At 33.5% G+C, this 72,089-nt stretch overlaps 1 protein-coding gene and 1 long non-coding RNA gene across 14 annotated transcripts; both read left to right on the top strand.

Moving 5' to 3' along the window:
* The first annotated feature begins 37,097 nt into the window (after positions 1-37,097).
* On the top strand, positions 37,098-42,276 carry LOC120086295 (inositol-pentakisphosphate 2-kinase-like). 13 transcript variants are annotated; one of them, XR_016532119.1, is made up of 10 exons: positions 37,098-37,483; positions 37,566-37,687; positions 38,048-38,257; positions 38,501-38,648; positions 39,439-39,476; positions 39,590-39,700; positions 39,913-40,512; positions 40,705-41,084; positions 41,320-41,482; positions 41,790-42,276. XR_016532119.1 is itself a non-coding variant. In XM_039042859.2 (9 exons), exons 2-8 carry the CDS (start codon positions 37,586-37,588, stop codon positions 41,461-41,463), a joined length of 1,353 nt encoding a protein of 450 aa, XP_038898787.1. In that variant the 5' UTR covers positions 37,098-37,483; positions 37,566-37,585; the 3' UTR covers positions 41,464-41,482; positions 41,790-42,276. The 13 variants fall into 13 exon arrangements, 6 of the variants coding, with proteins under 6 accessions (XP_038898787.1, XP_038898785.1, XP_038898788.1 ...); XR_016532116.1 differs by having other exon boundaries at positions 41,768-42,276; XR_016532118.1 differs by having other exon boundaries at positions 41,320-41,518; positions 41,768-42,276.
* A 7,296-nt stretch (positions 42,277-49,572) lies between these two features.
* Positions 49,573-52,008, top strand: LOC150034010 (uncharacterized). Its single transcript, XR_016532409.1, has 5 exons — positions 49,573-49,927; positions 50,032-50,139; positions 50,229-50,387; positions 50,472-50,544; positions 51,839-52,008. It is a non-coding gene; the product is annotated as an uncharacterized LOC150034010 (long non-coding RNA).
* Positions 52,009-72,089: the final 20,081 nt, after the last annotated feature.

The raw sequence follows: 72,089 nt of genomic DNA, 5'->3' as shown, positions 1-72,089 counted from the left end.
GATGTATTGACACACGTCCTTCTCCCACTTACAATAAACACTTTCTCCATTCACCTTGATATTGATCTATGCAAATACCTTCCTAAGGGAAGATGCACCCACCGCATCACAAGGTCGAGTATGGATCTCATGGTGTGAACTTTTAGAGAGAACGTGAGTGGAAAAATGACATATCATATACATTTTTTTCCTCCCACTAAGTATTTTAGAACCTAGAGTTTATTAACTTAGCTAAATTTTAATTTAACTAAGTTATTGTTAATTTTCTCAATATAACGTTTATATTGAATAGTTTAACAATATATTATTTCCATTTGTTAAACATTTTAACAAATGTATTCATGTATTGCATGCTTATAAAATACTTGTCTAATTCATTTTTCAGGTCGGTTCCAAGGTAGTGGTGTTCCATTTCCGTTAGCTTAAATACCCAATCCTAGATGGAATCTTTCTTAGACAAAGGTTCCTTATAAACAATTATTTTATAAATTTGATCTTTTATTATTTTCAATTTAATCCAGAAAAAATACAAGGTTAACCTATTTTTAATTATATTACAAATATTTCAACATAAGTCTAGGTGAATTAATTTTAAACCATTTAAAACTAATTAAGACCTTTTTTTTGCATGCAACTCTTGATTATAGATTTTAATCTAATTCATTAAACTTAGAACTTTTTTATAAATTAATGAAATTATTAAAACTTATAACATGCATCTAATGACATTAATCAAATATAGCAACTATATTTACTAATTAATGTCATGCTCAATTCAATTTCATTTTCATCATAAAATATAGCATTCATATTATTCATTAATGGAAATAAAACATATCAATCATACATATATAACAATTATATTAAAGTATGGTGCATAGATATGCTTAATAATGCATGTAATCATATAATATAACATTTATATTAATTGTGATGTATGAACATGTTTATAATATTATGCAACTATATAATATAACATTTGTATTAAATATGATGCATGATAAATATTTATTATAAGGTCGGATTTCAAAACTATATAGCATACATTATGCAACATATAAAATTAATCATACATCAAATGTAAATAAATAGCTAAAATAGACGAAATTTTAGCACCTTAAAAAATTAATTAAATCAATATAATTAATATTATATCAATTTGATTAATTAAAATAAATAAAATTACAAAATGCAAATTCAAAAACAGGTAACAATAACTACCAGGCTCGAACCCAAGATCTAAAATCATCTAGAATGCACTCAAGGCTTGGAGCGCTGCATCAATATTGGAGAGCATCCCGGCGCTTGTGTCATAGCATAACGCTACGCTACTCCTAGCGTCGCAATGCTGCACAGCAACGCCACGACATTGATCTTCTGTGTTGCAGCGTAAAGCTAAGCATTGCAATACTCCCGCTTTATGCTCCAATGCAAAGTGTAAAAATCTACTGCGTAAAGCTAAGCATTGCAATGCTCCCGTTTTCCACCGATCTTCACAGTAACTCTTACTCGTCGATTGACACGGACTTAAAGATTCGATTGCATAAAATAAAGGCCCAAAAACAATGGGCCCTTACAACTTTAATCGAATTAAAGTAGTAAAGCTAGTACCCAAATTTGAAACATCTATTCTGCAAACCAACATTCATAATGTAGTAAACCCACTTTTTCTCTGAATTTCTTTTCAAAATGAAAAATCAATCGTAGGATTGGGCTCTAATACCAATTGAAGGAATCAAATTCCTACAGAAGCGAATGATTGTCGTGCAATTGAAATTCAATTTGAAAAAACTCAAGACAGAGAAGAACATACAGAAATACATTCAACAGAATAAATATATTAAATAAAATTATAAGCATGCTTTCTGAGGGAAAAGAAAGAAGGAATACTAACCCTTGTAGAAACAGGAATACTAACCCTTGTAGAAACACTTCTTCACGAAATTTTCTCTCCAATCTGGATAGTAATGCTTATTCACTCGAACAATGGAATTCGTTCAAAAACACATACATAACAAGGATGAACACCATTACTTGACCACCTCGTTATTCTTAGGAAACCAAGGAATGATAGATATGTGGGATCCAAAATATTTTTGGTAGAGAGAATGAGCACAGAGAAAAATGAGAGAAAAAAAATTGAGAGAGATTTTTTCATGTTTTGTCCAATTCTTCATCACGTGTCTGTATTCTCAATACAAACTAATAGGAAAAGGGAGGGGATGGGACTTACTCTAACTCCCATCCATGTGAAGAATAACTCGTCTATAGTGGGAAGTTATTAATTATATATATAATATAATATAAAATTATATTATATTATAATACCAAATTTTATAATATAAATGATCAATTAACTAACTTAATTAATCAATCATATTATATGCTTTTTAATCACAATGCACATCTCTTATATAACCTATAGCTTTAAGACCAACCATAGTCACAATAAATTTTGAACTATAGAATTTATATAAATCTTACTTATATAAATAATATTTGAATCTTCAAATATTTATCTCTCACATATGGTTTCAATTATAAATCATATTTATAATTGACTATATATTATAATGTATCAATATATATCATACTTTATATCAATCATATTAATATAACTAATAGCTTAAACTCTCTTAAATAATTTGAACAATTCAAATTATTTCAAAAACAATTTTTCATTATTTTTATCCTTAGTGAGCTAATAAGTGGACCTTATAGACTTACAGATTAGAAGCTCCAATGATATGGGATTAATCAATTAAACTCTTTAATTAGATTAATCAACATTCATTAACTACCAGTCATTCCACTAAAGATCAATAGTTTCACTTTTCGCACTATAGATATATTTTTGTGTCTATGGATATTATAACCAATCAACAAGAAGTCGAACCTTCACGAATTGCTCATAACCAGGTCCAATTAGCATTTTACCCCTATAGTTACATCTAACTCCTTAAGTAACGTTGATTCCTTTAATGAACAAACAGTTTATAGTCCAATTATAAACTAACCCTCTCGAGCCAATGAGAAGGTGAGACATCATTGTTCAGGACCTAGAGTCAGCTATTAAGAGGGCAATTCATCTACGTTTCCTAAAGATGAGAAGGAATAAATTTCATCTTCTGTAGCTATGTTTCTAGCTCCTATTCGGACAAATCCCCAAAATGAAGGTTTATTGAGTTGACGAAACTAGTCACTCTCACTCATACAGATCAAAAGATTGCCCTCATGGACATGAGTTCACAACTCACTCAGGATTAAAGTCAAGTCACCTATGGTCATCCTAGTGAAATGTTAGTCTCTTGAAGGAACGGTGTTTATAAAGAGAAACTAATCATTTCGCAATCCAATCTTATATAAACTCCATATACAAGATACCACCACTCATATGTCTCCACATGAACGATATGAATCATAATAATTGTAACACTTACAACTCTTGTAACATTTACAAAGTGAGTTATATTCGCAATGTCACCAACATAAGGCACCAACCTTATCCATATACTAGAGACCTTTTAGGTTATTACTTGAATATGATTCACTTGTATGTCTACCACATACTGTTCAAGCTTCATTAAATAACCATGGATCTTAGTTTATTAGATCAAGTTAATGCAATATAAATGTCGAAGAAAATACTTCTTATTTTATTAAATATATAATTTGTATTTACAAATTACAAACTACGAGAATCACGAGATTTAGAACACTAAATACAACAAGGGTACCTTTGAATCCCTTAGTTAGACGGCTTGCAGGCCAAGGGTAACCAAAGGGGGATTTTAAATTTTTTTTAATGGAAAATTAAATTTAATTGCATAAAATAAAAGCAGAAAGTAAAAAAGTTGAGATTCTATATGCGAAAGTTCTAGCTTGGGTTATGACGGAATTGGGATTCAATATATTCAATCATCGAATTCTCATTACCAAAATTTATTAATTTCTTACATCTAACTAATTTAATTAGTAAAGTTAATTAAATCATTCTAATCAACTAACTAGTCCAAAGTGATTAGATGAAAAGCATGCAAATCAAGTTGTTCTAATTGCATTACGATCTAGATAATATTCGGTGGAATATTTAACTTTCAAGCGCCTAATTAAACATTCGTTTGGTTTAATTCTAAGTTGGTTGGATCAATACTAATCTTAATCGATTTGCAAGCCAACCTAACCTAATGCTTCCTACAGATCAACATACAATCAAGTGTCATACATTGTATATTAAATCAAAGCGATAACCATACATCCACAAGAGTATGATGGTATGATAATAATTCATTAAAAACATAATTGAATCCAACAGATACAATAATTCGGTTTGAAAACTCACAAATACATAAAAGTAGAAGAAAATCCTAAACCCAAGCTAGAAAACGATTACCTTAGCCCATAATTGACATCATGGACACCAAGGATTTGTTTACGTACATAGACAGACCAAAAAATGGAGAAAATAGAGAGAAATTGTCCTTGGTTCGGCTGGAATCGTAGAGATTTGACCTAGGCGACAGAAAGAACTGTTTATAGAAATTGTGATAGTGTCGCGGCACTAGGGTGCAACGCCACGATGCTGACAAAAACTTCACGCATATCATGTTCGGAGTGTCGCGACGCTCTAAAGCAGCATCACAGCACTATGTGCTTTGCACGAAAATGAAGCATTCTGCCTTTACGATGTCAAGCATGGCACCATAGAGCGTCATGGCACCATGCAGGCATGGGTAAAACCAATATTCTTCACTTTTTCTTTTCTGATTGATGCAATTTAACTCCATTTTGATCCGTTTTAGCTCTATTCATCACTAACATCCAATTCTACCCTTAATGTGCTCGAAACGTACAAAAAAAATCAAATAAACACATAAAGTCCATGGAAAATCCCAAGTTAAATGGAGCCAGATAGCTCATTTTTTGTGCTATCAATCAGCCACTTAGAAAAATTGTTAGCTTCACTGTAGAAGTTAGTCTTTCACTTCATCTAATGCACTGGTACGGTTCTTTTTTGTGTTTTTGGGATGTCACAATATAGTTGTAGAGTACCAATTTATAAATGAAATTATATATTTAGTACCTAAAGTTTAAAAAAACTTGCTTCTACGGCGGAGGAAATAACCAGGACTATGGCACAGTATGGCAAAAACTCCTCTATTTTCCAATGAATCTCTTTGTTGCACTGATTCATTTTTATCTTCTTCTTTTCCATTTTTATCCCTTTATCTAAAGCCCAACAATTCTAAACCTGATTCCATTTATTGCTTCTTTTTCTTCTACTGCTACCGTCCATCCTCTCTATGTCGCTTACTGTTTTTACTCTTTGGCAGTCTAACTGTGAACTGTAGTTTTCTTCAAGGTACTAATTTAATTTTATCCTAATTGTATTTTCCATACTCCCATCAAGCAATCTTCATGCCATTAAAAAAATTGGTTTCTAATTTTCTAGCTTGGGTAATTTTTTTTCTTTCCTTTCATGATTTGACTAATTTCTTTTTTGTAGGTGATAATGGTGGTGAAAAATGGTCTTAATTTTGAAAGAGGGAAGAAAGTCATTTCTTTTGATTTTATAGCTTATTTTAGTCTAAAATGTGTATGATTCTTGAGTTTCAAGACTTCGTGTGAAACTTTTTTTTACTTGTTACAGTCTATCTTCATTTCAATTACATTCTGCCTTTAACTTTCTCATATATGGCCCGGTTGTATGCAAATAGTTTTTCCAGGATGTTGATCGATGAAAGTTCGTAGTGAAATTTTTAGGTATACTTTTTTTTTTCCCCTCTAAGCTCATGTACTAAAAAGTAGTGCTTTTGCTCTTTCGTACATACGTAGTCAATGAAAGTAGAGGTAGATAAGGGCTTTAGAAGTAGTGCATTTGATCGATCTTTTTGAGAGGTGTATGTAGCATTAATAAATAATTTTCTTTAATTTTCTTCATTGTGTTTGGTTGATTCTCATAATGTTTTTTAGGTTTTGAAAACCTCCCATTTTTTGTTTGAATTTTGCATTGGGAAAACATGATCTTCGGGGTAGATGAATCAAATTCGATACGCTCCTACCTTTTATTCAATTGGGTTTTTTAAAAGGATTTTTTTTTTCCTTTGCTTTTGTTACATTTTTATCCAAAGAATTTCTATTGCATAAGAGTTTTTGAGCTTAATCTTTAAAAGAAGTAATTTATTTTAGCAAGTGTTTGATCTCTAAAGCTACTTTTTTCAGATGGACACAATGAAGCAAAATTTGGAATGTTATGGTGTGTTGATTCCTCTTTATTTTTCAACCAACCATAGGTATACAAGATCGTTTTGTAGGGTTAGTGATAACAATTCGTTGCATTGTACTCTTAGCAATGGTGATCTTATTGAAATTATTTGTAAAATATTTATTAACTTTGGTTATTAGTCTCTTTGTTTTTTGTTTCTTTGCACTCTTTGCACTATGTTATATACTCATTGTTTCGTTCCACTTTCTTTAAAGACTATTTTATTAAACTTAACATTCTATGTCCAAATTTCTCAACACAAGTGTTCTTTATTATATCTTTTTCAGGGTTAGTGGTCGTGAAAATTTCATTTATGCTACAAATATGATATGTTATTCAACTCTTACTCTCTCTTTGTAGTTCGAGATTGATTAAGAGTGTTTGAATTAAGGTTTTAAGATTCTTTTGTTAGTTTTTGGTGTTCAAGCTTCACTTACATCATCTTAAACTCTTTCTAAATGTTGAACCTAGTTTATAACTCTTGGAAACTCTATGTTGTAACCTAGACTATAGATTGTGTTAAATTAAGGTTTAATATTGTGTTTTTACTAGGTCTAGCATGAACCCAATAAAATGGTGAAGCTACCAAGCAAGTGATTGACGTTTGGTTAGTGAAAAAACTTGTTGTAATGTAGTTACTTGTAGTAATTTCTTGTTGTATTTAGTTTATTTGTAAAATTTTTTATCAAGTTTGATTATTAGTTTGCTTATATTTGTCCCTTTGGGGACATTCAATAATTTTCTTGTATGTAGTTTCTTTGTAAAATTGTTATCAACTTTATTCTTATATATGATAGCTTGTTTCCATCAATTTTGTGTTAAAATAGTATTAATTAATGATGAAAATCATGTTTGTAAAGACAAGTTCAAAGAAATAACAAATTGTCAAGATATGTATTTTGTTGACAAATGTCATAAATATGAAATTATGTGATAATAAAATATGTAGTGATAAAATATTTATTGACATTAAATAATTGGCATGGTTCAAATATTCATGACAATAAAGTGTCATAGTTCAAGTATTTTTATCAAGAAAAAAATGTCACTATATATTATTTTTTGACATTTTATAACTGTCGCTAATACCCAGAATACTACAATAATTAGTCTATTTTGAGTTAATTAATGACAATGATAATATGACATAGAAAACTTGTCAATGATAGTTTATCATTGTCAGTAACGGTTCATTGTTGACAATTATTTATTGTCATTAAAAGTTTAATTATGATATTTTTCAAAAATAGTCATTGATGCTCATATATTTAGATACAATGACATAAAATAAGTGTCACAAATTTTAATTTTGACAGTTTTCAAATGTCATGAAATTCCAATTTTGTTGTAGTGACAGATTTAGCAAAATTTAGATACAATTTTCGAAGTTTATCAATGATAAACTATATCGCGAGTTTATCACTAATAAGAGATAGAGTTTATCCTAGATAGATTTTGTTATATTTGTAATCTTTCAAACATATTGATAAATACTTAATTTTTAGGCCCTTTAGGGGCTGGATTGAGGTTTTCTCAATGCCCAGAAATTAAGAATGTCTGGGAATTATATGTCTGGAAATAAAATTAGGATGACTATATTTAGTTGTGAATGAGAAAATAATGCCTGGGAATAGTATGTGTGGGAATTAAAGATAACTATGTTTGGTTGTGTAAGAAATGTTATCAACTTTTCTAGGAATAAGTAATACTTGTGTTTTATGTTGCATGGGAATATTATTAGATTACCCTAGTAAATGTTATTTTTGTTTAAATTGTGCGATCACTTTAAAAATTTTGTGTAATTATAAAGCATATAACTAATAATAAAAAAACTTGCCTTAATTGATTTTAAATAATTAATTTGTGTAATTTTATTTTTATTATGCAATTATTAAAAACAACCTTAAGTATCTGCACTATATTTTATTCCAAAAATCAAATATAACCAATATCAAAGTATAAATACTAAATATAGACAAAATAAGCATTTATATTATGTCAATATTCGTAGTTACAAACAAGAGTATAGTGCAATTATCATTCAAAATTCAACAGAGATCAAGGAGATATATGGATGATCAAATCCTCAGTTGAAAAACATGTGCAATAAATCAAAGGGCATAGGGTAGGAAGGGAAGAATTGAAAACCTACACTTCTCAATGGGTAATGTAATTCTGTGGCTAAAAGGTGCTAGGAAATGTCTTTTTCAAGATAAATAAACAAAGTCCACAAATCAAACATGGACTTTGTAACCTCATTCTCATTCTCTCCCTCTTCTCCCTCCAACCAAACAGCCCATAAAAGTATTACCAATGGTAAATACACTAAAAGTATTTTATGGGCCCTGGGCCGTGTAGCTTGCACATATTTTATGGGCCAGACTCTAATTTGGGTTGTCAATATTCGGCCCTTTTATCGATTGATATTTTTTCTTTTCTTTTCTTTTCTCTTTTTTTTTTAAAGCATTGAGAGTAGTGAGAAATTTTAAAGATTCATTAGAAAATATAGCTTTTGAAATTGAAGAAATGGCAAAATAAATTAATAATTAATGCACGTTAAAAATACCCCAAATGCTGCAAATTACATATTCCTTAAAAAAAGTAGATAACATACTAGATTATGTTAGTTTTTAAAATAATCTTAATTAAATAAAAATCTAATTTTAAAAATAGTGTATTGAATTTTTTAAAACATGGTTTGAATTGGAAAATATAAAATAAAAAATATGGAATATGAATAAATACAATTTAGGGATTGTTTGGAGGTTGGAATGTAATTAAGATTACTAAGAATCGTGTTGAAATACGTGATATATGCAAAATGGAAATGAGATCGTAAAATGTGAAAACGGTGGAAAAGAGAATTAAAAAATATGGAACGAAATGAATTTGATATTACAAATCGTACTCAGAACGTTCAATCAAACATGGGTTTTTTATTAGATTTCATTCCAAACCCACCCATTCTAGCAAAACAAACAGGCCCTTAATTGCTTTGTGCAAGTCCTGGATTCTGGTTAATTTCCGTTTGAATAATGGTGGACGAAGAGTTAGTACCTCATATTTTTTAATTCACTTGATTTCAAATTGCTACAGATGCTAAATTATAGCCTTCAGACTTTTTTTATTTAACAAAAACATATATAAAAAAGCATTAAAAATTTAGAATGCCACAAAATTAAATGTGAAATTGCAGTAGGTAGTAAATTAAAGATAGGATTTAACGACCATATATTTAACTCAAGAAATTTGCAGATATGACAAAGATCTGCACGTTACAGATTTTATAATAGGTTTCTGATTTTAAATTATTTCTTATTCCACCAACCAAATTTTGGGTCTCTAATTTAATGCGTGTTTTTCTACTGCAGTTTCAATTTTTGAGGAAAATAGAAGGAGAAATATTTGAAGAATCAAAATCGATTTGAGTGTTGGGTTTCGATTTTTGAAGCATTCGACGGTGTTTCTTGGAGATCGATTCTTTATGGGGCAACACCTATTTCCCTCTCTTGACTCTTAATCTATAGCACGATTGGAGTTGGAGCCCTAAAAATTAAGAAGATCAACTTATTTGCAAAACTTAATTTACTTAAATACTCTTGATGTTTACAAACCGTCTTTTTATTTTCAAGAATTCTTTAGATATTTTTTATAGATAATATTGGATTTAGATGGATTGCATTTTGGCGGAATTGTTGATGAACTTATTTGTTAGATTATATGGAAGATATATATTGTATGAGATTTGGAATTCTTCAATACCTTAATTTTCTCTTTATAATCTAAACTTAATAATGAAACCATAGTTTTCCCATCAATTGTGTGCTAATGAAAATTGTAATTGACTTAGTATTTTGTGATTTCTATCTAATTAAAATAGAAGGTAATTGACAATATTAGAAACTATAAACTAATTAACAAAAAATAGAAAGTAATCAGAAGACAATCAGATGACAATATCATAAACGACTAACTATGCCACAAATTATAGAAGATATTCAGATAGCAATTAGAAGATGGTCATATGGCAATCCAAAACTAATAACTGATTGACAAAAGATAGATGGCATCCTGAACGTTGTGATCCAAGAAGAATTTCGTGCCTACACTTGTAAACCCTCGAACTTGGTTTCCTAAATAGCACGAGAAGTTCTAGAAAGGAGGGAGGTTGGGCGTGGAAACTTAGTGTTGGCAAACTCTAGGCTATGACTTTGGTAGGCAAGCTATGGGGAGCTTGCCAAGATAGAAGAAAGGTCACAAGAAAGGCCTAAGAGAGGAAGAGTTAGGTGGTGGCAAGAGGTAGAAGGTTGGGAGTTATAGGCAATGGCCAAAGTGGTAGCTTGGGCGGTGAAAAGAGATAAGGGCTAAGAGGAAGTAAAATGTGAAGACTGAACCACTCTAAGCATTGATATGCTAAGTGAACCAATTTATCAGCAAAATTAGTGGGTTATGTGGTATAATTAGAGGCTTAAGATAAGAGTTAATGGCATGAGGTGTCACTTAATTAGGCAAATTAGTCATGCAAGAACAAATAAGAGCTTAAAAGAGGAGATCAGTTTTTCCATTTCACTCCTGCCAAAGGGGATATTCTGCAACCAAAGTGAAGTTTGATCAGTGAGGAAGATGACCTAAGGTTGCTGAGAAGAAATTCCCAGATTGATGGTGAAATCTTGAAGAATTTAAAGGGTGTTTTAATTTCTTGATCACCCCGAGCAAGCTGTGAAGATCAGTGATTGTTAAGCTCTTTAAAATGAATTAGAAGCCTAAATTTTAAGGTAAGGTAGTGTAAAGAATGTGTGAGAAGTTCATAGAAGGAAATTTTTAGTTCTGGTAGATAGATTTTAAGTTATGAGTTATGGAAGTTGAAATTGGGTTTTGGTTGAATAAGCAGGCAACTGCATAAGTTGAAGAAGCAGACAATTGGCCAAGGACTAAGGGAGCAGGCGAGCGACTAAGGTTGTTGGTAGGTTACCTCTCGCGCGTGCCTATTACATGTCCCATGCCACTAGACGAGCAACCATGCTCATCATCCAGCCAGATAGCTATCTATCACCCAGCTTAAGTGTCCCTGACGCTCAGCCTGCATTGCTACTGATCATGCTGCTCACTTATGCACCTGTGTGTGTGTCCGCCACTCACAAGGAGCCACCCAATTGCTTGTGCGCGTGACTGCAGGACCATGTACATGTCCCAGCGCCCACACCCAATGACAGTGTATGTGCGCCTGTGCCAGCCAGCACATTGGTGTGCATAAGGTGTTTTAAGCTTGGCATTGACCTACTTTTTGGAATTATGATGTTGGTAAGCCATTATTAAGTTCCTTAAGCAATATGATGAACGTTAATCTATTAAGATACATAAATAAGGTCTATTTAAGTTAAAGGGAAATATGACCTAAAAGGCTAAGTTAGTTAAAGTCATTTAAGCTCAAAGGTGAGCAAGTATCATTAATTAAGAGTTATTCATTTATGTGAAAGGCCAAACGCAAGTTGGAAGGGCCTATAACCCTTTAGGGAGCTAGCCTAGTGACAAGTTTTATAATTATTGTTCTCGAAATGCTTTCTATGCCTATGTTTTATAAATATTTTACTTAAAGTGCCTTCAAAGCCTGATTTAGCCAAAGCATGAGCTATGTTAAATAAATTATTTATCAAGCATGAGTTCCTCTTGAAAAGATATAAGTTTCAATGTTTTTAGAACATTAATTTCTTATAAGGGAAAGCTGTCTACTATGTTTTATATGATATTCAAGTATATTTCAATAAGACAACATTCCTAATGTGTTTATGAAAGCCTTACACAATGTTATCTATCTTTTATGCCAAGTTTTTTAGGGAATGCTATACAATGTATGCTTTATAATATATGTTTTATTTAAAGCATGATTTTAGTACCTTAGTTATGAATACCCGATACTGAAGGAGATGAAGGTATTCGTGAAGGAACTGTGGAGTTCTGTAGCGAAAACGGGGATCGACCCAATTTTTATTTTCACAGAACAATGAAATTACAGAACAAACAATTATGCATTAAGCCAAAAAAAAAAAAAATTACAACATGCATTAAATAAGAGGAAAAAGAATGCTTATCCTTGAAGCCAAAGATCTTCTTCACGAATCCTCTTCTTTAGTCACGATCCAACGAACAGTAAATCTAAGGAGTACCATTACAAGTGAGACCTCCGTATTCTCTTGGGATGAGAATTTCTCAAGAGTGTGTGGGTAGGTTTTGGAAGAGTGAAGAAAAGAATTTGAGATAGATAGGGAAATTTTTCTAGGAAAAAGCACAGAACTCTGCACTTCCTCCTTCTCTATGAAGAAGAAGATGAAAAAAAAATCTACATGAAAAAACTACCCACCAACACGTCTGATTGAGAGAATTAAGGGGAGGGAGTTAACTCCCGCCCTTTACTTTTAAAATTTAAATTAAAAAATAAAATAAATTTAAATAATAATTATACTTATATATAATAACTAACTTATTATATACATATATAACTATATGTTATATCAAATATAACACATAACCTATAGTTGAGCTACAATTCAGGTTAATCCAAAATTATTTCTTAATAATCATTGTTGAGCTACTAAAGAAACCTTATGGATCTGTAGATTGAAGCTTCAATGGACTTGAATAATTAATTAAAATCCTTTAATTAAATTATTCATCATCAATTAATTGTTGATCACTCCACTAAAGACTGACAACTGCATTCTTCACACACACACACACACACACACACACACTATATATATATATATATATATATTTATGTGTCTATTGGATATAATCAGTCAATAGTGCGATGACCAATCACAAATTGCTTATAAGTACAGTTGGACCAAAATTATCGCTTTGCCCCTGTAGTTACATCTAACTCCTTAAGTATCATCGATCCCTCTAATGAATAATAATTCATAGTCCAACTATGACCAAACTTCTCTCAGACCAAGAGAGGGTGTGGCACCACATTGTTCAAGCCTCGGAATCTCCCTTTAAGGGAACAATTTATCTACTTACTCAGACGTTAGGAAAGAAGTGAATTTCGTTTTGTGTAGCTATGTTCCTAGCTCCTCACTAAATGAGTCCCCAAAATGGTAGGTTTATTGAGTCGGCGATTTGGCCACTCTCACCTATACAAATCAAAGGACCGTCTTCATAGGCAAGAGTTCACAACTCATTCAGGATTCAGGTCATATCATCTATGGTCATCCTGGTAAATGTAAGTCTCTATTATGAACGATGTTATATAATGAGACTAGTCATTTCATGGTCCGGTCTTATACAAACTCCTTTGTATAGAACACCCTCGCTCACATGTCTCTACATGAATGATCAGGATCAGATCATTTGCAGCACTTTACAACTATTGTAACATCTACAAAACGGGTCGTATTCATAGTTTCACCAAAATAAGGTACCCAACCTTATCCATCTTCTATAGACCATTTAGGTTATCACTTAAATATGATTCACTTTTATGTCTCTACATACATGTTTAAGCTACAAATGATAACTTTGGATGTTATTCTATTGGTTTGTGGGTTAATGTTACTAAATATCAAATAAAACCTCTCATATTTTATTAAATAAATAAAATGTTTGTACATTATAATTACAAACTACAGAACCTACGAGATTTATGGCATCAACCTCAACAATCCGAGACCTAAATATTGAAGAAGATGAATTAATACTGAAGGAGAAGAAGGCATATAGGGCTTACAATATATCTTGATGCTGAAGAAGACCAAGGTATCTAGGGAAGGTCTTTGGGACCTACTTTAGCATACCTAACGGCTTTAGGTTGTGTTTATGGTGTTATTAGTCTTTGAGGCATCTCTACATGCACATATGATTATTATCAACTCTGATGTTGATGTAATAATTCCACCTCAATTAAGGTTATCGATGTTAGGAGTGTGAGAAAAAAGGGCTCTACCCAACTAAGGTTTAAGGGTACAAAGGCGAGCATGAATGTTTTATATGATATGTGAATGATATGATTGATAGAGTAAACATAAATGTAGCAGAAGAAATCAAAATTAATAAGCACTTTAATTATACCTAATTTGAGTTTAAAAGCATGCAAGAAAACATTTTCATAGAAGAGGGTTTCAGAATGTTATACCTTTGATGAAACTCTTCAATACCAGCTCTTCTCTACGAATTGGATCTCCAGATCATCAGTAGACTATCATAATGATCATCTCTGTTATCCTCTAACTTGGATTGATGAGTGGAATCTCAAATTGAGGTCAATTAGGTGAAGGGAGAAGAGGGTTTGAAAGAGAATGGAGAATTTCAGAAAATTCAGTTGCATGAACCCTCTTCAACTCTGAAATTCGGAGTATTTATGAAGTATTATCATGCAAGCACTTCAACATTAACTCATTGACACATCAAAGAAAAATATGAAGTGGGATAAGTGTTGGTTAGTGGACTAATCCAACAAAACTTGGATTATTCCACTTACTTAATTTTCTTAATTTCTAATTTTGTTTTACTTAATTTCTATCGAAATTAAATTTAATAAAAAATTCAAATCTGAAATTTGAATTTACAAAATTGAAAATGTTTTATTTAAATAATTAATTAATAATTTAATATCAAATATTAAATTAATTAAATACTTATTATATACATGAATCCTATTCATGTTAATCAATAATTAAATATTTTAATCTCTCTAATTTACATTTAATTTCAATAAATTAAACATTTAATTATATCAAATATAATTAACCGAACCCTCAATTGAATTTGAACACTTCAAATTCAATATCCTAATTTCGATTTTGAATATTTCAAATTCACCCAATTCACTAATCCAAGGAGTAATTTTATGAGCAAGTAGAGGGACCTTATGAACCTACAGATCATGAACTCTAACGATTTGAGATTAATTGGCTAAACTCTTTAGACCGAATTAATCAATATTCGTTAACTATCGAGACATACCATTATAGCTTGATAGTTGCATTCTCCTCACTGTAGATATATTTATGTCCACTTTAACCATAATCAGTAAGTCGACCTTTCACAGGTTGTTTGTATTTATAGCTAGGTTATACCTCTGTAAATACATCTTGCTCCTTTAGCTCCCATTGATCCTCTATTGAACAATTGGTTTATAGTCCAATTAATAAACCATATCCCTTTCAGTCATGAGAGGGCGGGGCCTCTTTGTTCAAAACCAGGAGTCATACTTAAGGGAACAACTTAAATGTTAACCCTAAATTGGGTAGGAGTGAATTCCATCTTGTAGGACTATGTCTCCGATTATCTATCTAATCTTATACCCAAAATGGGAGGCTTATTGAACAGTGTTGTTGAACTACTCTCACTTATGCAAATCAAAAGATAATCCCGAATAACTAGGAGTTTATAGTTAGCTCAGGATTAAGATTGAGTTACCCTAGATCATCGAATTTGAAATAGCCAGATTTAACAGTAAACGGTCATTATAAAGAAAAGTGACTATTTCATGGTTTGATCTTATGCAAACATCCTTTGTATAGGATGCCTCCACTCGCATGTCTCCACATACATGATTTTGGGATCACATCATTTGTATCAGTATATAAAGTGGATCGCATCCAATACTGTCGCCAAGAGAAAGTTCCCAATCTCATCCATATACTTATGACCATTTTGGCTATATATTAAAACTTGATCCACTTTTATGTCTCCACATAAAGTTAAAGTATTCATATTATAACCATGGATTCGTTTATTGGATTTTTTTTATAATAGAATGCAATATCAATAACATTTTATTAAATGAACAATTCAATAATACTTTTATTGATAAATAGAATATGTTTCCAATATTTACGACCTGCGAGTTTTAGGACATTCTCAACAATCTCCCACTTGGACTAATACTATGTGAGTTACAAATATATACAAACATATAATATACACAATGTTGAGATTAAGAAAGAAGATACAATAAGCTAGGACCTATATACCCTTGACATTTTCCCAGTTGTCTTAGATTATGAAGCTCGTAGTCTTAGTTTGACTAAGTGGCCCTCGAACACTTTAGCCGAGAGGGCTTTCATAAATGGATCAGCAAGATTGTCCTCAGAGGTTATCTTTGTGACTATACGTCTTCTCGATGTACTATCTCCCTGATGAGATGGTACTTTCTCTCGATATGTTTTTCGCGTTTATGGCTTCTTAGTTCTTTTGAATTGACAACTGCTTCACTGTTATCATAATATAGAGTGATAGGTGGATGCATATTTCAGACTACTTCCAAATCTATCGGGAACTGGTGTAGCCATACAGCTTCTTTAGTTTCTTCACATGCAGCTACTTATTCAACTTTCATCGTAGAGTCAGTGATACAACTCTGCTTGATGTTTCTCCACACTATAGCTCCTCCATTAAGAGTGAAAACTGATCATGAAGTAGATTTCCTAGAATCTACACCAATCTGAAAATCAGAATCAGTGTATCCAGTAAGGATCAAATCCTTAGGTTTATACACGAGCATATAGTCCCTCGTTCTCCAGAGATACTTGAGGATGTTCTTAACAGCAGTCTAATGACTGTGTCCAGGGTTAGATTGGAACCTACTGACAATTCCAACTACAAAGCATATGTTAGGACGTGTAGACAACATAGCGTACATCAGACTCACAATCGTTGATGCATAAAATTCTTTTCATTTCCTCAACTTCTTGAGGTGTCTTAGGACACTATTCCATAGACAAATGAATTTCGTGTCTAAAAGGTAGCATACCCTTTTTTTTTTATTTTTGCATGTTATACCTTGACAACATCTTGTCAATATAAGATGCTTGAGATAGCGTTAGCATTCTATTCTTGTGATTCCGAACAATTTTGATTCCAAGAACTTATTGTGCATTTCCTAAATATTCCATTTGGAATTGTAATGCTAGCCATGCTTTTATGTCAGCAAGATAACTTGTCTCATTCCCAATGAGCAAGATATTATCAATATAAAGAACCAAAAAAGCTACAGTTTTGTTGACTATCTTCTTGTAAGCACAAGGTTCACCAACATTCTGTTCAAAGCCATAAGATTTGATCGCAGTATCAAATCTTATATTCCAGGATCTAGATGTTTGTTTTAACCCATAAATTGATTTTTTAAGCTTGCTAACCTTTTGCTCTTAACCCTGTTCAATGAACCCTTCTGGTTGAGACATGTAAATACTTTCATCAAGTTGGCCATTTAAAAAGGATGTCTTGATATCCATTTTCCATATTTCATAGTCATAAAATGCAGCAATGGATAAAAGTATTCTTATAGATTTAATCATGGCAACAGGAGAGAAAGTTTCTTCATAGTCTACACCCTCTCTTTGGGTAAAACCTTTTGCCACAAGTCTGGCTTTATAGGTCTGCACCTTACCAGTTTGGTTTCACTTTCTCTTGTAGATCCACTAGCAACCAATAGGTTTAACACTATCTGGTTGATCTACAAGTTCCCAGATAAAATTGAAGTACATCGATTCCATTTTTAGGTCCATGGCTTCAATCCATCGATCTCTATCTACATCTTCCATTGCCCGTTTAAAGGTTAATGGATCCTTTAAGCCATCATCAGGTATGATGACATGAGTTTCTGTTAAACCCATATAGTGATTAGGCTGTTGAGTAACCCTCCCACTACGTCGAGGTATTCTTATCTCATGAGAAGGATGTGATGGAGCAATTGTTGGATGGACACCATCACGTAACGAAAAGGAACAGGATCCATAAGTATTCTAATTCATTAATTTTGGTTTAAAAAAAAACATGCTAAAAATAGAGTATAATGGATTTCATGAATATACCTTGGCCGAACCAACGAAATCTCCATTTCCAACTGCAAAATCCTTCGAATCCTTGTGTAGACCACCACAAGATCTTCCCTACTATCCTCTTGGTGCTCTAGATTGATTGTGAGACTCAAAATAAGCTGGAATCGAAGGGAATATGGAGAAAGCTCACTGAACCAACCCATTGTAGAACACCTTCTTCAACCGAATTTTTTAGCAAAAATTCAGTCAGTTATCTTTCCTTTCTTCACTTCAATCTCTTCAATATATTGCAGACAATCATGCAAAGAGATGTGCTGCATGAGATGCAGCTTATGCTTGGAGTAAACCAAAGGAGAAGGTGATGGGTTTCTTGTAAGCTACTTTGAAGATGACTTGAAAAAACCCATTTTTTCAAGTTTTTGTGATTTTTCAATTTCCAAAAATCCATTTTGATTTTAAAATCAAATTTTATTTCAAAAATCAAATTTATTAATTTTAAAAATTAATTTCAAAAATTATTTTTCTAATAAAATTAATAAATAATTATTTAAACAATTTTAACAATTTTAATTAATTTAATATCCAATATTAAATTAATTTTTACACAAATTCATCTTCATATATTTAAATCATATTTAAATATATTTTCTCCAATTTCGTTTGATTCTAATTTGAACGTTTCAAATTAACTTATCACGCTACTCTAGAGCTAATCCATTTCCGAGCTAGTAGGGGGACCTCATGGACCTACAGATCATGGGCTCCAACGATCTGAGATTAATCGGCTAAACTCATTAGACCGATCTAATCCCCATTCGTTAACTAATAGGTCACTCCACTAAATCCTATAGTTGAACTCCCCTCACTGTAGATATATTATGTCCACTCAATATAACTATGATTAGTAAGTTAACCATTCACAGGTTGTTCGTAATAACGGCTGGGTCAAATCTCTGTTTTACCCCCGAATTACCTCTTGTTCCTCAAGTCTCCACTGATCCTCTAATGAAAAATTGTCTTGTGATCCACAAAATCGAGTCCCTCTCACTCCAAATGAGAGGGCGGGATCCCTTGTTCAAGCCCCAGAATCGGCACTTAAGGGAACAACTTCTCTACTATCCCTAAAGCGAGTAGGAGTGAATTCCTTCTTGCACCCTATGTCCCCAGCTATCTATCCAGTCTTACCCTTGAAATGACAATCATATTGAGCTGGTGCTGTTGAGCCAACCCTCACCTATGCAAATCTAAGGGCAATCTCAGATAAACAAGAGTTCATAATTAGCTCAGAATTAAGGTCAAGTTACCTAGGTCATCGCTTTGAAATAGTTAGTCTTAAACAGTAAACAACGTTATAAAGTAAGAGTGACTCATTTCGTGGTCCAATCTTATACAAACTCTTTTGCACAAGGACACTCCCACTCCTCATGTCCAACATGAACGAATTAGGATCACTTCGTTTGTAGCATTTTACAACTTCTTGTAACAACTACAGAGCAGACCGTATCCAATAGTGTTACCAGAATAAGGTACCCAACCTTATCCATGTACTATAGATCATTTCGACTATTTACTCGAATCTGATCCACCTTTATGTCTCCACATAAAGTTCAAGTATTCATCCAATAGTCAAGGAACTTTTAGGTTTATTGGATTTCTATTCAAGCAATAGATCTATTTAATAGCACCTTTATTGAATTTTCAGAATAAGCTCCATTGTTTACATACCACAAGTTTTAGGACATAAAATCCAACAACAATAACTCTTGTTGAAGGATTAGCTTGATCAACAACTCTTGTTGAATTTGTAGTTTCTCTTGACATTTCATTTAATATTAGTTTACTGCGAGGTTGATGATTCTTAATATGATCTTCTTCTACGAATGTAGCATTTGTTGATACTTATCTTCTTGAGCATCATAAGAAAAATCCACCTTTTGTTTCTTTAGGGTATCCTATAAATAGGCATAATTTGAACATCGTTCCAATTTATTAGAGTTTTGTACTAACACGTGTGTCGGGCATTTCCAAATTCTTAAGTGACATAAACTACCTTTACGTCCTCTCCATAATTCATATGGTGTTTCTGAAACATTTTTTAAGGGAACCATATACTGCAGTCTATACTGCATACCCCTAAAAGGATTGAGGTAACTGAGCGTAACTCATCATCGAACGAACCATGTCCAACAAGTTTGATTTCTCTTTTCTACAATACCATTTTATTGCAGTGTTCCAGGTGCTGTGAGTTGGGATTGAATTCCATGATCTACTAGATAGTTCTGGAATTTTAAATCCATATACTCACCACCTCGATCTGATCGAAGTGTTTTAATTATTTTACCTAATAAGTTTTTAACTTCTGTCTTAAATTCTTTGAACTTTTCAAGAGTTTTATACTTATGACTCATTAGGTAAACAAAGTCATACCTTGAATGATCATCAACAAAATTGACGAAATATTCATATCCTCCTCCGAGCTTTAACATTCATCAGACCACAAAGGTCTAAATGTATAAGTTCTAGGGGTTCTTTGGCTCTAAGATCTTTTCCTATAAAAGATATTTTGGTCATTTTACACTGAGGATATGATTCACATGGAGGCAATGAACTATCTTCTAACTAGTTTAAATGACCGTTTTTTACTAGTCTCTTAATCCTGTTGAGATTTATGTGACCAAGTCTGAGGTGCTAAAGATAGGCATTGGAAGAAATCTTTCATCTTTTATTTTGAGTTTTTGTCGTTTTAAATATCTCTATATTTAAAATGCTTTTGCTTCAGTTGGTTTTAATACATACAAGTTATTTTCAAGTCTAACAGAACAAATATGAACACCTCTTGAACTATGAACACTTCATTAATCTCAAAGATTACCTTGTACATATTTTCTAGCAGACAAGACACAGAGGTTAAGTTCCTTTTCATTTTAGGTACATAATATACATTTTCAAGTAAAATGTAAGCATCCCCAAAATATAACTTGATGTCTCTCATTGCTTCTGCTGAAATGACTTCATCCATTCCCACCTTGAAAGTCATTTCATTTTCTAATAGTTGTGTCCAGGAACTAGTTTCCTGAAGAAAAGTGCAAATGTGATTACCGACGTCTGAATCTAATATCCAGATTGAATGAGAACTTTCCACTAAACATGTTTCTATCACAAGTAAATCGGATTTACCTTGGTTTGCCTTTTCAGCTTTCTTTTCAGCAAGATATTGCAGGCAATTGCGTTTCCAATGCCCGTCTTCATTGCTATGGAAACATTTTCCTTCTGGTGCTTTATTCTTACTTTTCTTTGCAGAGGCTTTCTTCTTCCCTTTTTTTTTTCTTTTTCATCTGGATACTCTTATCCTTAGAAGAATCAGACTTCTTTTTCTCTAAGGGTTTCATTTCAGACAAAGATCCTTTCAGAAATTTCTTTTATGAAACAACATTTGCACTTTCCTTATTTGTCATTAAGTGATGAAAAGTAAAGAGAAGAGAAGAAAGGGCACAAACTTGTTACGTGGAAAACCCTAGTACAGGGAGAAAAAACCACGGTGCAGAGAACTTTTATTATAATAAAGTGATACAGAGAAATGCCCAGAGGCTCCAGTTTAAATAGAAAAAGATGAAACCCTAGGATACACATGAAAAGACAAAAATGTTCCTAGGGCAAATATTCTATTTTCAACACTCCCCCTCAAGTTGGAGCGTAAATATCAACGAGACCCAACTTGCTAACACATGAGTCAAAGAGTTGTCGTGATAGCCCTTTTATGAGTACATCTGCAATCTGCTGACTAGAAGGAACATAGCAGCCATTGTCAAGCCTTTCTTTGATAAAATACCTATCAATCTCTATATGCTTCGTTCTGTCATGTTGAACGGGGTTGTTTGCAATGCTTATGGTAGCCTTGTTATCACAATAGAGTTTCATTGGCCCATCATGACTTTGATTAATATCTATTAGGACTTTTCCAGCCATATTTCTTCGCATATCCCAAGGCTCATGGCCCTGTATTCAGCTTCAACATTACTTCTGGCAACCACCCCTTGTTTTTTACTTCTCGATGTAACAAGGTTACCCCAAACAAACGTACAGTAGCCTAATGTTGACTTTCTGTCGACCATTGAGCCTGCCCAATCAACATCTGTATAGGCCTCGATGTATCATCTATCTGACTTTCTGAACATTAATCCCCTGCCTGAAGAAGCCTTTAAATATCTCAAAATCCATTCCACTGCCTTCATATGTTTTTTTATAAGGAGACTACATAAATTGGCTAACCACACTTACTGCATGTGCAATATCTGCTTTCGTATGGGAGAGATAAATGAGCTTCCCGACCAAACATTGATATCTCTCCTTGTTAACTGGTGTACTACTGCTCAGATCACTCAGCTTAGTATTTGCTTCCATAGAAGTGTCAATTGGTTTACATCCTGTCATACCTGTCTCTTTAGGCAAATCTAGCGTATACTTTCGTTGAGAGATAAAGATACCTTCCTTCAACCGGGCCACCTCCATTCTGAGAAAATACCTTAACCTTCCAAGATCCTTGATCTCGAATTCTTCAACCATCTTTTTCTTTAATCTGTCTATTTCTGAAGCATCATCCCCCGAGATTACAATGTCATCAACATACACAATTAGAACGGCCATTTTCCCAAACACAGACTTCTTTGTGAACAAGGTGTGGTCTGAATATCCCTGACTGTACCTTTGCAATTTTACAAATGTAGTAAATCTGCAAAACCAGACCCTTGGAGACTGTTTCAACCCATATAATGACTTCTTCAGTTTTCAAACTTTGCGACTGAACTGTTTTTCAAACCCTGGAGGCAGACTCATGTAAACTTCTTCTTTTATTTCTCCATTAAGGAATGCATTCTTCACATCAAACTGGTGCAAAGGCCAATTCTTATTAACTGCAACCGAGAAGAGCACACAAACTGTATTTAACTTTTCTACTGGAGAGAAAGTCTCTGAGTAATCTATCCCAAAGGTCTAAGTGAAACCTCTGGTACAAGACCTCTCTCCTTTCCTTAAAGCAATAGGAATGTCAAGAGAGACATCATGATCTTCCTGTACTTCTGACTTTTCATCACACTTAGTATCTTACTTTGTCTCATCTAGGTCTTTCTGATCTTCTGACTTCTCATCATACTCAGTATCCTGCTTTGTCTCATTTGTACCTTCTTCAATATTTTCAGTCAAAACCTGGGGTTCATTACTGCTTTCACCTGTACTAGCCACATTCTCAGTACTGTCACTGTTACTGTCAATACTATCATGGTGATCAGTATCCACATTAGTCACATTCTACATACTATCTCTGCTTACACTACTTTCAACACAAGCATTATCACCACACATATTATCATTATTAAGAATAGAAGACTTCGTACCTGGAATTGTCACTCGTTTTGACTCATGTACTGGAGCCGGAGAAGTGATCGGCGGCACTAGTTCATTTCTAAGATTCCTCCTATAGTACATGATCCATGGGAATTGCTCGGTAGGAAGAATAGGAGCATTGACACTTGTGTCGGGAATGGACTCAGGAAGGTTTGGCAGGTAAGGACTTAGACCCCAGTTAGACTCTTCACTTATACTCTCCTCGGAAGAGGACTAAGAGGGAAAAAGGACGGTCTTCGAAGAAGGTGACATCCATGGAGACAAAGTACTTGCGTGAAGAAGATGGTAACATTTGTACCCGCGTTGACGAAGGGGGTATCCCACAAAAACACACTTCTGAGTCCGAGGGGTAAATTTGATTCGATTAGGGCCATGGGTATGGACAAACACAACACACCCGAACACGAAGTGGAACATCAGAGGTAAGGTGGTTATCAGGATAAAACTCTTTGAAATAGTCAAAAGGGGTTTGGAACTTTAAGACCCGAGAAGGCATTTGGTTTATTAAGTGAGCTGCTGTTAGAACAGCATCTTCCAAAGATATGATGGAAGAGATGTGGATAGCATGAGTGAACGAGCAACCTCAATTAGGTGACAGTTTTTTCGTTCAGCCACGCCATTCTGTTGCGGGGTATAAGCACATGAACTTTGATGGATTATTCCTTTAGAGGCAAGGAATTCCCGGAGGTTATTATTAAAGAATTCCCGACAATTATCGCTCCAAAGAATGGTGATTCTCGAGTTGAACTTTCTATAGAATTGTAGAACTGTTGGAAGACGAGGTGACTTCGGACTTGTCAGTAAGGAGAAAGACCCTGGTCAACCTAGTGTGGTCGTCTATAAAGGTTACAAACCACCGTTTGCCAGTAGTGATTGTAACTGGAGACGGACCCCACACATCACTATGAAAAAAGGTGAAGGGTTTCGAAGGTTTATAAAGTTGGGGTTTGAACGAGACGCGAGGTTGCTTAGCTTGGACACACATATCATATTTCAAGTTAGAAACATTAATATTATGAAATAGAAGGGGAAATAATTTTTTCATATAATGAAAACTCAGATCACTGAGACGAAAGTGCCATAACATATAATCCTAGTCCTATCACAAATCCTAGAGAAGGTACCTTCAGTAAGGAAATAGAGCCCCCTATCATGTCGGGCAGTGCCAGTCATCATCTACGAGTCCAGATCCTGAAAAATAGCAACATCGGGTGAGAAGATAACACGACATTTCAAATCTCTGGTAATCTTACTGACATATAGCAAATTGTAATAAATTTTAGGCACATGTAGAACATCTTGGAGAGCAAAGCCCTCAAAAGGTGATAAACGGCCTTTCCCGGCCACAGGGGCGAAGGATCCATTAGCGATCCTAATCCTTTCATTCCCAGCACTCGGGTAATAAGACAAGAATTGGTCGAACGTGCCAGTTAGATGGTTTGTAGCTCCTGAGTCTAGAATCCATAGTTTTCTACTGTTTATACTAACAAGGCCACAAGAGTGATGCATACCTGATTGTGCAATTGCACTGACACCAACTGTACTGAGCCGTTCTGATTTGTCTCTTGATTCTGTGGTTGAGAACTAGCTGTCAATTCACTTGTTAATGCATGCCCATGTCCCGATTGTCGTCTTTTACCATTTGAAGGACGACCATGTAGCTTCTAGCATTGCTCTTTAATATGCCATGGCTTCTTACAGTGTTCACAGACCGTAGGTACTTTTCCATTTTGTTTGTCAGTTCCTAATACTTTAAACGCAGCAAAACTAGTTGACTGAATTATTGGATTATTCATGGCATTAGACTGATCTTCTTCAATTCGGATTTCAGAACACACTTCCATCAAAGAGGGTACTGGAAGAGTTCCCAGAATTCGACTTCGCACAACATCAAATTTTGGATTAAGTCCTGCCAAAAATTCATAGACTCGATCTGTCTCTTCGGATTGATAGTGCAAAACTCCTCCACACGAACAGCTTCAAATTACCTCTCAACATAAATCCATTTCTTTCCAAATTACAGACAGCTTATTAAAGTAAGTTGTGACGTCCATGGTCCCCTGTTTACATTCATGGACTTGTTTATGAAGCGCATACAGTCGGGCTCCATTTTTTCGTGTGGAGTACAACTTCTTCACAACCTCCCAAATATCCCTTACAGTAGCAGCATACGGCAGGGGTGTGCCAATCTGGGGTTCCATACTCCCTACTAACATAGATTGGAGTAGAGAATCCTCTCCTTTACTCACGCGTTCCTGAGGGTCGCTTTGTCTAGGTTTCAGTATTTCTCTAGTCAAATACTCGAACTTATGTCAACCCTCGAGAGCCATTCTCACAAATTGGGACCACGAAAAATAATTATGGCCATTTAATTTCTCTCATACAATATAGCTAGTAGGATTTCCAGAAAATAATTGAGCTGTAAATAAATTAGGGAAAGAAGTTACCGGCTTTCTGAATAAAGTGGGCAATTTGAGATTTCTCCACGGCCATTTGACATAGTTCCGAGAGCCTCTCTAAGATTTTCCATCTGCTGCTGTATTGACTCATTCTACTGTTTAATTTGAAGCTGCAACTGGGCCAACTGTTCTTGAACGTAGTCAGATCCTCTTGGCTTAAAGGAATTAGAACCACTTGATTGGAAGGAATTGCGAGTGATTCCTGCATCCATATGTGACAACGGCTTGCGAACGTGGCTTGAGAGATTGATGCTCATGGCTCTAATCAGCGTTGACTCACGAACTTTTGAATCGAATCTGGGCATAGCGTGTAGCTGAAAACCCAGTGGGTTGGACTGGAATGCGTGTGGCTTGGCAGAAGGATCGAACGTCGGCGACTGAAAAGTGTGCGACTGGGTAGGAGAAGTGATCGACGGGCATCGCGATCGGAGAACTGATTGGGCAAGAGGATCGATCGCCTGCGACTGAGCATCGCGAGCGGTTGGAGTCTCACGTGCGTCTGAAGCAACGTACGGCTCGATGGCGGCTAGGATCAGTGCCAGAGCCTTACACGCGTCTGGAGAAGCTGCGGTTAGGATCGGCACTAAAGGAAACTCGTCGTCCGACGCGTGAGGCTTGAACGTGACTGACGACTACTGGGTACTCCGGTCGTCTCTATAAGCGGCTAAGATTGAAGATCCGTGCAGCTAACTTGGTTCGGAATCGCAGATCCATGCGGCTTATCAATGGATGATCCAATCATTTACTGAAATCGGGGTATCATCATCTGAAAATATTGTTCCATGGTTGTTTTAACGACAACTTCGATTTCTGTAGTCGTAGTGCCAGATGGCTCTTGCGATTCTTCTGTTGGGTTTTCCTCAATGGTGGCTAGGGTTTCATCTTGCTCTGATACCATGATGAAAAGTAAAGAGAAAAGAAGAAAGAGCACACACTTGTTACGTGGAAAACCCTAGTACAGAGAGAAAAAACCACGGTGCAGAGAACGTTTATTATAATAATGTGATACAGAGTAATGCCTAGAGGCTCCAATTTAAATAGAAAAAGATGAAACCCTAGGGTACACATGAAAAGACAAAAATGTCCCTAGGAAAAATATTCTATTTTCAACATTAAGGATTGGTAAGTATGTAATTCACTCAGGAGAGTGGTCAAATTGTATTCCATCTTATTCATTACAGCATTAGTACGAAATGTTAGAAAGCTCTTCGCAAGAGATTCCATTTTCATACTAACTTGAATCCTTTCATCTATGACAGCGCTATGAGCTTCTGCAATGTTGAAATGAACCATCATGTCCAGGACATGTTCTCTAACAAAGGTCCCCTCTTTCATGCGAGAGTTATAGACATGCTTAATAGCATCTTGTCGTACCGAAGAAGACAGTTGTCGAAACATCTTTTGCAACGACGCCACGATCTTACGTGCAGTGATCATGACTTCATGCTTTTTAGTAAGCACATCAGATATGCTTGCTAAGATATAGGCTCTGGCTTTATCGTTAACTAATAGTTGTATAATCGAGTTCGACATTGTTGAAAAATAAACAAAATTCTATTAGACTTATGCATCTAAATCCAATTTTAGCAAAAAGTAATAAAGTACCCATATCTCTTTATTTATTTGCAACGATACATTAATAAGTCAAAATAGATGCTACCGAGGGATAGTCAAATATTCTTTCACTTAGCAAGATAATCTTGATCAAATACTATCTCCAAAATAACTCTTATTCCTATAGTTTCTAAAGTTTAATATAAGAGTTATATTAAAGTTTGAATGCCTTTGATGATTGTTATGGATGCAAAGTATGTCTATTATTTTATAAGTTGTTGTAAAATTAGATTAGACATTAAAATCTATAACAAAGATAAGTTGCATGCTCATTTAGGTTAACAACTTGTTTTAATAGTTAAAATAGGTCGTTATTTTATAAAATACTTTTACAAACTCAACCGGTATATAATCATGTCTAAGGCTGGAGGTATTTAAGTTGACTGTCTATGGAACACCTCCTACCTGGGGATAATGGCCGAATAATTGAGCTTTGTTAACCGATTTTATGAGTTTGTGCAAACGGTGTGAGGTAATAAAATGATTTTATCACCTAGATATCGTAGGTTAAATCCAAATATAAGAGTTATGTTTGGAAAATCACGTAGAATTAGGATGTTTATTAGCTGAAATATACCTAAGTAAAAGTATACCCAGACGTTTAGAACACTTCATTGGGAGATTAACAATATATATGATATATCGTTTTTAACTCTCACGTCCCTAAGAGTTCACACCGTTAGATCCATGCTCGGCTTCGTGTCGATTTTACCTCGACTGCTCCATTGGGAAAGTGTTTTCATGAGTCAATAACAAGGTGAATATGAGAAGTAGTTCATAGTAAGTGAGTGAAGAAAACGTTTTAACATATCCTACGGTCTCTTCTATTAGTTTGAACTATGAGATTCATATGTTGCGCCTGCTGTCATTTTTAGGCGGCACTAGCTAGTCGTTAACCACGTCGATCCCCTCGGAGGGTTGTAACATAGGATTTGGAACAACCCAAGCTTAAAAAATGAATAGGGTTTCATAGTTTCGTCTTGAACATTGTCTTCCAATTCAGAGGCATATTCATATCGTTCTATGAAATCTGAAAATGGAAGGACATACTTACAAGAGTTACTAAGTGTTAGTAAGTTCTTAACCAAAAACGGCAACTAAATGAACCCTAAACATGCATACTATATATTATAACTCTTTATAATATATTTTCAATGCATGTAACATGCTCTCCTATGGTGAGATTTTAAATTTGCATGGCATACTATATGCACATACATGTTGAATTTAAATATAACATACATCACATGCATAAAATATTTAAACAACACCGATATAGTTCAACTTTGGCATCCTAAGCAAGCAAATTTAACTAAATATTACAAATAATAAATAAACACAACTCCAATTTGAATTTGGACCGTTTTATCCGACCCAAATCAGACCCGAACTGGCTTTCAAAGGCTCCAAATGAGGCTGAATCGGATCAATTTTGGGCTAAACCAGGCCACTAAACCAGTCAAACCAATTTCTACCCGCGAACTGACTCTGTCACGTGCGTTTCACTGGGTTAGGATGAACAGCGTCATGACGCTTCATCCCAGTGTTGCAACGCCTCGGCCGCCAAGATAAACAGCGTCATGACACTCTATGAACAACGTCGCGACGCTGCGAGAGCAGTAGCTCCAATCCAGTTTCTGCAACTAAAACCTTGCTTGCTTCAATCTTCAATTACAACCTAGATTCAACTCTATTGACTCTAATAAAATTACAGACACTAGAGCACATATATAAGCTCATCAACCAAGTGCCAATTACAAATTTAATAACATAATCAAAGAGAAATCTAATGCCAAAATTGAATTTCAACATTATCAGTCAGCGAAACATGCATCTATAGAAATTCATCCACCAAACTCAAATTAACGTTAATTGAATGCTTAAATCATGCTCTGATACCAATTGATAGAATAAACATACATGCAGCAGAAGAAATTGGAATCGATAAGCATTCTATTTACAATTAATTTGAGTTTAAAAGCATGCAGAAAAACATTTTCATAGAAGAGGGTTTTAGAATGTTATACCTTTGATGAAACTCTTCAATACTAACTTCTCTCCACGAATTAGATCTCCAAGTCACCAGTAGACCACCAAAATAATCTTCTCTACTATCCTTTAACTTAGATTGAGGGATGAAATCTCAAATTGAGGTCAATTAGGTGAAGAGAGAAGAGGGTTTGAGAGAGAGTGGAGAATTTCAAAAAATTCAGTTACATGAACCCTCTCCCACTCTGAAATTCAGAGTATTTATGAAGTATTATCATGCAAGCACTTCAACATTCAGCTCATTGACACATCAAAAAACAATATGAAGTGGGCTAGGTGTTGGTTAGTGGATTAATCCAACAAAACTTGGATTATTCCACTAACTCACTTAATTTTCTTAATTTTCAATTTTGTTTTATTTAATTTTCTATTAAAATTAAATTTAATAAAAAAATTCAAATCTGAAATTTGAATTTACAAAATTGAAAATATTTTATTTAAATAAATAATTAAATAAATTTAATTAATTAATTAAATAATTATTTAATATCAAATATTAAATTAATTAAACACCTAGTACATACATAAATCCTATTCATGTTAATCAATATTTAAATAGTTTAATCTCTCCAAGTTACATTTAATTTTGATAAATTAAACATTTAATTATATCAAATATAATTAACCAAACCCTAAATTTAATTCGAACACTTCAAATTCAAAACCCTAATTATTTTGATTTTGAACATTTCAAATACGCTCAATTCACTAATCCAAGGAGTAATTTTAAGAGCTAGTAGAGGGACCTTATGGACCTATAGATCATGAACTCCAACGATTTGAGATTAATTGGTTAAACTCTTTAGACCAAATTAATCAATATTCGTTAATTATCGAGACATACCATTATAGATTGATAGTTGCACTCTCCTCACTGTAGATATATTTCTGTCTACTTTAACCATAATCAGTAAGTCGACCCTTCACAGGTTGTTCATATTTACAGCTAGGTCAAAACTATCGTTTTACCCCTGCAAATACATCTTGCTCCTTAAGCTCCAATTGATCCTCTATTGAACACTTGGTTTATAGTCCAACTAATAAACCATATCCCTCTCGGTCATGAGAGGGTAAGACCCCTTTGTTCAAAACTAGGAGTCAGTACTTAAGGGAAAAACTTATCTGCTAACCCTAAATTGGATAGAAGTAAATTTCATCTTGTAGGACTATGTCCCCAGTTATTTATCTGGTCTTATTCCCAAATGGTCAGCTTATTGAGCAGTGCTGTTGAACTACTCTCACCTATGTAGATCAAAAGATAATCTCGAAAAACTAGGAGTTCATAGTTAGATCGAGTTACCCTAGGTCATCGAATTTGAAATAGCTAGTTTTAATAGTAAATGGTCGTTATAAAGAAAAGTGACTATTTCGAGTTCCAATCTTATGCAAACATCCTTTGCATAGGATGTCTCCACTCGCATGTATCCACATGAATGATTTTGGGATCACATTATTTGTATCAGTATACAAAGTGGGCCGCATCCAATAGTGTCGCCAGGATGAGGTACTTAATCTCATCCATATACTTATAAACTATTTTGGCTATATACTAAAACTTGATCCACTTTTATGTCTCCACATAAAATTAAAGTATTCATATTATAGCCATAGATTCGTTTATTGGATTTTTTTTTATAATAGAATACAATTTCAATAACATTTTATTGAATGAACAACTCAATAATACTTTTATTGATAAATATAATATGTTTCCAATATTTATGAATTGTGAGTTTTAGGACATTCCCAACAATGATATATTTTCAGAGGTTTCCAATGTACTTATGAAATGTTTTTATGTTTAAATATCTGAGAGTTCTAAGTTAAGTGTGTTTAAACCCTGAGCTATGAAAGCATTTCCAATTGTCAGTTATTTTATAAATTTTCCAATATGATTATGTTTATAAACATTTGGTTTAAAATAGTCACTCACTAGACATTCCAACTCACTTTTTCAAAATGTTTTACTCCTCGAGTAACGGTCGAAGTCCTAGAGCCTAGCTTACAACTGCCAATCTTCCACAAAATAGTAGATCCCTAATAGGCCCTAAAGTTACTTAGGTATTGGATATGTCTTGTTTTGAAACTAATGTACATGTAGTTAGGAGAGGGTAGAACTCTAAGCTTGTAATTATGCTCTGGACCCTATGTTGTAAACTTGTAAATATGTATATATAAGTTGGTGATGTTTTGGCCACTTGTATGTATGAACCACACATATATATGTGGTTGTGTGTGTACGTGTGCTTGTCTATCAGGTGATCCAAGAGCAAAGAAATAGGTTACAAGTCTTAGTTGAGTAGGTATCATAAGAGGGTTGTCATCCGCTATCTTCACATCTCTTTTTAGGTTAAAAAGGTAGCCTAGGAGGGAGTGTGACAACACTCATGTGTAGAACCACAACTAGATAGGAATCAGTAAGCAATCATGTAGAAATAAAATAACAATAAGTATCAAATAGCATTCAGTATCATTAACAATCATTACTAAATAGTAATCATATAACAATCAAATAGTAATCGATATCATTAGCAATCATATCATATAATAATTAGACAACAATCGCATAGCAATTAATATCATTAGCAATCAAGGACAAAGTGGTTTACATGCTAAGATAATGTAGTGTGGATTTTTCAAATTTCAATTGTGGGAAATGCTTGAAACGTATGATTGAAAAATTTCAATATTGTTGTAGTGTAGCAATTATGTGTCTACATCATCATTATATTCTATATTAACAAGAAAAGAAACATGCATAAGGGATTGCCGATAATATTCTCAATAAGTATAAAATAACAAACAGTATAATTAGCAATCAATATATTAAGAATCAATATCAAATAATAATCAGACAACAATTAGATAGCAATCGATATTATTAATAATCATCATCAAATGGTAATCAGAAAACAATCATATAACAATCAGTATTAGATAGTATTCAGTCAACAATCAAATAGTAATCGATATCATTGACAATTAGTATCAAATTATAATAAGACAACAATCAAATAACAATATCATTTGAAATCAGATAATAATCAATATTTCAAATATCGATTTAACAACCATTAGCAAATCAATATCATTAGCAATCAATATAATATTGCAATTAGATCACAATCAATATCAAATTATAATCAAATAGTAATCAGACAACAATTAGATAAAAATTGGTATCATTGGCAATCAGGTGACAATCCGACGACAATCAAATGCAATCACACATTTTTAACTATGAGGGTATTTTGGACATCCGACTATTTTCAATCTACCTGTGACTACCCCTATAAAAATTAGAAAAATTATATAGGATAATATAATAACATTTGAAATTGAAGATTAGATCCACTTTTTGATATTTGAAAAAAAAAAAATTACAGCCGGTTATTTAACTTCAAAATAGTGGGGAGATAATTTAGGAACAAATCATAATCTATGCTAAAAGATCCAAAATTAGTTAAATATACCTGAATATTTGGCTAAAGGCATTCTAGGTTATGAACGATTGATATGATGTGGTTTGCTATAATTTTGAGAGAAGTTGTATCTTGCTATAGATCAAATGAAATCTTAAATGTTGCTATATACCCAATTTTTTTAGGGGTCGATTGGTTGGAAGGTTTTCTATCTGAAAATTGGTATAGGTATCAAATTCCTATATTTCTTTCAAGGTTTTCAACTCTTTGCTTGGGAATAAGCTATTCCCAAGCATCATCATTTCCCACATATAAGAGTTTTTTATTCCTTCCAAAATGTGACTTTCTCTTTTCTCTCTATTTGTTTTTCATTTTACATATAATTTCACTTTGAATATAGTTAATAAATATTAATTTAACTGAAATAATATAAATATTTATTTTAATAAATCAATAATGATCTATTAAAATATTTACTTAACTTATTTTTATAATAAAAATTTATTAAATGGATGGAATTGTCTTTTACATAAATTATTAATTTATTAACCAACACTATCTTAAATATATTTAATTAGTAAACTAAGTAGTTAAATTCAATTAGTATTAAACATCATTTCTTCAATAATAATAATTTATAACATTATTTTTTTTAATAATCAAGTAATTATTTATTGAGCTTAATTTTAATTTAATCATTCATTATAAACATATAATCATCATGATTGTTTATAAGAAATTAATTATTTATTGTGATTAACTTTTATTACTCCATTCATTATTAACATATCATATTTACAAAATAATTTTTAGTATTCTTTATTAATATATCATATTTTTGTCTCATTTTCTTCTCTTTTTATATAATATATTGTTCATTAAATATATTTTTTTATATTAATTAATTAAAATTAAAATTACTACTGTTGAACTTAAATATGATTAAGTATTAAATTATAATTAGTTTGACATTCATTAAATGTATTAATTGGATAATTTTAATTATAAATTACTCAGTCTTCAAATATTTATAATTAAAATTATTATTGATTCGTAATTAACTTTTTATTGATATATTGCATATTGTTTATTCTTAATCTATTATAATTATTATAAGATTTTCATAATTAAACACAAACACAATTTTTGTTTGTAAAATTTCAATAACAATCTCATATGCAACCAAACACAGTCATCTTTGATTACAGATATCTTATTTCCAGGCATCTCATTTTCGGACATATAAAACCTTAAACCAAATAGCCCCTCATGGTTTGGTTTCTTAAGATGATTTTTCTTTTTGAGTAAGTTTTCTAGAGAACCTTTGGGAATAAAAAAAAAAAAAAAAATCTAAAGATATTATTTGAACGGCCACTCTTTCTCTTCTGGATATTATACATAATATAGTTCACAAAAATTTGAGAGATTCTTTTTTGAAATGTATACCAACAATATATCTAACCATGATAAGAGTGACAACTATATTATAGTAATCACATTCAATAATTTATTGGACAAATTGCAAAAATCACTTCAAGTATGGTGTTAATTGTAATTATACCCTTAAATTTTCAATTTTAAAAATTGAGCACCGAAACTTATACGTGTATTAAAATTGGACTTTAAAACTTACGTAATTAAATAAATTATATAATGGATAAGTTGGAGAGTTTAATTTTTATCATGGATCCAATTTCTATAATTATTGTGAGTTTGAGGGTCTAATTTCAATACTTTTAAAAATTTAGGGATCCAATTTTTATAATCGAAAGTTTAAAGATTCAATTACAACTAATACCATACTTTAAAGGTTGTTTTTATTATTTACCCTAATTTATTTGATCTTCTCAAAAAGTAAACACTGTTTTCTTTTCTTGAAGTGAGCTTTGGCATGGAAATGTCTTCTAATTGGTGATATTTTTTTTGTTTAACAAAATGGTGCTTACTAAAAATATAAATTTAAAAATTTATTTTTTTTATTTGAAATTTAATTGAGATTTTAAATGTTAAAAAAAACCGTTGTAAATGAATTTTGAATAACCAACCTTTTCAGGAAAAGTGTGTTTTACCAAAAGAAAAAAGATGCCGTTTTCTTCTTGAAGTGTTATTGCTATTAAAGAAAAAGTATGAAAATATTCTTAATCTAGTATAAAAGCTTTTTAAAAATTTATAGTACTATGTTGAATAATCAAAAGAAAATTTTGAAGTAATTCAACTGAAAAGAAAAATTGGCTTAAGCTAATTGAACTATGATCATGTTAGCTTAAATTTAGTCGACATCTTAAATAGATATGTCAAAATGAATACAACCCAACTAGAATAAAATCTGTACAATTAACTTTGAGGTTTGACGTTCGTTTTTCATCACATATATTTAGGAAGAAAATGTGATTCTACAGACTACCAGAGAATAAATTCTTCTTAAAAGATATTTTGATATCAACATCTATCACATATTTTGGTTTTCTTTATTCTTTATTTTTTTTTTTTTAAGAAAGATATCTACAACTTTTAGTTTTTTTATATTTTGGTTCTCATTTAGATTTGAAAATGAATTTGTTTGAAAATTAGAGATTCTATTTTGAAAAATCAAAATAGAATAAAATAGAAATGCTTGAGATTGAACTTTAAATATATAGTGCTATACTGATTGTAATAATTTTCAAAAAGATTCTAATAAGAGTAATTTATTTTCTTTTTTGTCTCATCATGCATATTCTGCTATAGTTATATTCTCGAGTCGTAATAATAAAGAGGAAAAGGAGAAAATAAATAAGTCCGAAGTCAATTGAAAGAATTTTGATAGTTTAGAATATACGGAAATGAAAAGCAATTCATTTTGGCTTTGTTTTTAGGTTTTTTTTCAGAACTATTCTCGTTGGTAACCTTTTGTTTTTAGTTTTAAATTTTTAAAAATTAAGTCTGATTTCACCTCTAATTTTTTTTTTTATTATTATTTGTTTCCTACCATATTGTCACAAAATAAGTAAAGTTTTGAAAACAAAAAATATATATAATTTTTTAATTTATTTTTGTTTTTAAAATTTGACTTAGAATTCAATCTCTCTATAGATAGGTGAAAACTATTATAAGAGATTGATAGGAAAAAAAACTTTATTTTCAAAGATGAAAAACGAAAAAATTAGTTACCAAATGAAGACTTCGTTTTTGTTTTTTATTTTTGAAATTTAAGTTTATTTCATCTTATTTTTTTTTATAATGATTCGCATCTCTCTTGAGTGTAGGAATGAAATTCTTAACCAAAATTTAAAAATAATAACAAAATTTTAAAAACTACGCCTCATTTGATGACCATTTCATTTTTGGTTTTTTGTTTTAGTTTTTTGAAAATTAAATATACAAACACCTCTTCAACCTCTAAATTTAATGCTTAATTATATACTTTCTTTTAATGTTTTCAAAAACCAAGTCAAGTTTTAAAAACTAAAATAAATAGTTTTCAACATTTTTTTTTTTGTTTTTTGAATTCATTTTTATTCAAGAAAGACGGAACCATGACAAGAATAGAAAGAAAATAGACTTAATTTTTAAAAACCAAAACAAAAAATCAAATGTTTACTAGACGGAGCCACATTTTTAGTTTTCAAAATTTTACTTGAGGTTTCAAAAACATTAGTAAAAAGTAGATATCACAGAACTTTAAAGGTTCAATGAGTATTTATAAGTTTAATTAAAAAAAGTTAAAAAATCAAATGGTTTTCAAAGGAAACATTAGTTTTTTTTTTGTTTTTTTTATTTTTTAAAAATGGTCTTAGTAATTAATGAAAAAAATTAATCTGTGCAATTTTGACTTTATAAAATGTTTTACTAAGTTTCCATTTTAATCCTTTAAAAATGAAATAAAAATCAAAATGAAGATCAAGATAGTTACTTTTTTTAAAGTACAAAAATTAAAATAAATAAAAATTGATAGTATAGGGACCTACAAAATAAACTAGGATTAAAAATAGAGGATCAAAATTAACCTTTTAGAAATACAGATATTAAAATAGTGTTTAAACACAATCTAAAAAGAAATTGATAATTATCTTAAAAGTAGGAAAGTTGTGAGAGCTATAAATATATAATTACTGAAAACTAAGTTATAAGTTTTATAAACAAATAATTGTGGGGGCAGCGGAAAGAAAAATGGAAGCGGGTACGCGTACGCAGCTGTTCGAATCGCCTTACACGTTTCTTCCGTATGATGAACGAGTCTTCGAGCTTTCTCGCAGAGTGAAACTATGGCTGCTCCAGTCTGCGCAAGCAATGCTTTCACTGTCATTTCGAAGTCCCAATTCGTTTGCAAGGCGATTTCATCCACACTGTAAAGCTCTCTCTTCCGGTGAAGGTCTCTGCCTGAACTTCTGCTCCGTAGTTCATTTTCTCAAAGCTGAGCGGCTGATCGGCCTTGACTCTTCTCAGTTGTTAGGGTTTTTTTTAACCGGACCTTGATTCTACTCAAAGCATTCTTGCCAAAGGTTTGATCAGGTGCATGGAGCTTCCGAATTCTCTTTCTCTTCTCTTCTATTTATTTTTTCTTTGATTTCATGTGTCCATTGTTTGAATTTAGACTGCAAGAGATTCTGCTGGATGGAAATCGTACTTGAGCAGAAAGATGCTGCTGATTGGACCTACAGAGGCGAAGGAGCTGTCAACCTCGTTCTCGCTTACACTGGATCTTCTCCTCTTTTTGTATGACTACCTTGCATCAATATCGTGTCCAAGGAGATCATCCTTTATTCTTATGTTTGAATTTCTTTTTCTCTCTCTCTCTAAAGTTTAATGGAAGAATCTCCTGAACAGTTTTCATCGTCTTTTTCATTATAAAGTATCATTTGCACTGGTCTATTTCTAGTCCTTTCTTTTTTCTTCCATAAGATCGTTTAGTACTCTGTTAAAATGTCCTCTCGTTGGAAAATTTCAAAAAATTTATGAATTGTTTTTGTATTCGTGTAAGACAATGAACTATCGATGAAAGTTTCTTTTTGCTTGAAATTGCATTTGCTTCAATCTACTGCTTGCCGCTTATCTCTATGCTAATTCTATTCTTAGCTTGGGAAAGTTATACGGATACAAAAGGCTCCAAGAAATGGATCACACGGCACGAGCGTGCGGAACCTAATGGCTTTGTCCGCGCATGAGCGTCTTCTGTGGAGAGATGTAGGGGACCTTGTTTCGTGCACAGATCGTGATGTTGTGTGTCAAATCTATGTGCAGCATGTAATGATCCCGTTATTGGATTCCAAACATGTTGATGCTGGGGTATGTTACTATATTCATTTAATGCTAATCTTGTTTATTGCGATAAGTTAATGGTACTTCATGTGAACCTTCAAAAGTTATATCTCAAACACAGCGATACATTTGTTGAGTTAATGGTAGTTCGTGTGAACCTCCGACAGTGATAATTCAAGAACGATTAATTCTTCACTGTAGAACAATTGAAGTCTTTCTAAGAAAACAAAATCAATGATTCTGACTGTGTATTCTCACCAACATTGGTAGGTCCATGTCCTTGTAACGAGAGAATTCCTAGAGACTATTGAGAAGAACATTCTTAGTCAGCGTCCTGCTTGGAGGGTTAGTGCAGGGCGAGTCAATATACATTGTGATTTTGTCCTCCTTCAATCTGACCATTCTATTTTTCCGCAAGGTAGAGTTTCCTCGAGCTCCCTTTAGCTATGCCTATTATCCTTCTACTGATATTAAACACGTTTAAAGATTAGCATATTATCATACAGACTTCTAACTTCTTTGTAACATAGTAAGTACATTATCAAGAAATTCTCTAGCTTACTAATCAACTAAAAATTCAGATGCAGAATATCCCATTGACTGTTTGCATGTTTCATGATTTATGGAGGTTTGCTTATGTGCTTCTTGCCATGGACTACCTCGCTGTATTACTTCAAGCATATGGGATTGTTGTGTGAATATTTACTTCTATTAGCAGGAAGCTTGTTCTGATGTCTACTGGTTTTTTGTAACTGATAAACACTCTCTGGAGCAAGGAACAGGAAGTATGCTTCAAATAGTTCATATAGTGTTATTTATTTAGAGATAAGTTAGAGAAAAAACAATGAACAACATGAATAAAAAGTTGGAAAATAGAAAAAGGAATCCAAGAAGAGGTAGGAGATTTTTTTATTACTTTTGAATGTAATTTACGATTAAAATTGCATAATTGCAATTGAGACAGTAACCTGGATCAACTCTCAAGAACTAATAATCATCTTATATGCAAGAAACTTTTTTTTCTTCTTGAAATTTATTTTTATTTATTAAAGAAACTTTGTTCTCAATTTTTTTTTTTTTTTTTTTTTTGTGTGTTATAACTGTTTCAACATTGTTAATTGACAAGCACTTATCTGGAAGTCTCTACTTAAGATGTAAAAGGCTTCATTCTATTAAATATTTACCAGCACACATTTCTTTGTTTTTAGGTGGTGAAGGTGAATTTTGCATATCTGTCGAGATAAAGGTGCACCTTAATGATTTTCATTTGTCCCATCTTCCCTCCCCCTCATGGTCTTTTTATCCACGGGAAGTGAAATTTCTATTAAATGCATGTTTTCATTTTTTTCCCCAAATCAGCCAAAATGGGGATGTCTTCCAACTTCAAGATTCATAAGCAAAAGAAATGCCATTAAGAAAAGTGTGACTCGTTTTAGGATGCACCAAGCATTGAAGTTGCAGAAAGGCGAGGTAATTTTGCACCTCTTTTTGCCGTCAATTATTTTTCTGTATTACTTAAAATGTGTGTCAGATCCCAATTCTACAATTCAGTGTCTGATTTTCTGCCTACCTCAAGTAAAAGAGCCTCTATAAGGCCATTAGTTGCTTTGCTTCTATGTAATTAATTGAGTGCTCTTCTGAAACGTCTTAAATTTTAACATGGCATCCAATTTATGCAACAGATATCAGAGTTAAGTGATTACGATCCTCTAGATTTGTTCTCTGGATCCCAGGACCGTATATATAAAGCAATCAAAGATCTCTTCTCTACCCCTCAGAATAATTTTCGTGTCTTCTTGAATGGTTCCCTAGTACTTGGGGCATCGGGTGGCTATGCTGTTGACACTAATTTAGCAATTGAGGAAGCATTTGAAGATGCTCTTCAATCTGTTATCCAGAGAGGAAATGGATTACGAACTATGACTTTTCTACAACTTGTTGCTGAGGCTGTATATAGATCTGGATGTTTGAATCGTCTTCTTGAGGTTCAAAAGCTTGACAGTTTTGACATAGAAGGGGCTATTCATGCGTACTATGACGTTATTTCTGAGCCCTGCCTGGTTTGTAGACACATGAACGATGATGAATGGTTGAACAGATGTGCCACATTACATTCTGCCCATCTTGATCAAAGCTTGGAGATTGTGAGGAACTATTTAATAGCTGCAACCGCTAAAGACTGTAGTTTGATGATCACATTTAGACCCTGGCACGTTGATTGTCCTGGCTCTACATATAACAGCATATTTGTAGAATCAACCAAGCAAACTTTTGACTACAAGGTATATGCACACTGAATTCATTTGTATCGTCTTTAGTATTAAAAGTTTCAAGTTAACTGCAAACTTCTAATTTATTTTAACTGTATATACACATGTATATACGTTTCGTTAGGCACTTTTTCTTAGCATTTGAAAACATTGAAATTCATGAAAACTTGCATTATTTACACTAAATTTCTAATTCCGATGCAGTGTGTATCAACTTCTCTTGTACTTTATCACTCTATTGTCTACTAGACTTGGTAAAATGGGAATTCTATTGAATACATTCCTCCGAGACTGATTTGTTTTCCGGTAAGGCAGCCCTATGATCTCAATAGAAATGCGTTGATAGAATCTCTGAACGTTGCTACTGGTAGTAAAGAGTTTCCTAGCAGCAGCCGTGACAGCAGCTGATAGTTGGACAGCTGAGTTCCTCGGTGGGTTCCTGTTGATTCTTCTCCAAACAGGAACCACCGATTTACAAATATCATTAACCACAGAATTTAGTGAGCGGCGCCAAATCTTTCTATGGATTGCTTCTTTCGCCTCTTTCGCCGTCAACGTGCATGTGTCTGATCTGTGATGAATAGGTATAGGTTGGATCACAAATGTCAAATGCACAGTGCTAATGTTTATTTATGAGTCTCCTTTTTATTATTGGTCTTGAAAGCCTAATGCTCATTTTCCTAATTTAATTGGAGTTCTTTTTAATTATTTATTTTTAATCCACGAACTTATCCATTGTCACACCTTTGATAAATAATACATGAACATAGTGATTTCCATGTGTTTTTCTTAACTCTATACCTGGTCTAAAATTTTTAGGTGAACTTCATAGACCTGGATCTGAAACCTTTTAAGAAGATGGAAGAATACTATGAACAAGACAATAAAATAGTTCGCAATTACACACAGATGTTTGTGACAGAGCTAGGGGCAGACAATTATTACAGGCCCGAAGGCTTGTGAATTTACAACACTTTGAAGGGTACTCGCCAAAGTTTGTGGCAATTCTTCTTTTCTGGCAAGCATGCATTGGACGTTTATTTATTTTACATATTATACTAGAGATTCATTGTGTTTTTCTACTTATTTTGCTGCTATTAGCAAAAAAAGAAAAAAATAAGAGAAAAAAAAAGGTTTTTGGTGCCATTGTCTTCGTCGATCTTCGATTCAACTATCTGGTCGTTGAGTTTTTTTACCAAAAGCTCCTTCATCAAGTAGTTGTTTCTTTCTGCATTGCTCATAATAGTTATTTGATGCTCTTATGCAGAGTTGGATGCTTTCTTTGGCAGATTGTCTGCTGTTTTATCTAGTCCACTGAAGAAGCATGCTTTTTTATCCCAATCTTCCCGACTGACAAAAGCATCTATGGAGTTCATGCGTGGCAAATGTCTCAGAACGATATTTGGGGTATGTATCAATATCATCTGATCGAAGTTCTTCTTTTATTTTATTTTATTTTTTTTAATAATAAATTTGAATTTGAATTTTAAGTAATGTATGTTAGAATCCACTATTGACTCTTTTGCCTAAAAATAAAAAAAGAAAGGAAAGTCTACAGGTTCCCTGTTCTGAAATTCATAAATGTGTAGTATATACTTTTATCATGGGGTTCTATGTAGAGTGATTTGGCGACCACTTCAAGGATAACCCTAGGAGAGTTTGTTTGGATTTTGGAATGGTCTATTACCAGGGATCTGTATGGGTCGTACATTGATTTGAACTGTCTATTTTATTTTTTAGATGCATTTCTGGGAAGGCTGTTAATTTTTTCTTGAACTGTTTGGTTCAATTTTATCGTTTTTCTGGCCGTTTTGTCATTTAAAACAATTATTTTTAAATTTATTCTAGATGCATAATCTAAATTATTTACTTCGAACATTGAAAAAAATGATTTGAAAAATAGAAATAAATAAATAAAGTTCATTGAAAGAAATTGGATATATATAATAGAAGGATGTGGCACCCTGAATCTGGCTTTACCGGTACTTTCGGCGGTAGCACATAACATATGCATGTATCCGTCATTTTAAATTTGGCTCAGTTTGTTAATCATATAAGGTGTGTTTGGGAGGTCGAGTTGGATATTATAGTCCGTGTTATAAAATGCATAGTTTTTGTAAAAAATAATAAATACAGAAAAATGAAGGATTTGAAATAATACTTTAATTAATTATAGGTTATAATAATTTAAAAATCAATTATTATAATTGAAGTCTTGAATATGGAGTGGATTGCAACTGCAAAAGCTAATACGTGCAACACGAAGTGAAGACAATCGCATAAGGGAAAAAATATTATATGGGTTTGCAAGATGACCCTTTTACTTAACGTCAATTCGCTAGATGACCCTACATTTATAATAATAATGAATTTGCAAGATGGCCCTAACAGCTTTGCTTTTGAAACTACTAAAAAAAAAGCCTCCTAGATTTTTACATAAAATTTCCTATATATTTAGTTGTAAATTAATTTACTGGATGGTATTGGAGAAGAAGGGGAGTTGTTTGAGGGCACCAATCAGATTCTCTTTCCTGCCTTATTATTATTTACTTATTTATTTATTTGTGTCGCCATAGTCTATTCTACACACTTGAAGTGGGTCCAAATGCTATAATTTTTTTTTGTTAGGAAATTGTTTGAGGGCACGAATCAGATTCTCTTTCCTGCCTTATTATTATTTACTTATTTATTTATTTGTGTCACCATAGTCTACTCTACACTTGAAATGGGGTGCAAATGCTATAAATTTTGTTTAGGAAATTGGGTCCTATAGCACAAATTATAGGAAAATTATCCATAGTTATCTAAGTTTTCACTTTTCAAAAGTAGTACGCTTTTTGAAAATTTGTTAAATTAATTTTTCTCAGTCCATTTAGAACGAGATTGATCATCGAGATTTGAAAATAAACTTTTTCTCACTTATTGTTCTAGACCTTGGTACAAATTATACATTGAGATTTTACAAAATTTTCTAAATATTATTAATTTTCACATTTTAAACCAAATCTTAAATATTTTCAAATTTTCTACTAAGTAAATTATCTTTATCAAATAGTATATCAAATATTTACGTAACTTTTTAAATCTATAGTCCAATTTCTGTTTCCACAACTATATGAATTTCAATTTACCAATTATCCAAGTGGTTTTCAAGTGGTTAATTTGTGATTTTTAAAATTTTAATTTTGCAAAAAATTAAATTAGATATGAGAAATATACAGAATCTCGGTGTTGATTTGTCCAAGATTAATATCGAGATTTTATATATCTGTCAAGTCTTAATTCTTCTTCTTTTTTTTTTTTTTGCAAAATTTAATCTTTCCCAAAAGGGCTTTCTACATGTATAACCTTAATTCTAGACTCGTATTACACTCGTCTTTAACATAATTTATTTAAAAAATAGGTTAATAGAATACAAATTTTCACTAAAGTTGCCATTTAGGCTTCATCCATGTTTTTTTTATAAAACAACATCCATGAGTAGAGTTGTTGGACACACAAAACAAGAATAAATGTATATGTATGTATGTATGTATATATATACTATGATATATATAATCGTTTATTTTATATAAACGATGATAGTTTTTGTATTTAGATTTCTTGTTTTGTTTTGTGATATATATGTTTATATCTATGTTCTATGTTGAACATCAAGTTCATCTGTGGTTTATATACTATGATACATATTTTTGTTGATATTCGATTACTTTGAATTTATGATATATGATATATACACGCTTGTATATATGTTTTAAAATTTATGTTATAAGGTATATTTAAAAATAACCATGAATATTTGAGTAGATATCAAATATATTTACCAGTATATTTCATATATTTTTTAGAATGTTTCCAAATCAATATGAAAAATGAGATGGTGTTTTATGTTAAGAATTGAATCAATCTCTAATTTATATACTGTGTTACATTTGATATATTTGTTAGAATATTTTCAAATAACTAACAAAATATTCTGAAGTATATTTTAAATAACTATTAATTCGAAAAAAGACAATATATGAAACCAACGAAAATAGAAAATAAATTTTCATTAAATGAATTCTCTCTCCAATTAAATTAAATAAAGAAAAAATCTCAACAAATAAATGCATTTTTTCTCTCCATTTGAAAATGTTAAAACATCATATTAAATGCATTTTCTCTCTCCATCATTAAGAAAGTTTCGTAAATAGGGAAATATATAAAAATTGGAAATAAAAATAATAAAAAGGGTAAATTGTCCAAAAATAATACTAAAAGTTTTTCTTTAAAAAATTCAAAGTTGTTTTATGTAAAACTCTCTTCCTGAAATTTAAAAATCAATGAGACCCATATACTTAATTGGGCTAAAGATTTGCAAAGTTACGTAAGCTTTGGTATAAGATTTGTGAAGATTATACAATATTTGGAAAAAATTAGCAGAATCCCTATTTAACGCGAGATGTACCAAGAAGGCCCAAAATAATTGATAAGTTAGAAAGAAGTTGATTTTTTTTTTAACTAAATCACGATGGTCGATTGCGCTTGGAATAGATCAAGAAAAAACTATTGTAATGAGTTTTCAGAAAACGTGGTAGTTTTGAAAAGTAGAAACTTGAGAATGTTATTGTCACACCCCCTCCCAGATTAACTCCTTTAACCTAGGAAGAGACGTGAGGATTTGATATTTACTGTACACTTGAACCCGCTCTACCTAAAAACAACTTGTATTTATGTAGAGAACAACATAAGTTAAATTATTATTTACTAAACAACCAACTTCAATATTGATACAAATAGTTTTACATGTCCCAATACAAACTAAACTTTAAGATACTGAAACTATGTAAGAAGATCAATCCTGTTGTAGACCTTGACTTCGTGTGGCAACCGAACTCCTTCGCTACTTGGGGGTGGGGGAAACAAATTTTTTTTTTTTTTTAAAAAAATGAGTTGTGAAGCTCAATGAGTGGTGGTTTAATACATATATAGAGTTTTCCTTTCAAAACATTTATAGAAACCATTTAAAACAATATAAATCAGCAATTAAGTATGGAGATATCTAAATAAGTTTTAAAACACGATCATCATTAGATAAAGCATATCAAAACAGTGGGATGACATGATCATAAATTTTCGCAAACATATTAGGGATAAAGTCCACAAAAATTCCATCCAAAATTTAGAAAACAACACCAAACTATGTATCCTATTTTTAATTCTCTACTGTGCACATGTCGACATTTTCTACCAGACATACTCGAGACATACTGACAATCCCAGCCAAATGCACATGAAGTACGTTTGACAATCCTAGCCAGATGCATGCGAGGTATGCTGACATTTTCCTGAAGGATATGTGAGTACCCATTGCAGAAAAAATCACGTCCTAATTTTAATTTTACATAACGTACAAAGAATATATGTGATGGAAGAAGAATACACTGGTCAATTAAGCATACATATATATATATATAAATTAAGAAGAAGAAAAGATTCAAAAAATGTACCTTCGAAGACTAGTCTCTTCACGATTTTCTCTCCAAAAACTTCGAACACGAACAATAAAAAAGCAACAAGTGTTAAAAAACAACAGATACCACCATTGGAGACCTCGGTATTCTTGAGGTAGAGTACCGTAAAGAGTCCGTGGACTTCTTTGAATAATTTGGAGAAAGAATGATTTTGTTTTGAGAGAAAACAAACTTTTCCAGAACCTCCAACAACTTCAATATTTTCAACACCTTACAACTCCAACACATTTTGGAGTATTTATAATAGTGCAAGTGGAAGATGAAATAACCTTTCTTTTCATCTTCCAAATAATAATGAGAAAATTTATTGAAGAAAATGAAAGGTTTATAAGTTATTTGAAGAAAATGAAAGGTCTATGTAATTAAAAAAAAATACATATAATTAAATAAAACTAATTTTCATTTAATTAATATATACTTTAATTAACAACATATTTTATATAATAAAAAACATACATGTAATTAAATAAAATTAATTTCTATTTCATATATATATACTTTAATTTAATATTATAAAAACAAATTCTCTCCATTATTTAATATCAATCAAATTCATATTAAGTTTGATATTTTCTCTCGAATCATATCTCATATAATTTTATATAAACAATTCCCTTAGTTACTTTGAACAATTCAAATCAATCCAAATTAATTTGATTCTCATTTTTATTCCAATTGAGCTAACGAGAGGACCATATGGACCTATTGTTTGAAGCTTTAATGATACTCGATTAATTAATCAAACTCTTTGATTAAATTAATCAACTTCTATTTATTGTCAGTCACTCTACTAAAACTGACAGTTGCATTTTTCACACTATGATATATTTCTACGTCCATTGGATATAACCAATCAACGGTGCGTTGACCCTTCACAAATTGCTTGTAAGTATAGCTGGGCCAAAATTATCGTTTTGCCTCTATAGTTACAGTCACACCCTTCTCTACATTATCCTCTTAATCTAAGAAGGGATGTGAGGACAACAATTTCTAACCTTTTTGTAACAACTACTATCCTACTAACTGCATAACCTGTATCCTTAGCACCTAACAACCTGATAAGCATTTCAATACTATAATTGTTCCAAGCATTATTCCATAACAACATGTTAACACAAGTGCTATTGATCTAAAAAATTCACATTCATTCACATTACAGTTAAACTAGTAACCGACATTATTATAATTATAATCCTCGTCACAGTATTTCTATCTAGACTCCATGATATGTACAGACAAAACCATTGTTGAACAGATATGGTGAACCACCTAAACATTATTTTCTGCAGAAAATCTTAGATAATGACTGATTGCAGATCTATTCGGCTTCAGGATGTCGACCACTACCTGGGGAATTAAGTATTTAAAAGAGTGAGCTTAAAATGCTCAATGAGTGACCATCTTAAATAAAACATGCTTTGAATCATAAATAACATGAACAAGTTGATCATTGAAATATTTATAAAATCGTAATCAGGGTTTTGGAAATGAAACTAGAATCGTAATAATACATTATGTAATGACCCTACATAAAACTCATTAGCATTTTCCTGGAGAACACCATTACTCCACTGCCTAAACATATGGGAGAGCCCATTTGCTCAATCCCTAATAACCTTAGTCGAGAAAGAGCCCTTTTGCTCGATCTCATCAACGTCAATAACATAATCATACGTGAACGTAGAGCTGAACTAGGTCCTGACCACCTTAACATACCTTCGGTGTCAAGGATCCTTAGCTTAATTGAAATCTGGGTACCTACCATACTTTAGTACAACATTGGAGTAGGATTCACACAAGGCATAAAACATTTATGCACATGACAGAATATACATTCATTTAAAACATTCCTCATAGTTTTATTATCATCGCATGGTGCCTTGTAAAACAATAAGCATGCTTAAAAAATTCCTTGATAAAACTTCATCATGCTATAAAACATGGCATAGGCTTACAGAACATGCTAAATTCATGAATAATTTCATCATTTGAAACATGGATCATGCGATCAACATTTCTTAAAAGCATGCGTCCACTAATGCATGATATGAAAACTTCATATAACCTGCCTATGTGATAGAAACATTCATTAAACATATCTTTGGAAAAACATTTATTAAAACTTGCCACTCACTCTCTTAAGCTACTTATCCAAGGGGTTTGTAAGCCTCTCCTACTTGCGTCTACCTTGTAATAAGAAGAGGTCCCTTGGTTAGTGTCATTAGCTCCCTTTTGAGCTTAACATAATACTTAACTTAACATTATCGCATATCATCATCGCATCATAACTGAGTTTATCACATCCTTTATAATGAACCACTTTACCCTTTTCTTGTATAGAGATTGGCTTCCCTCTCTATTGGGTGCTCTATGGTCGCAAGGACACCTTTCTATGCCTATGTGTCAACCAACCCTCACATGCCTTACTACACGCCTTTTTGCATTGTCGCGCTCCTTAACAAACCAGCTACTTGCTTAATCTTCGTATGATGCTGCCTGCTTATTCATCTATAACATTAACTTAGATTCAACCTTTAAAACCTCATAATTCTATTTTCAACTATTAATTAACTAAATTTCCTTTAGATAAACTTACTAAAAACTTCATAGCTCACTTACCTTGGAAATTGAGCATTAAATCCTTTTTGATTTAGCTGAAACTTTCTCAAAAATCCATCAACACCTTCAGAGCTTCAATAAGCACTCACACTTCTCTTAAGCGTAGGAAAATTTGGCAAAACAATCTCCTTCTTTGCTAAGTCTATTTATACTTAGGCTTACATGAAAAGTTTGCTTAATTAAATGCCACCTGACCCGTTAATCCTTAGTTAACCTTTTCTAATGCTATCACTTAGCCCACTAACAAATTATTAAAACTAAAATCCTTAACTTATTTTCATCGCATAGGGCTTGCGATCACTTGGGCTCCTTCGTCGTTTATTGCATAACCGGGCCATCTTGCACTGTCTGTTCTGCAAAATTCTTGGCAAGCCTTGTGTAAATAATCGACCCTCATCCATTTCCATAACCTACTTCGTACTTGGCTATTATTTTGGCCGCATGGTAATTAGAAGCTGATCGTATACCACTTTGCTTAGCTTTAGCCAATGTCATATTTGACCCTTAACTTAACTTCCTTCATAACCTTCCCTAAACCTCACGACCATACTTAGACATAATTCATTTTTCCATAAACGCTTGGCCACATCTCATCAGGAAGAATTGGTCGTATGAACTAGCATGACTTGTCACATACATTGAAATGGTTTCATTGCATGGACATCTCTGTTTTCCTTCTAAGTATTTATTCTTCTTCATTCAACCGAGAGCTTAACCTTCCATACTTAGAGTATTTTTTTGTCTTCTAAAGAACCCGAGTGTAACACCCCAAATTTTCACTTTTTATATAATTTCAGTAATTTTTTTATTGGAGGGTATTTTTGGAATTTTGGATTTTGAAGTATAAGTGCGGGAATTTAAGTGTTGAAGTGAAAATTATTCAATTTTGAAATTCAATTTGAAAATTAATGGCAGGAATTAATTTTCTTTTGAAAAGGAAAGGAAATAAATAGTATAAAGTGGATTAAGAAAATTATTTAAATGTAATTATATTATTTCCTTTTTAGTTATTATTATTATTATTTAAAAAAGAATAAAAAGAAACTCATCCCTTCTCCCCACGCAGAAAACCCTTCTTCCCCAAACTTTTTCCTCTTGCCGTTGTTGCCACCCTCGCTGCCCAGACCTACCTCGCCGTCGTCTCCCTCATTACCCAAACCGATCTCGCACCGCTCGCCAACCGGAGGATCCATCTGAGTCTCGCCACGCCGCCAGCCCAGCCGCTGACCTTCGCCAGTCACTGCCTCCCTTTGTCGCCATTCGTTGGATTTTGGCTTGTGGTGAAATTTTGGGTAAGATATGAGTCTTTTAGAATTTTCTTGAAGATTTTGGTTACTCAGTTGGCTTTGGCTAAAATTGTTAACACCCACTATGTTTGGGCCACATATTCAAGCAGTGAAGGAATTTTTAAGGTCGAAATGTGTTGTCAGGCATTGCGCAGGATTAAGTTGGGTTCGCAAACGGATTTGAGTTTGAAACTAATTTTGGACTCAGCAATATTTTGGTAAGTATATTAAGCCTTAGAAGGTTTGAATTAAAATGTTGTTGCTGGAATTTGTTTAAGGTTCTAACCATTATTATTGAATTTCTTAGATTATGGCATTGTTTGAGAGGTTGAAGACAATTTGGAACAAACTACACTTTGGGCTAAGTTTTGAGAAGTTTTGAATTTAGACGCGAACGACTTGAGTATGATTCCAACAAAATTTTGGTGTTAGAACTTTGAGGTGATCTTGGTCAAACCACTTTTGGGTAAGTTGTGCTGGTAATTTGGGAATGATTTAATGTTTAAAAATTGGGCTTAAAGGTTAAGATCTATTTTTGTCCATGTTCTAGGATCTCATTCAAAAGTTGTGGAAGGCTAGAAAGGAGTTTGTTCGCTTGACTTAACTTTTGGACTTTATTTGAGGTAAGTAATCTTACTACTGGAATCACTTTTGTGCTAGACGATACACTATAGATTTAACATTGAGGATCCTGTAGCAGTTTTCCTTCGAATAATTTTGATTGTTTTGAGGTTGGATGGACTGCTTATGAAGGATATATGAGCATGTGGTAATATATCGAAATATGATTACGTATGAGCTTGATTTGGAATTTTATGAGTTATATTAAATGATGATTGAGCATGACCCTCAAATTATGAGTTAAGTAGCACTCTTATTGGAGTGCCTTAAAGCTAGATGAGCATTAGACATTTGGTGATCTATATAGTTATGCGATTTATTATGAGAATGTGTAGACTGTATGATATATTACGAAATCCCGAATACTGTATTGTTTACATGATTTAGTGCATGAAAGTGATGTGCTACAGTTGATCCATTTAAAACTAGATTAAATACGTATATTGAGGTTAATTAACATGAAGTTGACGATGAGAATATTTTAGAGGATTCATGATTAGGTGAATGTTATATGTAATATGAAGTTAGATGCAATCTCCTTTCCTTTCCAGACTATGTGTCTGCATGAAAGTAATGCACGTCCAAGAGCGGCAGTACATGAAAGAGATGTACTAGGGTTGATGTGTATGAAAGTGATACATACCTAGAGAGTACTGGGGTGTATGAAAGAGGTACATACTCAGTGGGTTATGTGTATACAAAAGAGGTGTATGCCTACCCATGTGTACGAAAGAGGTACGCATCCCTACATTTATAGAGAGGATCTAGGGTGTACGAAAGAGGTACATACTCAGTGGGTTATGTGTATACAAAGAGGTGTATATATAACTAGATGTACGAAAGAGGTACATACTTAGTAGGTTAGGTGTATATGAAAGAGGTGTATACTTAACCAGGTGTACGAAAGAGGTACACCTTCAGTGGGTTATGTGTATACGAAAGAGGTGTATACGTAACCATGTGTACGAAAGAGGTACACATTCACATTAAGTGGGTTGATGTGTATACGAAAGAGTTGTATGCATAACCATACGTATGTAAGAGATTGTGTTTCCTTCGGGATTCACTAGAGGTTGTGGGTCCTACGGGACTTACTAGAGGTAGTGGACATACTTAACTACAGTAGGATAGAAATAAGTTTTTCATGTATATATGTGTCCCATGAGGACTAGAGCAGTTTATATGTTCCATCAGAGGTAGGCATCTAGAGGACATAGATGCCTAGCCTGACCCCAGTAGTGGGGTTACTTACTGAGTATTTTATACTCACCTTTTTTTTTAATGTTTATGTTTCAGGTAAGAGTAGGGACGCACCGACGAATGACAAGCGAAATTTGTGATCAAACCATTGGGACCAATTTTATGCTTCTGCTCATGAGATTTAAACTCCTTTTCATGTTTTTCTTAACTTTCAGTGTTGATGTTTAAAACTTACTATTTAGAATCGCTTCCAGATTTATTTATTATCATTTATGATTTATGGGTACCCTACTGTTGTTTTTAATATTTGAAATTAAATGCATAAGTCTTTTAAATTTACCTTATTTAATTAGCATTTATTTCACCACAACAGATTGTCATTTTAAGTTCCACGCATGCATGTATTTAATAACGGCCTAACTTAAGTCCTAGGGAGTCGGGTCGTTACACCGAGAGCCTACCTTTAACACTTAGAAATTTTTGTCTTCTTTAACAACACCTACATGCTCATCATATTTTCACAACATTACATATGATGCTATCATCACTTGTAAAGGCATTAAACATTTAATTAAGAGGGCTTAAACATAATTATTTAGTAAAACAAGCTTAGGGGTTTCAGTTGCATCTAACTCCTTAAGTACCACTAATCCTTCTAATGAATAATAAGCTATAGTCCAACTATGACCAAACCCCTCTCAGACCAGGAGAGGGTATGGCACCATGTTGTTCAAGCTCTAAAATCAGCTCTTAAGGGAGCAATTTATTTATAGTCTCTAACTGTAAAGAAGGAGTGAATTCCTTCTTTTGTAGTTGTGTTCCTAGCTCCCTAATTAGACAAATTCTCAAAATGGTAAGCATATTGAGTCGGTGAGATTGGCCACTCTCACCTATACAAATCAAAGGACCACCTTCATAGGTAGGGTTCACAACTCACTCGAGATTCAGGTCAAGTCATCTATGGTCATCCTGACAAAATGCAAGTCTCATCTATCATCGGTGTTATATAGAGAGACTATACATTTCGTGGTTTGGTCTTATATAAACTCTTAACATAGAACACCCCTACTCACATGCCTATATATGAATGATTAGGATTAGATCATTTGTAGTACTTTACAACAATTGTAACAACTACAAAGCAGATCGTATTTGTAGTGTCACTAGAATAAGGTACCTAGCCTTATTCATCTAGTATAGACCATTTAGGTTATCACTTAAACATGATTTTCCTGTATGTCTTTACAACATGATTAAGTTTAACCCTGGATCTTAGTCTATTGGTTTTTGTAGATAAATGCAACTAAATAATAAATAAAATACCTCTTTATTTTATTAGATAAATAAATTATTTATACAATACAATTACAACTACAAGACCCAAGAGACTTAGGGCATCAACCCCAACAATCTCTCACTTGCCCTAAAGCTAGTGGGGTGTACAAAATAAAGAACAAATAAGTATAAAGTACACAAAAACAAAAAACTAGGGAATATAATACGTGCTTAGTAATATCTCTCACTTGCGCTAGATAAAATAAGGCATGTCTCATAGACCTAGATTCTCCAAGTGACCCTCAAGCACCTTACTCGTAAGGGTCTTTGCAAACAAATCAACAATATTATGTGTTGAAGCTATCTGCGTGACAATCAGGTCTCCTCGATGCACAATATCTCGAATCAAGTGATACTTGCACTCAATATGTTTCCCACGCTTATGACTCCTAGGCTCTTTAGAATTAGCCACAACACCACTATTATCACAGTAAATGGTGATAGGTTTTGACATGTTTGGAACTACTTCCAATTGAGTCAAGAAATTCCTGAGCCAAACAACCTTCTTGATAGCTTTACAAGCTGTTACATATTTTGCCTCCATGATGGAATCAACAATGCGCCCTTGCTTGGTGCTTCGCCAGACTACAGCTCCTCCATTAAGAGTAAACACTGATCTTGAAGTGGATTTCCTAGAATCCCCATCAGTCTGAAAATCAAAGTCAATGTATCCTGTAAGGATAAAATCATTAAACTCATACACAAGTACGTAGTCCCTCGTTCTCATCAGATACATGAGGATGGTTTTAACGGTAGTCTAGTGATCTAATCCTGGATTAGATTGATATCTACTGACTATCCCCATTGCATAATAGATGTCAGGTCTTGTGCATAACATCGCATACATCAGGCTACCAACAGCTGATGCATAGGGGATCCATCTCATTTCCTCAATTTCTTGAGGTGTATTAGGATACTGTTTCTTAGACAAAGCAACTCCATGCCTAAAGGGTAGTAAGCCTCTTTTGGTGTTTTGCATTGAATACTTAACAATTATTTTGTCAATATATGATGCTTAGGACAAAGCTAGCGATTTGTTCTTACGATCTAAAAATCTGAATGCCTAGAATAAATTGCACCTCTCGCAAATCTTTTATTTGGAATTGGGCCGCTAGCCACTGTTTTACATCAATAAGTAGTCCTACATTTTTTCTAATGAGTAGGATATCATCTACATAAAGACTAAGAAAACTATTGAATTGTTGATAATTTTCTTGTAAGCACAAGGTTCATCAAACATTTTTATCAAAACCCTAAGACTTCATCGCAAAATCAAATCTTATGTTTCAAGATCGAGAAACTTGTTTCAGTCTATAAATGGACCGATTAAGCTTGCAAACCTTTTGCTCTTGACCTGGGTTATGAATCCCTTTGGCTGCTGTATATAAATGGTCTCCTCAAGATTGCCATTTAGAAAAGCAATATTAACGCCGATTTTCTAGATCTCATAGTCATATTGAAAGAAACCAAAGGTCCACAATAGAAATGGGGATCTTCGCAATTTCAATTTTATCACTGAATACAAAAAATTACATAACAAAAATTGTGCAATTAAAAAAAAAAAATTACAGCATGCAAAAAAAGGAAAAAGGGAGAAGATTACATACCCCTAAAAACAAAAAATTCTATATGAATCCTCTTCTTCGAATCGATCACGAACATGTCAGTGAGGAAACCACTACAAGAATTTCCTCTGTATTCTCTGTAGGGGATGAGAATAACAGGAGATGTGGGCTCTGTGTTTCTTTCGGGAAGAGGGAGAGTGATTTTGAGAGAATTTTCTTCTGTGAGAACTAGGAGAATCCTAGAGAGCCTTTATTAGAAAAAATCGTATGTGAAGAAGATGAAGATCTCCTGGGAAAACTACCTCACACACTTCCACGCACATTATTCCACTAGAGAGAAAAGAGGGAGAGGGAGTTACAACTCCCTCCCATATTAATTTTTAAAAAAATTAATATAAAATTCAAAAACCATTTAATAAAAATAATTTGATAAATTATTTTAATAAAGTTATCATATATATATATATATATATATATATATATATAACTATATTTTATATAAAAAATAACACATAACCTATAAGTCTTATATTATACCAAATACAATATAACCTATAGTTTTATTTCTCTCAATAATGCATGATATTTAATATAAATCATATTTATACTAAATTTAATTATATGAATCTCATCCATATAATTAGTATTTGAATTAAATTCAAATATTTAATTCCTCTCATAATAAACTTTATATCATAATGTATCAATACATTATACTAATTATATCACATATAATTAATTGATAACACCGAAAATGTGCTATTTTCCTCTTCTTAATTCTAGATCATTACTATGTTTAATGTGTTTATTTAATTATTTTGTAGGTATCATGCATTTTGGAGGAGGAATTAGATGTTCGGTGAAAAAAGACGAGAAAACGGTCAAGTTTGGAGCTAAATTGCAAAAATGGGAAAGAAGGCTGAGAAATTACCATTATGCCCCTAGTCGAAGTGTTGTGACGCTCAAAGGAGCGTTGCACAATGCTTAAAGACAGTAGCCTTACATTCTCGCAAATACAAGGCATCATTACAATGCTATGAACCTTGAACGGAGGTGCGCGCGTTGTCTGTCGCAAGGTCGTAACGCTGCGATTGCTGTATAAAACATTTTCTCTTCAATTTTAGGAAGATTATCAACCTCCATTTCAATCTCTAGCCGAATTTCTTCCACTTTTCCCTCTCCCACTTGTGTTTTTTATCTATTTTCTTCCTTCTTCTCATGTAATTAATGGAACGATGCCAGGATTTGTCTTCTTCGTCTCCATGGAAAAGTAAGTTCTAGCCATTTGATAGTTTAGGGGATTTTGCAGCAATGTAATTTAGGGAATTTTGTTTGGATGTAATTTTTATTCTTATCTATAGGTTTCAATCTGGACTTTGTGTTTACGAATTGCATGATTTTATTATTGATTGATAAACAATAATTTGTTGTATAATTTGAATGCTTAGAGATAGCTTATAATATGTGATATATAATTATAGGTTAATCTCAAAGGAAGCAATAGGTTTGTTAGGCTTGCAATTCATTGTCTAAAATGAATAGTATTACTCCTATCAACCTAGAGAGAAACCACATTGAATGTTTGATTAGACGGTAGAAGTCGAACACTGATCCTAGCGTTAACCCTAAAACTCTTAATGTGGTTGGTTGATCATGCTTAATATAGATTCGTCTGAGAATGTTTAGCTAATTAGGTAATTAGAACCATTGATTGGGATTCCAATCAATTGGGCTAGGCATACTCAAGAACCTAAAATTGCATTTAAATAACTCAATGAATAAGAATTGCATTAGTCCATTCCATTTCCCTAAGCTAGAATGTCATGGAATTTCTATCTTTTAGTTTCATTGCATTTTATTTCTTTTATGTATTTCCTATTCCAATCTGCACCAACACCCCTCCCGCCGCTGCACCCCCCCTTATTTTACCACTTTAACTAAAAATGAGCTTTGAGAAACTAATCTTCCGCACTTCCCTATGGTTTAACCTCGGACTTGCTACTTGTACTACTAGTTAGTATAAGTTGTTTGTTCGTTGATTTATAAATTTTATTTGACTAGTAAGGATTTATAGGCGATGATAAATTTCGAGCTAGTAAATTGGCGTCGTTTCCGGGGAAGCCAATTAGTTCTTCTTAGTTAGTTTTTAGTTAAAACTTCTTTTACTTTGATTTGTTTTCTTTTGTGTCAATTAAGCATGATAGGATTTTCAAATCAATCTTAGACATTGCAAGTTTTGGTGACGATGTAAGTGGGCTTAATCGCCGAATTACCAAGTTGACCGCCTTGGTTGGCCACATGATGGAGTGGAGTCCGCAGCAAGCAGAGGCAGTAGACCTGAGGTTGCAGTGGACTTTAGTACCACATGGTCATTCCGAGGAGAGGTATTATGGTCATTTAGACTACGAGCCTCACCATTCTTAGTTAGAGGAGTCCATTAATCATAGATACTCAGAATGGAAGCAGAGCTTAGACAACCAAGATTTCATAGCACTACACCAGTCAACTCATGCTCAGTCTTCAGGGTCAGGTAAGTCCTTAGAGGCTTTGGTTATGGGCTTGCTGATAGTACTTTTGAGCTTCAGCAAGACACCCTCCGTAGGCATTAGGAATTCCAACGCTTCCAGCAGGAGAGTCTTTGCCTCGAGGCAGAGGTTAGAACTCACTATCAAAGTCTGAGTGACCTTGTTGCTCAGCTTGCAACTTTAGTTGGGATGTCGAACGAGCTGTTGCCAGACCATTCCTTGGATTTTCTAAAGGCTCAGAAGCATGAGGTAGTCCACATCGATCAGTGGAGGAGAAGGAACTACTTCCCGAAAATTTGTGCCCAAGTATGACTTTGGAGTTCTTAATTTATGAACTTGCTAATAGCTCTCTTCAGTTTCAGCATGACGTTCAAGCTTAGCTACAAATCATGACCGACCATGTTGCCCAGCTAATAGAGGTCGTGTAGAGATTGGAGAGTGTGCCAAGGCAGCCCATTGTCTATACCCGGAAGTGAAGTCCCTTGTGGAGTGCTACTACTCTAGTGATGATGAGGACGTCACTCCATGCTTCCCAGTTTGTGAGGCTAAGAAGGATCCTGAGCCTACACTCGATGACATCTAGGTGATAGAGTTAGAGGTCGAAAGACCTCTCCCTATTTTAACTTCTGACATGTCGTATATATTCAAGTTTTTTTCCTCTAGGTCTCATGAGTCTATTGCATCGTTTCTTTCTTTAGACTCTTTAGATTTATTTGTGTCATTTGATTCTTTCTCTTTACCTTTTTTGTCATATACAAAAAAAAAAAAAAAAATACAAATTTGACATGTTTGGTTCTCTTCAAAAGACGAAGAGCTTTATAGCCTTACCAGGCTATATTGACTCATCTAAGAAGAGACCAGAGAAATACGAGAATTTCTTTGTGCCTTGACGAGGGACATGTTACTTCGAGCAATCGACGTTAAAAATTTGCTCTTCTTGGAGGAGCCGGGTGAAAATTTTACTACTTTCTTCTTTAACTTCTTCTTTTTCTTTTGTAGGCTCTTTTTCTTTGCCTTAAAAGAAGAAGAAGATCAATTTAAGTGTGAGCCTCATAGCACCATCCCGTGTGTGAAAACGTCACTAGGGGAGGTTTTCTATTCCCCTAACTCCTTTATTTTTGGGCTTAGATTAGAGATACATTGGGGCCAATGTATCATTTTAAGTTGGGGGTGGGGTATGTTGTGATAGCTTGGGGTCCTTGAGTGTTATGCTCGAACAATGTTTGTATGCTTGAATTGCTTGCTTGCTCTTTTGTTTGGTTTATTATGATGAGTAGTTGATGAAACACTCTCTTTGCTATTAGGTTTGCATGAAATTATGTTTGAAGATCGTTATCATGATATTTAGTCCGTTTTAAAATTTTTTCTTATCTCTCATACACGTCTAAGTCCTTTGTCTAACAAAAGTATGTCTTGCATGCTTAGAATTGTGTTATGTGGCTTGTACATTTGATGTCACCCCAAAAGGCCTAAGTGATAGGTGTTAAGTGACTAAAAGCTCAACCTAGTAATGCACGCCTAATTCTTGCCAAACTCTTGTTTTGTATCGTAAAAGCCAAGTGTAGAGTAAATAAAAAGAAAGTTTATAAAAGGCGAAGCATGTAGTAAAGTAAAAGAAAGTTTGTATTTATTTTTCAAGGGGATTACTCCTCTTTCTTGGGGTTATGATTAACCTGGGGCGGCTATGACACCTGTAGTTTCCCTTTATGCTAAAGTACCCTGAGGAATGAGTAAGGTTCGACACCTTGTTAGGAGACGTTGCTCGTAACTGGATGTCTTTCACGTAACCTATGTGCACAAGCTAAAACGAAGGTGATGTGTCTAGATAAGGGTTCATTTTTTGTGTAAAGTAAGAAATGAGAAAAGAATAAAAAATTGAATAAAAGTTTGGTTTTTTTAAGTGTGTCATTGCATTGTTAAGTCTAGGAAGCTTAGCTCTTGAACCTTCGAGCCAAAATAGGGGAAAAATGAGTTGAGAGCCTTATAAAACCATTATAGTTTTGTGAGCTTAATTAGTAGAGCTTTGGAGTCATTCATGCATGAATAGGTTTAGAATCATTTTTAAAATATGCTTCATTGATTGATTGTAATCGGATTTCATTTTTTATTGTAAATCTTATCCTTATAGACTGTTGAGACTAGAGTAATGACCCTTGTGATTGAGCAAACATATTTTTGTGCGAATGTGTGATTCTACCTTGCTCGAGGACGATCAAGAATTAAGTTGGGGGTGTTCAATAACACCGAAAATGTGTTATTTCCCTCTTCTTAATTCAAGGTCATTACTATGTTTAATGTTTTTATTTAATTATTTTATAGGTATTGAGCATTTTGGAGGTGGAATCAGGCGGTCAATGTGAAAAGACGATAAAACAGCCAAGTTTGAAGCTAAATTGCACAAAAGGGAAAGAAGGCTAAGAAATTACCATTACCCCCCTAGTTGGAGCGTTGCGCCACGCTCAAAGGAAGTAGCTTTACATTCTCGCAAAGACAAGGTTGTTGGGATTGGTGTCCTAAATCTCTTGTATTCTTGTAGTTTGTAACATTGTATAAACAAATTGTTAATAAAATAATTGTTATTTTATGAGCATACACTCAATCCAATAAACTAAGATCATAGGTTATTTTATGTAATTTAAACAAGTATGTAGAGACATACAGGTGGACCTTGTTTAAATAATAACCTAAATGGTCTATAATAGATGGATAAGCCTGGGTACCTTATCCTAGTGACACTACAGATATGATCCGCTTTGTAGATGTTACAAGTGTTGTAAAGTGCTACAAATGATTTGATCCTGATCATTCATGTAGGGACATGTGAGCGAGGGTATACAAAGAGTTTATATAAGAAGGGACCATGAAATGGTTAGTCTCATTTTATAATACCGTTAATAATAGAGACTTACATTTCACCAGGATGACCATAGGTGACCTGACCTGAATCCCGGGTGGGTGTGGACTTCTGCTTATGAAGGCGGTCTTTTGATTTGTATGGGTGAGAGTGGCCAGATTGCCAACTCAATAAGCCTATCATTTTCGGGATTCGTCTGATTGGGGAGCTGAGAACATAGCTACACAAGACAAAATTCATTGATTCCCTGATGTTGGGGTAAGTAGATAAATTGCTCCCTTAAGGGCTAATTCCGGGTCTTGAACAATGTAGTGCCACACCCTCTCCTGGCCCAAGAGCGGTTTAGTCAAAGTTGGACTATGATCTATTGTTCATTAGAGGGATTGGTGGTACTTAAGGAGTTAGATGTAATTACAGGGGCAAAACTGTAATTTTGGCTCAACTGTACTTACGAGCAACTTGTGAAGGGTCATCGCACTGTTGATTGGTAATATCTAATGAACACAAAAATATATCTGTAGTGCGAAGAATACAACTATCGATCTTTAGTGGAGTGACCGATAGTTAATGGATGTTGGGTAATTTAATTAAAAAGTTTAATTAATTATCCAAGTACCATTGGAGTTTTAGTCTACAAGTCCATAAGGTTCCCTCTGTAGTTCAATAAGGATTTAATTGAGAATTATTTCTTGGATTAATTTGATGTGTTCAAATTAATTGAGGAAATTAATTATATATGATTAATTAATAAAATTAATTTAATGTGATATAATTGATATAATGTATTTGATACATTATAATATAAAGTATTTTGAGAGGAATTTGAATATGATTCAAATACTAATTATATGAATGAGATTCATATAATTAAATTTAATATAAATATGATTTATATTAAATACCATGAATAGTTGAGAGGAATTAAATATTTGAATCTAATTCGAATATTAATTATATGGATGAGATTTATATCATTGAATTTTGTATAAATATGATTTATATTAAATGTCATGCATTGTTGAGAGAAAATAAAACTATAGGTTATATGTTGTATTTGATATAACATATAGTATATATATATATATATATATTACTTTTAATTTAATTAAAGGGATGGGGTTACAACTCCCTAATTTCTCTCAAGAAACATGCAATGTGTGGATCTGGAAGAACTTCACCCTGTAATTCTCTCCAAAAAATTCACAGAGAAGAAAGGTTATTCTCCTCCCTCTCAATCTCTCCTCCCTCTTCCAAATCTAGGGAAAAGCTCACAACTCTTGCCAATTCTCAACCCTAGAGAACACAGAAGGTTTGTTTGTGGTGGTATCTTGATCGAAGAAGAGACCATGATCTAAATTGGCTTCAAGGGTAAGCGATTTCATCCATATTTCTTATACAAAAGCATGTTGTATAATTTAGAGTTTTAATGTATAATCTCTTCTTCTTTGTTAATTCTGTAATTTCTAAAATTATGTGAAAACTAAAAAATGGGATCGAACCCCACTTATGTTGTGAAACCGTCACTGGTTTCCCTTTAAAGCCAACGACATAGTGTTGCAATGCTATAAACTTTGATCGGAGGCGTGCATGTTGACTGTCATAGGGTTGCAACACTAGGTACAGCTTTGCAACGCTGCAACTATTGTATAAAACATTTTCTCTTCGATTTAGGACAGTTTATCAACCTCTAATTCGGTCTCCAGCCGAATTTCTTCCACTTCTCCCTCTTCCACTTGTGTTTTTATCTATTTTCTTCCTTCTTCTCATGTAATTAATGGAATGATGCTGAATTTGTCTTCTTCAACTCCATGGGAAGATAAGTTCTAGCTATTTTCTAGTTTTGTGGATTTTGGAACAATGTAATTTTGGGAGTTTTGTTTGAATTAATTTCTATATTCTTTTCTATGGGTTTTAATCTGAACTTTGCGTTTACGAATTGCATTATTTTATTATTGATTGACAACCAATCATTTATTGTGTAATTTGAATGCTTAAAGATAACTTATAATATGTGACATATAATTATAGGTTAATCTCAAAGGAAGCAATAGGTTAGTTAGGCTTGCAATTTATTGTCTAAAATAAATAGTATTTCTCCTATCAACCTAGAAAAAAACTACATTGAATTTTTTATTAGACGGTGGAGACGGTGGAAGTTGAACACTCATCCTAGCATTAGCCCTAAAACTTAATGCGGTTGGTTGATTATGTTTAATATGGATTTATTTGAGCATGTTTAGCTAGTTAGGTAATTACAACCATTGATTGAGACTCCAATTAATTGGGCTAGGCATAATTAAGAACCTAAGATTGCATCTAATAACTCGATGAACAAGAATTGCATTCGTCCATTCTATTTCCCTAAGCTAGAATGTCGTAGTTAATTGCATTTCTCTCTTTTAGTTTCGTTGCATTTTATTTCTTTTATGCATTTCCTATTCCAATCCATACCAAACCCACATTTTACCACTTTAAGTAAAAATGAGCTTCGAGGAACTAATCTTCCGTGCTTCCCCATGGTTTAACCCCAAACTTGCCACTTATACTACTAGTTAGTATAAGTTGTTTGTTCGGTGATTTATAAATTTTATTTGACCAGTAAGGATTTATAGGCGACGATAAATTTTGAGCTAGCATTAATTCCCTCAATTAATTTTAACAATTCAAATTAATCCAAAATTAATTCTAAAAAATTCCCGTTGAGCTACAAAGGGGACCTTATGGACCTATAGATTGAAACCCCAATGGTACTTGAACAATTAATTAAACTCCTTTAATTAAATTATTCAACATATATTAACTGTCGATCACTCAACTAAAGATTGATAACTGCACTTTTCGCACTATAGATATATTTCTATGTCCATTGGATATAACTAGTTAACAGTGCAGTGACCCTTCACAAATTGCTCATAAGTACAACTGGGCTGAAATTGTCGTTTTGTCCCTCTAGTTACATCTAACTTCTTAAGTACCACTGATCCCCTTAATGAACAATAAGTCATAGTCCAACTATGACCAAACCCCTCTCGAGCCAAGAGAGGGTGTGGCGCCACATTGTTCAAGTCCCAAAATCAGCCTTTAAAGGAGCAATTTATCTACTTACCCCAACATTAGGGAAGGAGTGAATTTCGTCTTGTGTAGCTGTGTTCCCAGCTCCCCAATCAAACAAATCCCTAAAATGGTAGGCTTATTGAGTTGGCAAACTTGTCACTCTCACCTATACAAATCAAAGAACCACCTTCATAGGCAAGAGTTAATAACTCACCCAGGATTCGGGTCATGTCAGTTATGGTCATCCTGATGATATGTAAGTCTCTATTATTAATGGTGTTATATAATGAGACTATTTATTTTTTGGTCCAGTCTTATACAAACTCCTTTGTATAGAATACCCCCTCTCACATGTCTCTACATGAATGATTAGGATCAGATCATTTGTAGCACTTTACAACAATTGTAATACCTACAAAGCGAGTCGTATTCGTAGTGTTACCAGGATAAGGTACCTAGCCTTATCCAAAACCATTTAGGTTATCACTTAAACATGATCCACCTGTTTGTCTCTATATACATGTGTAAGTTACAGAAGATAACCTTGGATTTTAGTTTATTAGTTTGTGGGTTAATGCTACTAAATGTCGAATAAAATATCTCATATTTTATTAAATAAATAAAATTGTTTGGACATTACAATTATAAACTATAAGACCTATACGAATTAGGGTATCAACCCCAACAATCTCCCACTTGTCTTAAAGTTAGTGAAGTATACAATATAAAAGTCATACTAATATAAAAATACATACTAAAACAATAAACTAGCACATAATACGTGCCCAATATAAAATCTTCCACTTGCATTAGACTAAATGTGGCCTATCCCATAGACCCATACTCTGCAGGTGACCCTCAAACACCTTAGCCATGAGGGCCTTTGTGAATGGATCAACAACGTTGTTCTCCGAAGCTATCTATGTGACGATCACATCCCTTTGATTCACAATCTCTCGAATGAGATGATACTATCACTCTATATGCTTTCGATGCTTGTGACTTCTAAGCTCTCGGAAATTAGCCACAACACCACTATTATCACAATAAAGTGTGATGGGCTTAGACATGTATGAAACCGCTTTAAGATCAGTTAGGAACTTCCTGAGCCACACAGCTTCCTTAGCAACTTCACAAGTCGCTACGTACTCAACCTCCATAGTGAAGTCAGCAATGCACCCCTACTTGGTGCTCCTCTAGACTATTGCTCGTCTGTTAAGAGTGAACACTGATTTTGCTGTAGATTTTTTAGAATCCTTATCAGTCTGAAAATAAGAGACTGTGTATCATGTAAGGATCAAATCCTTAGAACCATATATAAGCATGTAGTCCCTCGTTCTCCAAAAGTATATGAGGATGTTCTTAACGACATTCCAATGATCATATCTTGGATTAGACTGATATTTACCGGCTATCTCCACTACATAACAGATGTCAGGTTTAGTACATAACTTTGTATATATCAAGCTACCAACAGCCGATGCATAGGGGATCCGTCTCATTTCCTCATCCTCTTGAGGTGTCTTAGGACAATGTTCCTTAGACAAAATAACTTCTTGCCTGAAAGGGAGTAAACCCCTTGGAGTTCTGTATCGAAAACTTGACAAGCATCTTGTTAATGTACGATGTCTGAGATAGGGCTAACGTTTTGTTCTTTCGATCTCTAAAGATCTGAATGCCCAGAACAAACTATGCCTCTCCCAAATATTTCATTTGAAATTGGATTGCTAGCCAATTCTTAATTTCAGTTAGCATACCTACATCATCCCCAATGAGTAGGATATTGTCTAAATATATCATAAGAACAGCTATTGAATTGTTGATAATTTTCTTGTAAACACAAGGCTCATTAACATTATGATCAAAGCCATAAGATGATCGCAGTATCAAATCTTATATTCCAAGATCGAGAAGCTTGCTTCAATACATAAATGGACCGATTAAGCTTACAAACCATTTGCTTTTGACCTTAGGTTATGCATCCCTCAGTTGCTTCATGTTGAGTCATATGTCCTAAAACTTGAAATTTGTAAACATTAAACATATTCTATAAATCCAATAACCTAATGAACCCTTGGCTATAACATGAATACTTAAACTTTATGTAGAGACATAAAAGTAGATCAAGTTTTAGTATATAGCCAAAATGATCTATAAGTAAATGAATAGGGTTGGGTACCTTATCCTGGGGACATTATGGATGCGGCCCACTTTGTATATTGATATAAACGATGTGATCCTAAAGTCGTTTATGTGGAGACATGCAAGTGGGGGTATCCTATGCAAAAGATGTTTGCATAAGACCGGACCAGGAAATAGTCACTTTTCTTTATAACGATTGTTTACTATTAAAACTGACTATTTCAATTTGATGACCTAAGATAACTTGATCTCAATCCTGAGCTAACTATAAACTCCTGTATATTCGGGATTATCCTTTAATCTGCATGGGTGAGAGGGGCTCAACATTGCCGCTCAGTAAGCCTCCTATTTTAGGGGTATAACCGGATAGATAGCTGGGGACATAGTCCTGCAAGACAAAATTCACTCCTACCCGTTTTAGGGTTAGCAGATAGGTTGTTCCCTTAAATACTGATTCCTGGTCTTGAACAAAGGGGTCCGTCCTCTCTATGGCTGAGAGGGACTCGATTTATTGGTAGACCATAAACCAATTGTTCATTAGAGGATCAGTGGAGACTTAAGAAGCAAGATGTATTATAGGGGTAAATGGTAATTTTGACTTAGTTGTAAATATGAACAACTTGTGAATGATCGACTTACTAATTATGGTTAAATTAAGTGGATAGAAATATATCTACAGTGAGAAGAGTGTAACTACTGAGCTATAGTAGTGTGTCTCGGTAGTTAACAAATATTGATTAATTTGATTTAACGAGTATAACTGATTAATCTCATATCGTTGAAGCTCATGATCTGTAAGTCCATTAAGTCCCTCTACTAGCTCGTTAAAGGAATAAACCTTAGAATAACATGTTGAGAGGATTTGAAATATTCGAATTCAATTTAGGGTTTGGATTATTATATTCGATATAATTAAGCGTTTAATTAACAAATTAAATGGTTTTTTAAAGTTGAAATAATTTGAAATCTAAATATTAATTACATGAATAAGGATTCATGTTTTGGATTAGAGTTTTAATTAATTTAATATTTATTATTAAATTAATTAATTAAATTTGTCTAATTAATTATTTATTTAAAATAAAGTATTTTAAATAAATTTGAATTTTATTTTTCAAAATTAAAAATTAAGTCTTTTAATTTGATTTTTATTTAAAAATAAAAATTAAATTGAAAGAAAAACAATTTAAAATGGAAAGTAGATTTTTCCCACTTTTTCCATTTTGTCTTCCACATATTCCACTTAATTAGTAGAAGATTGAGTGTCAATCTCCTACTTTAATCAGTTTGCATGTCCAAATCACATATATACATGATAATTCGAAGAGAATTAGTTGATGCAATCTGGGTTTGTGAGTGAAAAACTCTGAAATTTTTTTCCCTTGAAACTCTTTTTATTGTTATTTTATAAACTTGCATGTAAATCCACTAAAATTAATATAATTAGAGTGTTTAAGATCCTAATAGTTTTTGTATGTTGAATGTCAACTCCATCAATCCATATAAATGGTCTCTTCAAGATTGTCATTCAGTCTTTACATCCATTTGCTAAATCTCATAGTCATAATATAAGACAATGGACAGGAGTATCTGGATAGACTTCAACATGGCAACAGGTGAAAAAGTCTCCTCATAGTCGACTCCTTTAACTTGTTATAACTTTTTGCCACAAGTCTAGCCTTGAAAGCTTGCACTTTCCCATCGGCATCATGTTTTCTCTTATAGATCCATTTGCAACCTATTGGTTTAACCCCATCTGGTTGATCTACAAGATCCCAAACTGAATTGATGTACATATACTCCATGTCAAGATCCATAGCTTTGATCTATTCATCTTTGTCAACATCCTCTATTGTCTTCTTGTAAGACAATGGATCCTCAATATCTCCGTCAGCTACAATAGCTAAGGTTTCTATTAAACCCATATAACGACTAGACGAGTTTGCAACCCTCCTACTACGTTGAGGCTCCCTCAACACTAGAGGTGGATGTGACCTACTAGATGAACTAACTTCAACAATTTTTGTTGAGTTGTTGGGCTTTTCAACAACTCTTGTTGAAAGTTCAGTGGTCTCATTGGAAAATTCATTCAACACATTCTTATTGTGGGGCTTATGCTCCCTTATATGGTGCTCTTCTAAGAAGGTAGCATTTGTTGACACAAACACCTTATTATCCTTAGGATCACAGAAGTAATCACCTCTCGTTTCTTTAAGGTAACCTACAAATAGGCACAATTTTGAACAAGGTTCCAATTTCTTAATATTTGCCTCAAGCAGATGTCTTGAGCAACCCTAGATCCTGAAATGATGTAAACTACCTTTACGACCATTCCATAATTCCAAAGGTGTTCTAGTAACACATTTGGAAGGAATGCAGTTCAAAATGTAAGCTACAATCTGTACTACATAGCCTCAAAACGAGTTAGGTAAGTAAGCATAACTCATCATAGACCGAACCATGTCTAACAGGGTTCAATTTCTCCTTCATGATACACCATTTTGCTGAGGTGTACTAGGTGCTAAGAGTTGGGATACAATTCCATGCTCTAATCAAATAGTCTTGGAATTTTAAATCTAAATACACTCCACCTCGATCAAATAAAAATGTTTTAATCATTTTATTTAATGCGTTTTCAAACTCAGCCTTGTACTTTTTGAACTTTTAATGAAAATTAGACTTATGTTGCGTTAAATAAACATACCCATACCTAGAATAATCATCAGTAAAAGTGATGAAATATTTAAACCCTCATCTTTCCTTAACATTCATCGAACCTCAAAGGTCTGAATGTACAAGTTCTAAGGGTTATTTGGCCATGTGATCTTTTCCAGTAAAAGATCTTTTAGTCATTTTGCCTTCAAAGTATGTCTCATATACAGGTAACAAATTTTTTTAACTCGTTTAGAAGTTCATTCTTGACCAGTCTCTCAATCCTATTAAGATTTATGTGTCCTAATATTAAGTGCCAAAGATGGGTATTTTCCTCAGGAGAAATTCTTGTATAAACACTTTATTTACTGAAAAATGTACTTAATAATTTTGTTCAATTAAATACTTTACAGAAATTAAGTTCCTCTTTAAATAAGCAACTACATATACATTGTCCAATAAAATATAACTTTTCTGTAAAGTCAGTCGGAGTCCTCCTACTACCCTAGTTGAGATGACGTGCCCAATTTCAAATGCATCGTCATCTCCCCAGCCTCTAGTTGCTGCCAAGAACTAATTCCCTATAATGAAGAACAGACATGGTTAGTGACACCTGAATCTATTATCCAAGCTGAATCATCATTGTCTCCAAAATAAGTAAATCACATTTACCTTGCTTGGGCTTCTTCTTTTTTGCCAAGATTTGTCACATCCCCTCCTAGGCTACTCACTGAGCCTAGGAAAAGACATGACTACAGCAGTTATCAACTCTTTTACTGACATTTGCTATCTAATAACTCTGGCGAAAATAATCTAATACCAACATGCAATTTCATGCATAGCTGCTGCCTCTATGGCCAAACAACACTAAGTATTAAACAAAAAAACATTTACAAAGATTACATTACAAGTTTCATAAGTCCCGATAACCAAAACTTAGTCCCTACATGAACAACTATAACATGTGTACAAATATTTACAGTAACCACCTAGCAGAAGGGTTACAATAACACTTGTCATTGAGTGGCAGAGCAGATGCAGAGCTACCTCTTGAGGATTTTACCGCTACCTGGGAAAAGAAAAACATTTGAAAACGGGGTGAGCATGCTAGCTCAGTGAGTGACTTAAGAAAGAAAACTGATTCTCATGCATAAGTCTCAATAAAGAGATCATACTGAAATATAAATCTTTACAGTAATCTTATACTGCAATATAAACATTTTCCAAGCATAAAACATGTAAAGTTGTTTTCATCATAAAACATTAACTGTTCCTTAGTTGAGAATAACCCTGCTGTGGTTAAGTCCCAACGTCAACTGCTTAGTCAAGAGAGAACTCTTTTGCTCAATCTCTGACTTTCATTATCTACATGCACGTGGTTATAACTAAGTATCGTTATACCTTAGGCACTTTTGCTCAGATACCTTCTCAAATGTCCTTCAGTATTAAGATGCTCAGATACCTTCTCAGATGTCCCTAAGTATTGAGCTTCAAGTAAAATTAGTCATATTATGACTTTCTCTTTAAAGCATGTAAAACAATATGCATAGAAAACATGTCTTTAAAGATACTAACGCATGCTTTGTGTATTTAAACACACATAAATAGTTTTTCAATAAACTTTCATACATGGCATGCGCTTAAAACATAACTCATGGTTTGCTTAGAAACTACTTTGTATAACTAACTAACATGAGAAAAATCTTTCTTAAAACATGGTTTCTTTAAAACATTGTAAACATTTAGTCACTCACAACTTTTAGGATTACTCCTCAAGGGTCGATATACTTCTAACACGGGTGTTAATCCTATGGACACTAAAACATATATTAGTTACTAGCATTGTCTCCCTTTTGAGACTAACCCTCAAATAAGCTTTGCATTTAGCCTTCCTCTAGAAGACTTTTACTCAATGCATACCTTGTTATAGGTTTAACACTTAGGACTTTCCTTGAGACTTTGGCTCATGCAATGCTTCCAACCACTCCTCACAAATGCAACCAACACTTTTCTCTAAGTATTACTTCAGCTTCACATGGTCGTCCACAAGGTTGCTTATGCATCCAAGACTTCCATGCAAGCTCTCCTCAGCCCAGATAATAGGTCCAACGCATAGAAAAGCTCAGCCCTTGGTCTGTTCAAGCGTTTTACTTCGAGCTGTCAGCCTACTCAACCCAAGCAGCTGCTTGTTTGTTCATGAAATTTCAGATTCAACTTACGAAATTAATAAATCAAATTCTAGAGCTCATCTCAAGAAAGTTCCTTCTATACACTTGTTAAAAATTTTCCCAGGAAGCTTACCTTAAAATTTCAACTTCAAAATCCTCGTGGTTTGTCCTGAAAACTCAATTATTTATCGACGACCCGGATTCACCCGAGAACAGAACCTCTGGTCCCTTTTTCCCTTCTCCGGCCTTATTCCGGTGAGACCTTCTTCTAGCAGCATCACCACTGAAAGTAGACTCTCAGAGCTTTCCAACAACACTAAGATCTCTCAATTTTCACCGAGAAATTGATCAAACTGATCATTTGAGTTTCAACCTTCCCTTTTTATACTGCTTTCCACTGCTTACCATTAAAGCTTAGCATGACACCTTCAGCTTACATAGAGCTAAATCTGGTGCTTAGGACAGCTGTTGACCTTAATGAGTGGTTAAGACTAATCAACGCATGCTTAATCGTTTACCTCACTGCCCTATCGTGCAGCTCATCGTTAAGTGATTCTCTCGCTGATGCTTGTCACCCAACGATCTCGATCTCGCGCATCGTGTAGCACATGGCCTATTGTACAGCTTTCGTTGCCACTCATAGTGTAGCTCTCATTGTCGCTCGTCGTGTACACTGATGCCTATTGATGACGGGAAATTAGATGTCAAATTATTCAACAACTAAAATCCCTTGGACGCAATATGCGATGCATGTTTTTAAGATATGCATTGATAGTCATGCGCTGATGGTCATGCGTTGGAATGAATATGCGTTAACAAATGTATGCGATGACCATGTGTCCTGTCACAAGTTTTCTTGCGTTCATGCCAAGTATAACGCGAATGCAAGTTTCTCGTGTGATTCGAGGTCGAACACGGAGACTTGTAGCAAAATGAATGTGGTAATGTGCATGTGGCAGTTAAATAAAAGAATGTTGGGAGGGTTGCTAAACTAATCCTACTCCTACTTCTAAATAACAGACAACACAATGAGAATATGCATGAGAGGTAGAGACACGATAACTCTTGACATGAAACAAATGAGTGGTAAAATAGATAAAATGTGGAGATGATTTCATTGCAACCCTTAAGAGTGACCGCAAGGGCAACCTTAGTCAACGCAAGCCATGCGATCATGCAACACACATACAATAGAGACACGATAACTCTCGGTGCGAATGCTACAGCTTCTAATGCTAGAACGCATGCGATATATGCGATAAGTCTATAGAACCTACACATAAGTCTCTATTTTTATTTATGCGGTGACAAAGTGACACACACACAAATAAGGCAACCACATAATATCATACCTATTCCTAGGGTGCATGCAATGCAGGTTAGCAAACGGAGCTTATCTCTAAGTTCCCCGTTCTTGCCTATGCGTTCTAATCCGCTCTCTCGAGTCTTAGATTTGGGTTTTAGACTACTCTCCCAAGTATGCCTAAATGATAAATGATGCGCTCATAGGACAAGGTAACCGCATGAACTTGGCTAACTAAGATTATTCCTATCTCTAGTGAACAATGCATACATTGCTTAATGTGACCAACCACTTACCCTCCCGGATAGTTGGTTGTTGCTTACTTTACTCATAGACAAGCATTGTGTTAGCCTATAGACAGGCGTTGCCGCAACTTCACACTAAGCAAATAAGGTTACTCACACATTCACGCAACGCACACCTCTCGATGTGTTGCGACATGCTTCATATCCCTAATCCACATGACTAAGTATACGATACCCAAGCAATCTCACTAAGTTTTGCAATGAAAGTAAAGATATTAAGCAAAGAAAATGGGGATGGTGTCGAAGGAAACAGAAAAATGCATTGAAAACAAATGTATTAATTCCTTAATCACAAAATGTATACAATACAATATAAGAAAAGAAAGGAAAATGAAATGACCGGCTGAAAGCAAAGACTTGCTTCCAGCGAATGTGCGTCAAGGCTGTCGGTGGTTTCATGGATAGGCGGTAGAGTTGACTCTCCCGAGATCTAGCTCCGGTCAA

This window comes from Benincasa hispida, chromosome 9 (assembly GCF_027475165.1).
Source record: "Benincasa hispida cultivar pf3 chromosome 9, pf3_genome.v1.1, whole genome shotgun sequence".
NCBI classification, from domain to species: domain Eukaryota; kingdom Viridiplantae; phylum Streptophyta; class Magnoliopsida; order Cucurbitales; family Cucurbitaceae; genus Benincasa; species Benincasa hispida.
This window is presented reverse-complemented; position numbering and strand designations above follow the sequence as displayed.

Coding starts and splice junctions, on each gene's coding strand:
- LOC120086295 (XM_039042859.2), top strand. CDS start 37,586: ATGGAAATCGTACTTGAGCAGAAAGATGCTGCTGATTGGACCTACAGA. Junction 37,688..38,047: donor CTGGATCTTCTCCTCTTTTT/GTATGACTACCT, acceptor TTCTATTCTTAG/CTTGGGAAAGTTATACGGAT. Junction 38,258..38,500: donor CCAAACATGTTGATGCTGGG/GTATGTTACTAT, acceptor CAACATTGGTAG/GTCCATGTCCTTGTAACGAG.